This window comes from Prunus avium, chromosome 3 (genome assembly GCF_965620075.1).
Source record: "Prunus avium chromosome 3, drPruAviu1.hap1.1, whole genome shotgun sequence".
Lineage (NCBI taxonomy): Eukaryota > Viridiplantae > Streptophyta > Magnoliopsida > Rosales > Rosaceae > Prunus > Prunus avium.
In genome coordinates, this window is record NC_142286.1 from 2,431,624 (window position 1) to 2,494,475 (window position 62,852).

A 62,852-nucleotide genomic window follows, 5' to 3' on the forward strand; every position below is an offset into this window, starting at 1 on the left:
TTGTTTATTGCAAAGGGGAAATTTATAATAATAATTAGATTAGTCAAATGATGTATGTACTGCGCACTTTTGATTTCTTTCCCCACTTCACATGATGTGTAAGGAAGAAAAATTAGGCTTTTAAGTACTCCATGGACCTGGTGTTCATATATTCAAACATTAATGATGACATGCAAGACGCTCATTACACATCTCAAAAAGGTAATAGGGGTCACGTTTAACACTTCCCATTTGCCCAAAAATTGTAGAAATTATAGTGCTATCTTTTCTGACACCATAAAAATCATGTGTATGCGTTCACGGGTGTAAATTTGATATAACATTGTTATTTTTTTTGAATAACTTTTTGGGTATAGTCGTTGTCTAACATGCATCAGAGTATTTTTGATTGGTTTGGCTGCATGTATTTGTTTGTCTCTCTCCCTCTGTATATGTATGCCTTTCCATTTTTACACGTGAATGAGTTTTTAAGCTTGATTTACATCGAATTTTGGGCCTTCTTGTAATCTAACAATGCGTGAGTCATGTTTGCAATCCTTAGAATCAAAGTTTGATTGTTTCTACTATTGCCTTGAAGAGCAGTTGACTTCTCGAATTTGTAGGGGACATCAGTACAGCTCAACACGTTCACATCCAGCAATCCGCCAAGAAACATTTTTTTTTCTTGATGTCGTGTTTTTATTTGCAAGTTGCTAGCTGAAAACTTTTTTGTTTAGGGGAAGGAGAGGCTACCCCTACACTCCGGCCAGGGCAAACCCCAGACCTTTATCAGGAAGGACTTACGCAAGGGCCCATATGCCCCGCAGCCACCTGTATGGATTTACATAAGAATTGTACAGATTACCCACCAAACATACTACTGCTGACAGCGGGACTCGAATTCCGATGGAGTGTCACAATACAGGGACCTTACCAACTGAACCACCCTGTGTTGGCTGCTAGCTGAGAACTTTGCAGTGCCTCTGCAATAATATTTTCTTTGGCTATTAGAAAAAAGGAAACAATATCTGGTTCAAAGTTCAACGCCAAGTATTAGTTTGAGCGATAATTTTCTTTTAATAAATTTTTTTTTGACAAAATGGGTATTTTCAAATTCTCAAATTACTTTGACTTTTGCAATTCATGTAGTTGGATAAGAAGTCTTTTCTTATTCATCAGCCAGATGTATAATTTCACATATATGATGATCAAATAAAACCCTTTAAAACTCATATTGAGTAGAGTAGACTAGCCCAAACTTTTGCATTTAGGAAAGATTACTCATCCAAATTTCAGAGAGAATAAAAAACGAAGTTTTCTGTATAAATTTTGTGGCTCAGATATATTTGCTTGACATTGATGTAAAATATATGCGGTGATCAACAAGTCTGCAGCCATGGCAAAGCCAAGCTCTGTCTCTCTCTTTTTCCTTCTTCATGTAGCTTTAGCAATCTCGACTTGCGGCGGAAGCAAATCTTGGCACTCAAAGCAGCAAGCTGCCTTCTTCATATTTGGAGACTCTTACTTAGACTCTGGCAACAACAACTACATCAACACCACAACTCTTGACCAGGCCAACTTCTGGCCTTATGGAGAAACCTACTTTAAGTTTCCAACTGGAAGATTCTCCGACGGACGTTTGATATCAGACTTTATTGGTGAGATTTGCAAATCTTTTATAATGTGGTCCTTGGTTGTACAAGTCCACTTTTGGTTAGCTAATCTAACATAAAATTTTGTTTTGTCTGCTTATAGTTAATTAATCATGATCTTAATTATCTAATATTTTGTATATTATTTTATATAATTTGCAGCTGAGTATGCTCACCTGCCATTTGTTCCTCCCTTTCTTCAACCGGGCTTTCACCAATACTATGATGGGGTGAATTTTGCATCTTCTGGGGCTGGTGTTCTGGTTGAGACGTTTCAAGGGTCGGTATGTAAGTTTTACATTTGACAGAGAATGATATTGCCATGCTATTTGGTATGAAGTTGTCATTTCATGATGTTTTCCCTTTCTTTTGTCTTAATTGTTAACTTTTGTATTAACTTGTTAAGAAGTAAGAAAATCGAGAAAGTCGTAGGTACATGCAACGGTTGTATCACCTCATCATACTGATATGATACAAGAAACTAATAATGAAATGATGCTTAATCATTGTTAATGGGCTCCATACTCGTATCATTTACATCGACGTGATCTCAAAAAAATTTTGAATTTAAATAATGTAAAGGCCCCCGTAACAATATTTACGTGAGGTCATATTACAATCGTTGCATCTAAGAAATTCTCAAAGTACAAAATGTTTAAAATGAGCCCTTTTGTGTATGAGAGTAGAGAAAATGAAAAATTTTAAGTATCGTATATCTACTTTAGACTCAGAAAGTGTAGCAAAATAGTTATGGAACTTTCATATTCTCCTATTTCAGGTCATTGATCTTAAAACACAACTAAAGTATTATAAGAAGGTAGAGAAGTGGTTCAGACACAAGTTAGGCGATGTTGAAGCCAAAGTGACACTTTCAAGAGCCGTCTACTTGTTTAGCATTGGAACCAACGATTACATCAGCCCTTTCCTAACCAATTCCCCCATATTGAAGTCCTACTCTCAATCACAATATATTGGAATGGTCATTGGCAACTTGACAAGCGTTATCCGAGTATGAATTAGTTAGTAGTTTATTTATCAAGAAATGTTCTATTTTCAAATAATCTGATATGTTATGTTGTCGGTCGAAACGGCACATTTGCACATGATGCTATTTAATCAGTGATGCTGATTGATAGTCTGATAACATAACATATGTAGAGTGCATATGTTCGACTCTAATATATTATGATTGGGTGTGAAATTCGCAGGAAATTTATGCAGGAGGGGGTAGGAAATTTGGGTTCATCAACTTGCCGACCTTGGGTTGTCTTCCGGGCATGAGAATAATCAAGCCAGAAAACAATGGTAGCTGCTTAAAAGAAGTTTCATCACTTGCCAATTTACACAACCAAGCTCTCTCCAAACTTCTGATTCAACTAGGAAACCAGTTGGAGGGTTTCAAATATTCACTCTACGACCTGAGCAGGAATCTTAGGCAGAGAACCAGACATCCCTCCGAATATGGTACGTACTCAATCCACACCAATCATCAAAAAAATTGTCTTATCAATTCAGTGGTTGGACAAACATATGGGTCCTAAGTCTGCAGTCTAATAATCACCAGAGTTTTCAGTACATTGTTGAAAATAGGGCCTGGACCATGCTTATTCTTTCTAGTGAGGGAAGTGGGCCAGGCCGATAAGACAATCCCTTGTACTAGTGTTAGGTGTCTGGTGAACCAACAGGTCCAATAATTTGATGGTGGACCAAGTTCTTTTTTGACCTTGAGCGTACCAATGACAAAAGAGTGCTTGGTATAGTCCTCTATATTCACCCGGGTTACTCTCAACCGTTTATGTAAGTGAAGTTTACAATGCATTAATGATTGAGAGTCACCAACGTGCATGTGGGAGACTATCCCTAACAATTTTCAAAAAATATTGCTAGTCTCCTTTTGTTTTCACTTTTCTTTTTCAATAAAGTAAAGCTGAGCAAATTTTCTAGATCAGTGTACCGACCAAATTGTTGGGTGCATTTAGAAGCCCATGTTCTTGTTTTTTTAATCAACTTACGGGCTCGTTTGGGAATGATTTGTGTAGGAGGTACTTATGTGTTTTCAACAAAACGCTTCTGTTTATGCAAACTTATGTGGTCATCAATCTGTGCTACAAATTAATGCTGAATGTTGTAATTGTTTGTGGTGGAAGGTTTAAAGGAAGGAAAAGCAGCATGCTGTGGGACAGGGCAGTATAGAGGGGTGTTCAGCTGCGGAGGAAAAAGAATAGTAAAGGAGTTCGAATTGTGTGAGAATCCAAATGAACATGTGTTCTGGGATTCTCTCCATCTCACTGAAAAGGTCTACAAGCAATTGGCCAATCAAATGTGGAGTGGTCGGCCATGGGACTCCAATGCCACGGGTCTATACAGTCTCAAGGATCTCTTCCTCCAAGGCTTCTAATTAAGTCCTTGGATCAAATCACAAATCGTGACATATTAAATATTAAATTATTAGTCTTTTTTGAAGTGGTACATTTGATGTAACGCGCTCATTCCACCAGAATTATAACATGTGACTTTGAACATTTCAATATTTGGGAAATTAAAATTAAAATTAGATGGAGCAGCTTAACTGTAATTGAAGATTAGACATGTATCTTTTGCTACTTTGGTTGACCACCGCAGCCAAAATAAGTCTTTGCTTCTGGAAGAACTATGATTAAAAGTGTAAATGTCTTGTTACGAAATTATAAATTATATTTGGTAATTTCAAAGGCAAAACACCAGATTAAATGTGTATTATCTTTTTCAAGTAAAACTGTCCCGATAAACACCCAAAAATATCAAAAATATCAAATATGTCACTATAGTTTTAAACTTTTTTATACAAAAAGAACAAAACTTTATTAGTTTTCAAAGAGTAGTTGTGTATGTAAAAAAAAAATAGGTGAAGTCGTCGTCATCAGTGATGTTTGAGGATTTCTCGGCTTTAATTGATTACTCAATTTTTAAGACACGAGCAAGGTGCTAAGTCTTTATAATTTGAGTCTATTGCTTTTTTTGTATAAATTTAAATTAGTAATGTCCATCAATTGAAAATGTTAGAAAGAAGAAGAAACAGTGGGAAAGATTTAATTTGCACTTTTTCTTTTCTAACCCATCAAGAGCTTAATGTGTCTATCTAAAGATTACTTAAAATACAATCTTAAAAGTTCAACGACCGAGCCCGTATGTGTAGAAATACTCGCTTAATCCCTTAGGATATAGCTTGATTTTTGTATGTGGCTCACCTCTTTATTCAATAAAATTCTATCGCTCATTTGTCAAAAAAATAAAAAAAATAAAAAAAATCAACTCCTTCCATTAGATATATACATATTTATGTTTGGTATTTGATTGGAATAGGAAACAAAAACTATATTCGATTTAAGATTTGAAGTACTCGATCGACTATACTAATGTAAGAGCATCTTCAACCGATGTCAAATTGTCACATGGACATGAAATGGGAAAAATTGAAGGTTATAGTTGCTCTAATTGAGTAGTCAAATCATACATGAATTTGAAGGTTGAAAGAGATATATAAAAAATAACATATCAAAAAGCTTCATGTCAAATATTATTTTAATATTTTTTAGTCATGGACCCCAGTATCATTTACTATCTTTTTAAAGCTTTATGCATCATATGAGCCCAATTTGTTTTTAAAATATATAATAAAATAATATGATATTTGGCATTTCGGGAGAAGTTAAATTTTTTCCAAAGTGTCAAATTGCCACATAAGCCATCAAATTCAAATTTAACATTTAACATTTGGTATCTTCCTTGAAGATGCTGTAAGTAACGGTCCTCTCCATGCCACATGCCACGATTGGCTCTCATTTCAGGCCATTTCTGCTTGAACTGTTATTCTAGTAGGTCTTGTTGTCGAACTTCAAAGAATGGTACCTTCTAAAAATAATTTCTATAAAAAAAGACCATATCAAACACATAAAAATGAAAACAATAATATTTTAAAGTCCGAGAAGAAGGTGGCGGAGAAACAAATTTAAATGCGATAGAGTAAAATATTTGTTTGCTTACGTATCTTCCTTCTGGATTGTTTTGATATGGACTTTTTAGAGAGACTAGGTACGTACTTAATTTTTATACACACAAAAAACAAAGAAAAAGAAAAAAAAAAAAGAAAAGGTCATTGATTTTTATACGCATGGAGAACTGCCTCCAAATGTCTACTTGATTTTTATACACACAAAAAACAAAGAAAAAGAAAAAGAGAAGAAAAGGTCATTGATTTTTATACGCATGGAGAACTGCCTCCAAATGTCCCTATAAATAGCAATTCAAGATAAGTTGAAGATCGAATCTAGCAATTCAGAACAAAGCAAAAAAATAAAAAGAAGAAGAAAAAAAGTATGGCAAATATAAGCTTCCAAGTCTCTGTCTTCGCTTTTTGTACAAGCATTAGCCTTCTTCTCATGGCAACCCAAAGCCAAGGCCATCTTGGGTTTGACAAACATGTACCCCTTTTCTTCTTTGGTGATTCATACTTTGATGCTGGAAATAACAACTATATCAACACTACTCTGCGGGCAAATTATTGGCCATATGGGGACACTTTCTTCAAGTACCCGACTGGTCGATTTTCGGACGGTCGTCTAATTTCAGATTTTATTGGTAAGAGATATACATACTTTACATGAACTCATAGAAATGGTGTCTTATAGTAAAGAATCTGAAATGTTAATAGTACGTAGGTAATTGAAAGTTAAGTATTTTGCTGTTGCAGCTGAGTATGCAGAGTTGCCGTTAATTCCACCATATCTACAACCTGGTAGTCATCAATTTACATATGGAGCAAATTTTGCATCTGCAGGAGCTGGTGCTCTGGTTGAAACTAGCCAAGGTTTGGTATGTGAAATCATTTTGCATGAATTTTTTGTTTATTTTTATTTTATCACTCAGGAAGGAGGGATTCGAAACTTAGATTAGGAATCGAAATACCACTAAATCAAGAGTTAGTTTGGTGCATGAATTTGCTTCGCGAATTAGTTTTTCTATAATGTAAATTACAGATATACTGTACAAGAAAAGTCATAATGCATATATAGGTCAACCCATTTCTTACACCACATTTTTCACATAATTGGGTTCAATGCACCTTTTATAGAGATGTGGTACACCAACCTATGTAGTAGAAAACATGTGGTACATCTAGAAAGTCAATGCTTCCATAAGACTTGCCTACTCTTGGCATGAGGTTTATATTTAGAATAGTCATGTACTTGTAAACTACCCAACCACACATTGAATAGAAGGCTCAAACATTAATTAGAACTTTTTTTTTCTTCTGAAAACTATGACCCTTATGAAAATGGTTACTTAATTTTCTAAAATCTTAACCCTCTTTCAGGTGATAGACCTTCATTCTCAACTCTCATATTTCAAGAGCGTCAAGAGGTTGCTGAGGCAGAAACTAGGGGATGAAGAAGCCAAGGCTCTGCTCTCAAGAGCCGTTTACTTGTTTAGCGTCGGAGGCAACGATTATATTTTCCCTTTCCAGACAAACTCAAGCGTGCTTCGATCCTACTCTCATGAGGAATTTGTAGGCCTGGTGATAGCCAACATCACTGCAGTAATCAAAGTAAATTCCTAGTACATACTTTTAAAAAAAAATGTCTTGATTACATAATATTGTTGTGCATGCATGATGGATATAGTACTAACAAACGAAATATTGATTTTGACGAATTAGGAAATATATAGGGAAGGAGGAAGGAATTTCGGGTTTCTTGGCCTTGATCCTCTTGGTTGTTTACCATATGCAAGAGCAATTGTACAGGGAGAAAGTGGTGCCTGCCTTGAAAAAATTACACCATACGTAAAACTACACAACAAAGCAATTTCCAAACTCCTGCAGAAGCTAGAGAGTGAGCTCAAGGGATTCAGATACTCACTTTCTCAAATTTACGAGTTTTTAATGGAAAGAATAAATCACCCCGCTAAATATGGTACGTATATATCTTGGAAACGAACTAAACTTATGTTGTCAAACCATGAATCTGATGACATTTAATATAGAAATAAGGAATTAATGTTCAATTTTTGTTTTGTGATCGGCAAAGGTTTTGAGGAAGGGAAAGCGGCATGCTGTGGAAGTGGTCCATATGGAGGCATTTATAGCTGTGGAGGGAAGAGAGAGGTGAAAGAGTATGACCTGTGTCATAATGCTAGTGAATATGTCTTCTTTGACTCTGGTCATCCAACTGAAAGGGTCTTTCAGCAGTTTGCCAAGCAATTCTGGAGTGGAACTTCTAATTCCACTACGTCTTACAATCTGAAAGCACTATTTGAAACGTAAGGGCCCTCTATGTATATTTAGGGTACGTGTGAGAATTTTGTTTATTTATTTAGGGTCTTAGACCAATTTTGCCCCCATATGTAATGATAAATGTTTGCTCATTGTTCTACCAAACCGGTTCGTGTATGGTTACATATGAGTGTTTAGTATTGTAAATTCATAACAATTTTTTTTGTGTGTGACGTGGGCAATAATACAGTGGGTTACATATTTATGGGTGTTAAATGTTTTTGGAAATTATTATTAATTGTGTTTGATAAACTGTTCCCGAAAAATGAAACAATTCTCGTATTGTGGAAAATTTTCCTATCAATTCATCAAACACAGTTACCCAAACCCCATGAATACCAAAATCACCCACATGATGAACAAATCATTTAATTGGTTGATAAATTAACCATTTTAGAGAATTTATTAACCCATAAAACTACCAAAACTAAAATACATGGTGTGGAGTGTTGAAGAAAATGTGAACCTCCTAACATAATTTCACCACCATTAATTAAATAATGGGGTTTTATTATTTTAGATTGGACCCATTCGAGACACAGTGTCTCTTAATTACAATCCCTTGCTTCAAGGGAACACCATTTGATTCCATTATAAAGAAACATAACGTGTGTCTTTGGTTTTGCGGCTGCTCCCAAGTCCAACCTTAGGGTGCCTACATATCCCTGGCGGGAATCAAGCCACTCGTAGTTCAAAATTTAGAAATTAATGGGTAAGTGTGGCCCACTAATTTAGAATTCGTGTCTTTGAGACAATTTTGAGATTTTAAGATTTTCATAGGTAAATGACCCATGAGAAAAATTGGAAATTAATGGGTAAATGTGGCCCACTAATTTAAAATTTGTGTCTTTGAGACAATGTTGAGATTTTCATAGGTAAATGACCCATGAGAAAAATTGGAAATTAATGGGTAAGTGTGACCCACTAATTTAGAATTTGTGTCTTTGAGACAATTTTGAGATTTTTATAGGTAAATGACCCATGAGAAAAATTGGAAATTTATGGGTAAGTGTGACCCACTAATTTAGAATTTGTGTTTGAGAAATTTGAATTTAATCTCATTGAAATTTGCATAGGTAGATGACCCATGGGAAAAATTGAAAATTAATGGGTAAGTGTGGCCCACTAATTGAGAATTTGTGTTTGAGAGATTTGAATTTGGAAAAATTGGATGGTTTTGTATCATTTTTCTTATTGTCAATGTCCAAGAAAAATAATGAGTAATTTTGATGAACCCACTAATTTTCTACAATTGACATTTGCATTTGGGAAAGTGTTTGGGCGAATTTGGTTAGAATAAACCAAGGATTCAAATTTGGTTGCGGTTGCGTCTATTGGGATGCTAGATTGCCTATGTACCCTTGATGGGATCAAACCAACGTAGTTCCAAATTGATTTGTGTGGAGAGAGATTTGATTCTGATCTCATTGAAATTTGCAAGGGTAGATGACCCATGAAAAAATTTGGAATGGATTTGTACCATTTTTTCATTGTCAATATCAAAGAAAACTAATGGGCAATTTTGACGAACCCACTAATTTAATTTGATCATTGACACATGCATTTGTATCCATGCATGTGGATGATTTGAGATTAATGGGATTTTGTGATTGATAAACCTGTTAATCCATATTGATGCTCCTTTGGTATCTTTTGAAATTGAGCTTGATGCTCGGGGCATGACCAATCATTTATTTGGATTGGAGTCACCGTCACAACATGGTTGAGTCGCTTGGCACTCCTTTCTAAATAGCTTCTTTGCCACAGTGATTAATTCCCATATTTCTTGTTGGGATTTTGTGGGCATGTTTGGTAGCCATCTTGCATTTGAGAATTGAGGCAGATAGACCCGAATGCACTAAGAATTTTATTGAGCCTTCTTGACCGTCAATTGATTTAGTTCTCGTGAACCTTTGCTGACACTCTTGTGCACTTGCTTAGCTTGGTGCTGCAAGTAGTGAACTCATGTCTTAGTCCCTTGGAATACAAAGGGGCACAAGTGCCTAGACACTTTGCTTTCATTTGTTGCAGGCACCAAAAGTGATGTGAGGGACTTGAAAAAGCCTTGGTTCAAACCTTCACCTTGTCTTCTATCCGTGTGAAGCCCAATGCTTGTTTTATATTGTAAAGCATATTCGTGAGCTTACTGGACATTTACAAGGAACGAGCCCTCTCAAACAAACACGCCTCTACTATTTTTTTTATCCTCTTTGACGTCTTGGCGTCAGTACAAGCTAGCTACTGTGAGTTTGTTGCTGAAGCTTTATTTGAGCCTTTTGGTTTGGGGACTCTTGAATGCCATATCAGGTGAAGTGGTGTTTAAGCTATTTAATAAATATTTGTTCACCAATCATATTACTTGCCTTTGTCATTTGAGTTGGCTTTCAAAGCTGAGAAATCTCTTCTTCTTGCTGACACTTTGTAGACATAAAAGACGTGGAGGTGTGCTTGCATTCTCTGATAATTGATGCATCTGCTTCTCTCCTTTTTTTGTTATCTAATTTTTTTATTTTTGTTGCTAATGGAGCTTCATCATTGTCACTGAGTTCGCTGACTTCTTTGTTGGTGAAAACCAATTTGTTGACTTCTTTATCATCAACAAGTCGGCATGTCTCATGTCTCAGAGCTTTTGACATACGTGAGCTGCTTTTCCCTTTTTTCAGCTTATACTTTCCCGTCCAAGAAAAGAAAGTGTGATCTCTTCTTGTTTGGGTTATGACAAAGATCATCAGTTGGTTGTTTTTGACGGTGGGCTAAACACCCCAGCCTTGATTTATTATTTTCACTCTGCCAGCAAATAGATATTTTCTGTGGTTGCAATTAGAGAGTGCCAAAATGGTGCTTTGGTCTTGCGACACTTTTTTTTCCTTATTGCACATCATATCATGGCTCCACAATTTGAATAGAAGCTAAAATGGGGTTCCATTTATTTTGTGGGTTTTATACCCAAAATGGATTCATCATCCATCAGAGAATGGGTTTGACCCCAAATGGATTAATCATCCAGGATATTTGATTCAAGGGTTGCCACCCAACATGGATTCATCATCCAAGAATTTTGATTCAAGGATTGCCACCGCACATGGATTTGTCATCTAAGAAATTTGATTAAAGGGTTGCCATCCAAAATGGATTTATCATCCAAGAAAATTCAGTTTATGAGTTTTACACTCAAAATGGATTTAGTTTATGGGTTTTGTACCAAAGCATGGAGGTTCGCATGGAGATTCGCTCGACAGAGCGTTATTGACTTGCGGGTTTTATACCCAAGCATGGATTGCCATCCATTTGTTTGATTGCGGGTTGCCAATCATGATGGATTGATAATCCATATAATTTGGTTTGTGGGTTTCATACCCAAGCACGGAGACTTCAAGAGAGGAACTTTGTTGAAGATGCAAAAATATAAAGGTGTTGAGCCGAAGTGGCTCATCTTCTTAAATTGAAATTGCCAGTTTAATTGATTTGGAGTGTTTAGTTTGCTCTCTTTTAGAAGTTTTTTTATATTCTGCAACCTCACGGCTGCCTTTCCCCTTTTTTTCTCTGCAACCTGAGGCTGCCTTTCCCCCTTTTTTCTTCTTTTCATGCTGTTTATATATTGATCACCCATCAGTGAATGTTTTAATTTGAAAACATTATGATAAGCTGAGCCTCAAAAACAGAACTGCCAATTTCCTATGAGAGGCCCACTATTGGTCAAACTCTCATCTTTTTCTTTTTTGAACTTCCTCCTTTATCTGATTAGCAAGTTTTGTTATGAGCACTTATCAACTTAGATTAAGTAAGGTTTGTTGGGATTTGACCAATACAACCTTGGCAAAAAAAAAAAAATTTGTGAATTTTTTGGGTTCAACATGGAGGAAGGCCATGGGGCGAGAAGAATAGAGAAAAGGGGATCTGATGTGGGCGACGAGGAACATAAGGCCATCTCCAATGATGAGGGCTAAATCTAGCCCTGGGTTATAGCCCTCCAAAATATTATTTTTTAAAGAATAGTGTAGGGCTAAATTTTTTAACCTCCAGCCATATAGGGCTATATTTTAGGGCTCTCCATATTTTATCATTTTGAAAAAAGCTATAGTACATTACTCATACATTCAACTAAGGTTTGTGCCCAGTTCGAAATTTTCGAATTTGGGTCGGATCTTATGGGATTTTTTTATTTTTCGAGTCGGGCCGAGGTTTCAAAGGCCTTGGCCTCGGCCCACCCATTGGGCTAACTTTATTATTCTATTTATTATTTATTTTATTATGGGCAGGCCAAATCGGGCCTAGATAGGCTTTTTTGGGGTGGGCCGAGGTTTCAAACCCTTGACTCAAGCCCTACTCATTCTTAAAATAGATCAGACCTAAACATCGGGCCGAATTGGCTTTAGCCCATCATGCCTCCTACTACCCACATACTCTATTGTTGTATGCCCTCTACTTTCTGAGGGACTGAATCTGCCCCTCAGCTTTGGGGTTTTGAGTTTTTCTCTTTTTGGTTACAAGGTTTTGGGTTTTCTTATTGTTTTCAGGTGCTGCAAACAGGCCCAAGTTACAAATTTTCCCCTCATCTTATTTTGGTTTGGATTATTATTTCTGCTTTCTCTGAAAATTTTATAATATGAATAATATTGTAAAATAGAGAGAATATGAGAGTATTAGTTAGATAATAGTGGAGTTGTAATGACTTTTATGATACATCTCAAATACATTGCGTCCATCTATAGACGAAATGCACCGAGTCATTTTTCCTTAGTAGTAATGGGTCCCATCAGTGGCGGTTCCAGCCTGTGGCAGGCTGGGCTCATGCCCGGCCCAAATTTATGTTAAATAAATATTACCCACACTTTTCTCTCTCCTCTCTTCTCTTTTGCCCAGCCCAAATTTTTGTTAAAAAAATATTACTTCATAGCTTACTCTGCTACAACTACTATGACTTCCACTGCAACTACTAAGCTAATAAGATTGGGGAGAGAAAGTGATTAAAGAAAGTTAATATTTCTTCCTTTTCCTTCTCTCTTTTTGTTAGAAAAATATTACCTACATTACTTATGATTATTAAAAAAAATTTGTCTTGCACAAAGATAACTATTTCAGAAATTACGAAACATGATTGATAGGGCTATAGAGCTCGAGGTGGAAAGCTAAAAACGGATGTCATAATAAACGTTTATAAAAGGAAATAAGGGGAGAAATGAGGTCACAACTGGTTTAAAAAAAAAAAAACCTAGCTCCGCCAATTTTCTTCCTTCCCATTTCTCTCGAAATAAATCTAGTTTTTTTAAAATTAATGTAGTCCCCTATTTTATCTTTCTTTTTAATGTAAAATATTTTTTTTTCTATTTTTTTCTTTTAATTTTTCTTTTGGTTTTTATTTTAGTTTTTGTATTTGTAGATATAAATGCATTTGAGAGTAAGGCTTATTACGTCTCCTCTCATTATGTAATTTTATTATTATTTATGTTTATTAATGAAATTCACTCGTTTCGTCAAGTTTGTTATATAAATTTTGCTCGGTCGGCTTTCAAATCCTAGAACCGCCACTGGGTCCAATCACATCTTTCATTACGTTGTTGTACCTAGTGTATAAGTTAACAAAATCTTCACTTCTCCATAAATTTTTGCTTTTCACTCTCACCTTGTGCCCATCCACATTTACAACAAATTAGCATATTTGTGATATATTATTCTTTTATAACATGCTAAAGTTATTCACAATGAATATCTTTAGAACTATCTTTATAGCCATTTTGTGGAAATTAAATCTGATTGAGCCTTTGAAGAGTAGAGATAGAGGAAGTAGACGGAGAGAGAGTTGTGGGGTTTTTTTTATTTTTTATTTAATGGAATTTAAATTTTAAAATAAATACATTTTCTTCTTTTTCTAATATTTTTAAATTTTAAATCATGTTAAAAATATTTGTTTTCCATTTAAATCCACGTGGTATTGTTTTATTGGATATGTAGGCTCCACATATGTGGCACGTTTAGGAAATTAACTGAAATTTGTGCTTAGGTGACGGGGGTAAATTAAAACCCCAATGGACGACAAATCTAAGACAACAATAATCAAATGTTCCTAGTAGCAATATGACTAGTCATAAACCTAAGAACACGCATCATAATACACATCCATGCATCAATCAATTCTCAAGCCCCCGCAAACCTGAAAGATGACTACATGACAACCTTGGCACTCAGAAGGACCTTTCAATCTAGGCATCCCCTGTGCTAGCAACAACTAGAGTGAAAGGTGTGTGAACATTCATTGCAACAATAAGGAAATACTCAGCTGGATATGACTAGTCGAGTTATCAAGAACATCAAACCTATAAAATTATTCACCAAGAAACCTACCATTGGGAAAAACTGGCGGGTCATCATCCGACCAGGCAAGCTACTAAGCAAAGAAGATTCTTACAGAGTATTCACAAGCAAGCTCAAGAAATCCTAAGTCTATTTAGGAAACAAGATATGCCTCATCTAGTGCAACCAGTGGCAGACCCACAGAGGCGCAAGGAGGTGCAGCTGCACCTCCCCTCGTCGGAAAAAGCTTTGAAGGTGCCGGAGTTGCCCCTCTGCTCTGGTGCCCACCAACTGCTCGAGCAAATGCCTGAACAATATTCTTCTTTCGCTGGCTAATGTTGCTGTGCTGCTGGGTTGCGCGCAGCGCCTTATTTTATTTTATTTTTAAAGTCCTGCCCAAACCGCATCGTTTTGGCCCAGGAAAAAAAACAATTTAAAAAGTAACATGCAAACTGCCGACACGGAACAGAAGCCTCCCAATCCAATTTGAAGAAGCCGTGCAAGGTGATATCACTGACATGCAGCAAATCCCAATTTGTTTTTAATCATGCAAGATACCCATCCCAAATCCTAATATGAATTTCAACGGAGATGGAGTCCTTGCTTTTGCTTTAAAATTTGAATTTCAGCAATTTTAGGTCTGGTTCCTTTTGTCTTTTTTTTTTTTTTTTTCTTTCCAAAAATGACAAGTTTATTATTATTTTTTTATTCAGTCCTTGAGCAATATCAAAACCATTATTGTTGGTTTTTTTTTTTATAGAACTCTAAGTCTTTTATAAAAACTGATTGATCGATTAATTCTTGTGCCAAGAAAGAAAATATTGTATCGATCAAGCTTTCAAAGTACATTCGAATGTAATTCATAGTTAATCTAGAAGAAAAAAAATGATGAAACATGCTGCAGTTTTTTTTCCTTCTTCATCAACCGTCGCGCCAGTTTCGTTGTCGGCATATGAATGAAATTGGTATTGTTTAAATTATAAGGTTATTTGGTTGTCAAATTTTTGTAAAACTTTTAGCCTTTCAAAATTGCACCTTTGCCGAAAAACTCCTGGGTTCGCCAGTGAGTGCAACCTTCCTTTCCAACTTAGCAAAGGTTGCATCAAGTCCTTCATGGCAATGGCAGCTTCCTCTTCAGCTCGATGAGGGCTGATGGTTTTACCAAACGAGTCCAAAATTAATACAGTTGGCAAGAAACCATACAGCTAGACAAAAACACGTGACCAAAAAAATGAGCTGGCAGTGATCCGAAAATTCAGATGACTAGTCATACCTTAAGATGCTCTAATGCATGAACATGCTTCATGAATGATTTTACTTTTGAGAACTCATAACTGTCAACAAGTCACTTTTGTTTTGTACCACAAACCACTGATTCATTCATCTTAGTCTAATTCTAAACTCTTGAGTTTGAGTGAAAATAATAAACTATTACAATTCGTTAAGGAAAGCTAAAATACTTTGCTAAGCAACACCTAACACACTAACATATTTTTTTGACATAATCTAAGGATATGGACTACTTGTGAGCACGGATGTTAACCTTAAGGACTATTAATGACAAAAAAAAAGGATGAAACCTGATAATTTCGTGAACCTTAAAGATGTTTTGTGATAAAAACCCAATCTTAAAAGAATATGAAGGACATAAGCTAAATAAAACACATGGAATGCAATTTAAAAGAAAAACTCTTTGAATCAAATCTGAATTATTATAATCAATCCTAAAATAGCATTAACTAGTCCTCACAATTCCCACATCAAACCCAATCGACATTTGTGACAGCTACCGTGCCTAAACAGTTGTGGATTTTAATTTCATAGTTTATTAGCCATGTGTTTGGCAATTGCAAAAAGTGTAAACTTATTTAGGATTTATTCTCTTGTTTGGCCAAATTTTTATTATTTTTGGTTCTCTCAACCACGTGGCTATGGATCTCATCACAGTATTTAATTAGCCATGCATTCCACCAGGTGGTTATTGTTTCATAGTTTAATGTAAAATATTTGTTTGTTTGTGTATATTATTCCTTACAGAAAACGACGACAATATGAACGTTTAATTTTTTTTTACAGGGAGGTATAATTGTGTACTTGTTTTGTTCGGCGCATTTTGATTTATGCACTGGCTCTTAGTTGCAATGAGGATAATATTGTTTTGTTATTCTCGATTAATAATGTTATATCACGTGAAAGTGTTATTATGCATGTTATAACGTTATTACACGGACCCATTTCATAAAAGTCTTTCTCCTTCAAATGCCCCTATAAATATCAACTGAAGTTCGATGAGGTGAAGGTGCAATTAAGTAATAGACAGATATGGAAAATATAAGCTATATCCAAATCTTCGTCTTTGCATGTACAAGCCTTCTTGTCACAACCCAAACCCATGGCCATCCTGTGTTGCCAAAAACACATGCACCCCTTTTCATATTTGGGGATTCAGTCTTTGAGGTTGGAAATAATAACTACTTTAACACTAGTTGGCGGGCAAATTATTTGCCATATGGTGAAACCTTCTTTAATTACCCAACTGGGAGATTTTCTGATGGTCGTCAAGTTCCAGACTTTATTGGTACATAGTATATATATATTAGAAATATGACATGAATGTTTTAAAAAAAATAAATTTTCTTTTATATTTTTATAAATATATCTGAATTATGACTAGACATAATTCTATTGTTGCAGCTAAGTATGCGAAGTTGCCATTGATTCCACCATATCTACAGCCTGACAATCATGAATTTTCATATGGTGTCAACTTTGCATCTGCTGGAGCTGGTGCTATGGTTCAAACTCGCCAAGGCGTGGTACGTGCATCTTAAGTTAAAAACGTTGAAAAGACAGGTTTTCCAGGTTTACGAGCTTTAGTAAATTTGGCTTTTCCCATTTAAACTAATTTTTTTTCTTAGTTGCAGCCCATCATCTTATTTTTGTATAACTAAAGCCCGATGACTAGAATTCGCATCAGCAAATTACCTAATCTAGCTTAATATCGTATTTATTATACTTTTCAAATCCAAAAATTCCCCTACTTATTACAATTTTACGTGTTATGGGGTGTATTAATTTTTGGTTCCCTCAATTATTGAGCTTGGGGTTATTTAAATGGGAAGGGTCTAAATTTGAATGACCCGAATAATTAAGCGATTCGAGTTTAGTATTTAGGGTCACAGTTATGACTTATGACCATTCCTAATTGATACATCAGTCTACCGAGCACATTCACTAATGTTGTAATAACTTCTTGAAAACTTATATGATCTCCTGTGTCCTTATGAAAATGGTTACTTATTAGGTTTACATAAACTATTAATTTCTCTTTATGATGGAAATAACCTTGTTTCAGACGATAGGCCTTCAAACTCAACTGTCAAATTTCAAGAACGTCACTAAGTCATTGAGGAAGAAACTAGGAAATGAAGAAGCCAAATCTCTGCTATCAAGAGCTGTTTACTTCTTTAGTATCGGAAGCAACGATTATCTTTACCCGTTCGACACAGACCCAAGTGTGCTTGGAAACTACTCTCATCAGGAATATGTAGACCTGGTGATAGGCAACATAACTACAGTGGTCGAAGTAAATTCTTAGCTCTTGAAAAGACAAAAATGATAATCCTCTTTATGCATATTAATTACTAATTAACATTAATTTCGACGTGTCTTGTGTTAGGGAATCTATGAGAAAGGAGGAAGAAATTTTGCGTTGCTTAACCTCTGGCCTATTGCATGTCTTCCATACGCAAGAGCACTTAATCCGGAAGAAGGTGCTTGCTATGATGCATTTACACCATATGTGAAACTACACAACAAATCACTTCTCAAAGTCCTAAAAAAGCTAGAGAAAAAACTCAACGGATTCAGATTCTCAGTCTCCGATTTTAATGAGTTTCTGACACAAAGAATGAATCATCCTTCTAAATATGGTATTAATTCTATCCATATACGCTTTGCTTTCTTAATTTTGATGTCGTTCTTTAATTAAGTACTAATTATTTAACCGACCATGATAAAATGTTGGAAAATTATAAGGTTTCGTGGAAGGGGAGGCGGCATGCTGTGGAAGTGGTGTATATGGAGGAATTTATAACTGTGGAGGAATGAGAATTGCCAAAGAGTATAATTTATGCAAAAATGTTAGTGAATATGTCTACTATGACTCTGCTCATCCAACCGACAGGGTCTACGAACAGTTTGCCAAGGAAATATGGAGTGGAAATTCCATCACTACGCCTTACAATCTGAAAGGTCTATTTGAAAATTAGAGCTAAGTAAGATTATAGTAAAGGCAGATGATCCGATGGACAATAAGCAAATTATTTGTACTTTTTTTTAAAAATCCATGTCACGGATATTTGTCGTTTTTATTTTAAATTGTGTGACAGGTACAATAAGAAATGTTAAAGTGTGCCATTTGTGAGTATTGAGAATATGGAATTCCACTTAATAAATAAAAAACTTTATACCCTTGGATGAAAATATATAAATATATCGAGCATTTTTTTTTTTTTTTTTGGTAAGCTGGGTGGGGACAAGCCCCCAAAGCAGAAGCAATTACAAAATAGAAACTAGACGCATCTTACAGACACCTAACAAGTCATCAAGTACAGCTGGAGTGATCCAAGCAGGGGGCTCGTCCAGTTCGCAGTAGTCTAAGTCCAAGTTATAGCTCCAGTTTGCCAGTCCATCAGCGACAGAGTTTTGTTCCCTATAGATGTGGTTGAGTTCAATATTCCCAATCTGCCTCATGAGGCTAAGACAACCAGAAAGTAAACCAGCAAGGGGGTTATCCTGAGGGAAGTCAGATTTCTTCAATAGATTAACAGCAACAGAGGAGTCCATCTCAATGGTGAGATGAGAGAGTCTTTTCTGTAGAGCCAATTTAATGCCAAAGAAGAGCCCCCACAGTTCCGCTTCTAACACCTGGCCTGTTCCTAAGTTTATTGCAAAACCAGCAGTCCAATCTCCGTTTGAGTTTCTGATGACTCCCCCAGCACCAATAGTTCCTGAGGCAGAGCATTTTCACTATTAGTAGTAAAATTATTTATTATATATTGTAATTTATATAGTCAAGTGAGACTTTATATTCTTTAAAATATTACATTTTTTTTTCTCTTTCACCTTATATTGTCAATTTCACGAGTTCTTACAATGTGAATTAGCAGTTGCAACACCTAGTGGCCAGCGGCAGGTTTAGTTCCGCGAGTGGGGATTAATCAAGGTGCGCGCAAGCTGGCTCGGACACCTCATAGTAATTACCAAAAAAAAAAAAAAACTTTGATAGCACGACTAATTCAAAATTAAGCTTAAGCTATTGGGGAAAGAGAGCCAACAACTGATATGTCAAGCAAGGTCTCAAAAGGTGCAGCCTTAGTATTGAATGTACTAAATGTGTGGTGGAAGGAGAGCCAACAAATAAACGGATTGCACACTTTAAAGAAACAATGAAATAAAAATGATCAATTCCTTCAAGAAACTGAATCAACCAAGAATCTAATGTAGACTAGAATGATGAAGTGTTTGAACAAAATCCTAGATGCAGATTTAAAAAACAATATGAAAATCTCATTTCGAAAATCTTGACCTCACGAAGTATAGAATGCAGAATAAAAGTTTTACTCTCAAAATTTCTTAGTGGGTGAAGTAGATTTCAAAGAGAGAAGAATATTTCAAATGCTATTTGAAGATCTCATTTCCATGCCATGAACATTCTTAGACAAACCAAAGAGAAAATCAAGTTTTCCAATGGTGCAGATGAAAGTGATGAGAGATTAAAACTTCATATCACTAAACAAAAGGTTGATAAGTAATTTTTCAATGAAATCCCAAAAAAAAAAAAAAAAAAAACCAAGAATCCATGAACTCTTCTCCCAAAAATCAAAACCTTATTTCTACTCAATCTCTTAGTAGAACTCTCTCTCTCTCTCTAAAAACTCATGTGGAAAATGTAAAATGAGAGAGTTAGTAAGTCCAAAGTAGTCCCAACTTTTTGGGTAAAATTTGGCAGCACTACTAAAAAAACACACACTATGTACTGATCCAAATTTGTCCCCTAAGTTAAGTTTTGAGACAATAAATTGTCTCCATTAACTAATAGAGACTATGCAGCCACTATTTTTAAATCAGTATCCTAGTTTGGGGTTGCTATTGTTTTTTGGGTACCATTTATTGAGTCAGTCCTTTCCTATTTTCCATTAAATAAATACCTTTTAAGATACAAGCCCTTTGAGTTAAGCCAAGCCATGTTCAATGGCTTCAAGCTTGGGATCTGATATTTGGAATGGTGTCTATTATATTAGGCACTAATCATGACATATCAGTTTGCAATTGTGTACTCTTCAAATAAGACAGATCTGAGTTTTAGTATCTTCTCCCTTAGAAACGCAAAAATATATCAGTTCATGTTGGTTCAATATCAGCCCCCATTGTATGAGTACCCATTTAATAACACCCTATCATTTATGTAATACACTTAAAGCCATCAATTTCGATTTTTATTTGAAATGGTGTCTACCTTATCAGAGACGCATCATGATATATCAGTATGCAATTGTGTACTGATGAACCAATACAGATCAATATGCATCATCTCATATCAGTATGCCATCAGTCCCATTACTTTGAAAACTTGAAATTAATATGCACTTTGAATATTGATTTTTATTTAATAATCTGTAATTGTGAAATACAATTTGTGGGGCTGGTTAACTTATTGTACTATATTTAATTCCTCAAGGTTTGATCAACTGGAAAACTCTGGCACGTTCTATTGTGGAGGCTGGAGGAGCTGGTTCTCGTCTGCTCTGTTCCAACTATTTTATTTTGTAGATTGATGGTCTTCTCATCTAGCCTACTCAAGAGAATAGTCCAATGAACAGTTTCAAAAGTCGACAACAAAAACATATCCAAGTCACTCTATATTTGATGCTTGATCCTCATCTAGTCTTGTCTTTCCCTACAAAAGAAAAAGCATATGTTTTCTTTCATTGTGCAGGACAGGGGATAGATATATAGAGAGAAAGATGGGATAACCCAAAGAAAAAGAAGAGATTTTGGAAGAAAATAGCCAAAAAGATTCAATGTCATGACCCCAATTCCATCCATCATCATCTAACATCACCCCCCTCCTCAGACAAAGAAAAAAACATTGAAGAATTTATAGAAAGAACAATCAAACCATCTGGAATGTAGGTAAAGTATAGTATTTTTGCATGCAAAGAATGTCACCCACTTTTTAAAACACCTTGTGTAGAACTAGAAAGAAATTGAAACATAGATCTTTCATAAAGACCGACCAACAAGAAGAAAAAAATATCTTGTAGAGGAGCTGGTTCATGCATGTTCATATCAAACTAAAGGTTCTTGGGTTTTATAGAGACATTCTCCCGCCTATTTGAAATTTCGTATTTTGAAATCAGCTGGAAATAGTACTTATGCAGCCAATAAGGTTTTTTTAAAGTTCTAATATGTTGTTTCACGGTTAAACATTAGTTTCTGTAGGAAAAGAGTTTATAAATGGAAGAGACTAGAAAAAGAAGTCAGTATCCAATTGAAGGCAAAACGCCAAGGCAGCTGAGTGAAGAGGAAGGAAGCCAGTTTGCAAAACAAAAAAAGGGAAGCCAGCCAAAGCTTGGCTGATTTGTGAGTGGAGCCGAGCTTGTTTGACAAATTGGGACTGATAAAAGGCCCAAATATGAAGGGAAAAAAATGAAAATCACTTTATTTCTATTACACACCAAAATCTATCCCAAATATCATTAATAGGCATAATGGGAGAATTAGTTTCCAAAAATAAATCAAAAACTACTTTTATGTATTTGTATCTAGATAATCAGTGGGTAATGGCTGTTTTTCTAGTAGTGCAGGTCAAAAGGACACTTGGTAGACAATGTTTGGACTTATAAAAAGCAAAATCATGTGCCTTGATTAAAAATCTGGTTCTGAAAATATTTGACTTATATGACTATTCATCTAGACAAAGTATTTTGATGCAGATGCTAATTTTCTTGTTGATGTCCATTGTAAATGAATGCATATAAATTACATTGGTTTTGTAGCCACATAAGCTGTTCAATGTATATACTCAACTTCCCCAGTAGCAAATACCTAAGTCCTAATTTTTGAAGATGAGCTAAGAGAAATTACATGAAATTGTTCATTATATTTAGCAAGGAAAGCTAATTCTAAGAATTCCAAAACTAACATTTGCATTTAGCATTAGTTCATTTATACGCATTAAATAAAATCATGAACTTTGCTCATTTTTTTGAGCAGATGTACTTTCCTCTTTTGTAATAGTTGACTGCTGTAAGGTTTATTCTCTAACCATATGTAAAACTTCCTATAGTTACATCCTGCATATAATGTATTTCATACACAAATCAAATCATTGATGAATTCAGCCAAATCTTCTCTCTTCTTTACCTTTCTTCAAACTCCAATGAGATATTTTGACAGCCTGTGCCACGCCTAAACAGAGGTGGAGTTTTATGTTCCCTATGTTTAATGGGGCCTCAAGCTTAAAAGTAGTATTTAAATTGTGTTTTGCACCTGCAATTGTGTAAACATGATTAGCCCCACGTGGTTGTGGATCTCATCACAATGTTTAACATGTGTTTCAACCGCTGATTAGTATTAATAATCTTGCTTTGCCAAATGTAATGAATGATTAGCATTTCTAAACAACATTGATTTAGGTCGGTGAGGGTGGGAGTGATGGTGACGGAGATGCAGCAAGTAGTTGAAAGAAAATAAGTTAAATGTTATGGTGCGTTTGGATGAGGAAATTTAAAAATAAAAAGGATTTTATAAATGATGGAAATTAATGTTCTAGAATGTGTTAAGTTTCTTGTTTGGGTAACAGATTTAAAATACGGTGTTTGTACCATATCTGACCCTCCACTCGTACAACGACACGTGGATCTCATAAACTCGCCCAAGCACCCAAGGCCTCGGACAATCGGCATAGGCTACTGATGATATTGTCTCAAAGCAGCAAAAGATCATTACAGGGCCCAACACAGCCTACAATCGGTATCCCCTACCGATTCTGCAGAATCAACCTCGAAGCACCCGCCTGAAATATCTAAGGACTCGTGTCAACCTCATAGGGCCCTCCCACGAGTCCCACATCGAAAATGAGCGCTAAGAGCATACTAAATGCCCTCTATAAGTATGCCCCTCCCACTACAATACAGGGGTAAGACTTTTCAGCTTGACTTTTATACTACTATATAGTCAACAGCAAGAGCTCTTAAAAACAATCTTACTCGAGCATCGGAGGGTCTTAGGCTGGTTCCACACCGGTTCCATAGACTTTACGAGCTTCGCTTATCTTCTATTCAGGATCAGCATCCAAGGACAGGAAGAATCGGCATCCAACACCCAATCGATCTCTTGATCGTCCATCCCACTTGTAAGTTGCACTCATCTCTATCTATTCAAGATTTAGCGCCAACAGATTGGCGCCGTCTGTGGGAATCGCTTATCGATCAACCCATATCTCAAAACAAAGAACTCTGAGACCAAAAAATGAATCCATCTTCGGCCCTCCCTACCGATGGCCCCATCCTCGGCCTCGTTGGCGAGCCGAATCCAACTCCCTTGCTTCAGACACCTGCTCGACCGACCACCCTGGAGGCTCGGATGGAGACCCTACAGCAGGATATGGCAAGAATGCAGGAGCACAACAATGTTCTCGCCTCCAAACTGGATGACACCCAGAGGCAACTGCATCAACAACAAACACTCTCCGCCCAGTTGCAGAACGATCGGGAACCAGCCACACAGCTTCGGCAGGAGAAATCGTTTAAAAGCGTACGAAAGCCCACTTTCCAGGATAGAGGGAAGCAGCAGGCCGCGAACGGACCAACTGTCTCCCGAAGACTGTTCGTGCCCACTCCGAAGGAACGCCATCCCGAATATCGCGTTTATTCTGATTGCCGCGAGAGGATCAACGATCGGCGCAGGGAACGGCAGTCATCGCCCATCCAGGTCCGGGCGAAGCTAGACGATCCACGCCTGGAGGTACTTGGACCAAAATCCCCCTTACGCCAGAGGTACGGCGCGATCGGCCTGGAAGAGACGGACGAATCAGATTATGTTCCAACATCCCCAGGAACCACAATCTCATCGGCAGGGCCCTCTGCACGACGCCACAGCCACCGATCAAACCAAGACAACGATCGGCGAAAAGGAAATTACGAGAGAAGCCCCAGCCGAACGGCAGACCAAGGAAGGCGAGGTCACAATACTGACCAACGCACAGGGAACCGAGCGATCGAACCCTTTGGTGACGATCTTCCATCTACCGATCCGACTATTCGTCTCCTCCTACAGAAGATGACTCGCATCGAGAAGGAACAAGACCAGGCTCGGACACCAACATGGGGAACGGTACAGCCAGGGCCGTTCACCAATCGAATCCGGACATTCAGACACGAGAAGGAGGTCCAAGCACTCCGCATATCGTTTTATTCGGGGGTCGAAGATCCCGTTACCCACATTCATACCTTCCAATCAGCTCTGGGTTGCAAAGGACTGACGGACGAAGGCCAATGTTTGCTATTCCCCTCCACCCTGACCGGAGCCGCTCTGAATTGGTTCTATCGGATGGAGCCAGACACGGTCGACAATTTCAATCAGTTGAAGCAAACCTTCCTCAACCATTTTATGATTCAGACCGATCGCCTATATTCCGCCGATGATCTATATACCGTTCGGCAGCAAGACGATGAGCCGTTGAGGGAATATGCGGCTAGGTTCAGCCATGAGTACTCCAGATGTCCGGAAACTGACGACAGGGCGGCCTTCGGTGCCTTCAAAAGCGGCCTTCGGTCGTCTCAGTTTCGTTATTTGGTCCACAGCAGCAACTGGACCACCTACTCCGAATTAATGAAACAGGCGGCTATCCACGCCAAGGCTGAGCATTTCAACTCCAAGGGATCGGCTTCGACCCCAATAAACAAAACGGCGTTGACCGATCAGCCTCCAACGCAGAACTACGACCGATTCCCGGTCGACCGATCGGCAAACCAGGCCCCCTACCGAACGGCACCCCCTGTCCCTGCTTTTTCCACTCAGCGAAACAAGCGGAAGGACAACTTCCGGGAACGGCAGGACAACAACAAGAAGGGCAACCACAAGGGGAATCGGCCAGACGAAATCTTCACTTTGCTCAACACCACTTATGAGCAAGTTCTCCTAACCGAAGGGGATATGATACCGAAGCCGAACAATCGGAAACTCCCTCGCCAGAGCGAAAAAGACACCGGTGTCTTCTGCCGGTACCACCAATACAACGGCCATGATACGGAATCATGCATCGCGCTGCGCAAAATCGTTGAACGCCTCATCAATGACGGAAAGCTGGATCAGTATTTAAACACCAAGCCAGCAACGGATAACTCATTGAATCGGCAGATCAATATGATCAGTGGAGGGGCGCCTATTGCCGAAGCCAGCAACCGATCCGTTAAAAACTACGTTCGTGCCGTACGGCATCCACAAATCCTCAGCGTGGCGGGAGGACGCAATGACAAAATTCAACGCAACGGTTGGGAACCTATCACCTTTTCTGAAGAAGAAGAGCGAGGCATCATCTTCCCCCACTCTGATCCTATGATCATACGGGCTGATATATCGGATTTCGACGTAGGCCGAATCCTCATCGACACCGGCAGTTCGGTCAACGTGCTATTCGCCGACGCTTTCAACGCCCTCGGCGTGGACCCTCGGCATCTGAACAAGGATATCACCCCTCTCCTGAGCTTCTCTGGCGACGTGGTTGAACCAATCGGCAGTGTCCAGCTCCCGTTCGCTGTCGGTACCATCCCCAGACGAACGGTCCTCTACACCCATTTTCTAGTGGTCGACTGCCCAACGGCATACAACGCTATCATCGGCAGGACGGCGCTCACAAAAATGAAGGCCATGCTGTCACCACACATGCTCCTCCTCAAGTTCCCCACACACGCTGGCGTCGGCCAAGTGCGAGGGGACCAATTGAGTGCACGGACGTGTTACGTTTCGGCAACCAAGGAATCGGCAAGGGCTGCGCTTCGCGAAACATACTCGGTCGCCACCAGCTTGGGCGTACCGAACGGCAGGGGGACGGACAAACCAGATGACCCCCGAGATGAGACTGTAACCCCGCAAGCGCAACCCGCCGAAGATTTAGAACCAGTCACCCTCTCCGAAGCACAACCGGACAGACAAGTTCGAATCGGTACAACCTTGAGTCCGGCACTCAGGGCCGATTTTATCACCTTCCTGCAAACCAATGCAGAAGTCTTCGCCTGGTCATACGACGATATGCCCGGCATCGCCCCGAGTGTCATCAGCCACAAGCTCAGCATCTGCTCCACTTTCAAACCCATCAGGCAGAAACGGCGGGCCTACGATGCCGAACGGTATGAGGCAATGAGGCTCGAAGTAGACAAACTGAAGACCATCGGCTTCATCCACGAAGTAACCTACCCAATTTGGCTGGCAAATTCGATTTTAGTCAAAAAATCAAACGGCGCCTGGAGAATGTGTCAAGACTATACCGATTTAAACAAGGCTTGCCCAAAGGACAGCTTTCCTCTGCCACGGATCGATCAGATGGTGGATGCCACGGCAGGCCATGAACTTCTCAGCTTCATGGATGCATACTCAGGCTACAACCAAATATTCATGAGCCCTACCGATCGCGAACACACGGCATTCATCACCGACAAGGGACTTTACTGCTACAACGTCATGCCGTTCGGCCTGAAGAACGCTGGGGCGACATACCAGCGATTGGTCAACAAAATTTTTTCCGACCTCATTGGCACCTCGATGGAAGTCTATGTGGACGATATGCTGGTCAAGAGCAGAACGGCCGATTCTCATCTCCACAACCTTTCGCTCATGTTCGGCGTCTTAAAAAAGTACAACATGCGCCTCAACCCGAGCAAGTGTGCCTTCGGCGTTTCCTCGGGCAAATTTCTCGGCTTCATGATCAGCCAACGAGGAATCGAGGCCAACCCTGAAAAAATCAAGGCATTACTCGACATGCAGGTCCCGAAGACACAAAAGGACATTCAGAGTCTGACTGGGCGTGTCGCCGCTCTAGCCCGGTTCATCTCCAAGGCTACCGATCGGTGCGCTCCATTCTTCAAAGCCCTCAAAGGAAGCAAACGGCAGATTGTCTGGACTGCCGAATGCGATCGCGCCTTCCAAGATCTTAAGGCCTACATGAGCAGAGCACCCCTATTATCCACTCCTCTCCCCGGCGAAGAACTCATCCTCTACCTCTCGGTTTCGGCAACGGCACTTAGCTCTGTGCTCATTCGCAAGCCGAACGGCATCGAACTCCCCATTTTCTACATTAGCCATGCTTTGCAAGACGCTGAGATTCGGTACCCCGAGCTCGAAAAACTCGCCTACGCTCTCGTCCTTTCAGCACGCAAGCTTCGGCCATACTTTCAGGCTCACAGTGTTACCGTCCTCACCAATCTGCCTCTGCGCCAGATACTCCAGAGACCGGAGACATCCGGTCGGCTAGTCAAATGGGCCATCGAGCTCGGCGAATTCGACATCCGCTACCACCCTCGTCCTGCCGAGAAGGGACAGGCTGTAGCCGATTTCATCTCTGAGTTAACCGCGTCCGAGGGGCCAGTTTCGAAGGACGCCGCATCCGATTCATCTTCGACGGTACCAGTCGCCCACCCGACCGAAGGAATCTTTAATCCGTCAATTCCACTTTGGACTCTCTACGTGGACGGTTCGTCCAACCGACAGGGCAGCGGAGCCGGCTTGGTACTCAAGGCCCCTGACCAGACAACCATCGAATATGCCATCCGATTCCAATTCCGGACTTCCAACAACGAAGCCGAATATGAAGCTCTGTTGGCCGGCCTTCGGCTCGCTAAAGAAATGGGCGCTCAGCAACTCAGGATCTGTAGCGACTCACAACTTGTCGTGAACCAGATACTGACTGAATTTGAAGCCAAGGACACTTCGATGGTTGCCTACTTGACACACGCTCGCCGATTGCTGCACCACTTCACTGCGTACCAAGTTCAACAGATCCCCAGATCCGAGAACAGCCACGCCGATGCTCTATCACGCCTTGCATCAGCGATCGACGACAACATAGGGCGCCGTGTGCCGATCGAGGTCCTCACTCGGCGCAGTACCACCGACCTCGAAGTACATGCCGTTCGGCAGGATCCAAGTTGGATGGATCCTATCCACGCCTACCTCGCCAACGGCACGTTGCCTGGCCCCAAACCTGAAGCAACGACTATCCGCCGCCGATCGGCACGATACCTCCTTCTGAATCAGATTCTCTATAGGCGTGGTCACTCCTTACCATTGCTTCGGTGCATGACCCCGCAGCAGGGAAACTACGTCCTACGAGAGATTCACGAGGGGGCCTGTGGGGACCATTCTGGGGCTAGATCATTGGCTTTCAAGACCATTCGGCAAGGGTACTACTGGCCGACTCTCCATGCCGATGCCACCACCCTGGTCCAGAAGTGCGATCAATGCCAGCGTTTCGGCTCCGTTCCAAAGCTGCCTGCCGAACCACTCTCTCCGATTGTTAGCCCATGGCCCTTTGCCCAATGGGATTTAGACCTCATCGGCCCTATGCCCCAGGGCAAGGGACAGGTCAAATTCGCCATCGTCGCCGTCGACTACTTTACCAAGTGGACCGAAGCCGAAGCTTTGGCAACAATCACTGCAGCCAGGGTTGAACATTTCGTATGGAAGAATATCATTTGTCGATTCGGCCTCCCGAACGCAATAATCACCGACAACGGAAAACAATTCGACTCCTCTCAGTTCCGGCACCTATGCCACCGATTTGGCATCAACCTGTTCTTCGCCTCCCCAGCACATCCGCAGTCGAACGGCCAAGTCGAAGCAATCAACAAGATCATCAAGAAGACGCTGAAGAAAAAGCTTGGGACAGCTAAAGGAGCTTGGCCCGATCTCCTTCCGGAAGCGCTATGGGCCATTAATACCTCCTATCGACGGTCGACTGGCGAGACGCCATTTTCCCTTGCCTTCGGTTCCGAAGCCGTTGTTCCAGTCGAGATCAACGCACCATCGTGCCGAACGGCATCTTACGAGCCAGAGCAAAACGAAGCCCAGCTCACTCTCAACCTGGACCTCATTGAGGAACACCGTTCCCAGGCTCAGCTTCGGAATGCCGCCTACAAACAACGGACTTCCCGCTACTACGACTCGCGCGTCAGACGCCGATCGTTTAAAGTAGGGGACTGGGTACTACGCAAAATCTCCCTCGCCACCAAGGACTCCAACGACGGCACCCTTGGTCCATCTTGGGAAGGTCCTTACGAAGTTGTCACCATCTGCCGCCCAGGCACTTACCGTTTGCGTGGTACCGATGGTCAAACCCTCGGCCACCCTTGGAATATAGAACATCTCAAATATTACTACAAGTGAACGCCCCTTCGGTCATCACCTCTGTATCATACCTTCGGTCGTCACCTTCGGTCATCAACTTTTGTAATCGGTTTAATTTGGAACTCCCTATTCTATACATACGGCACTACCATTCAGCAATACTATGTCAAACATACTCTACATACGACATGCGCACATACAGAATTAAGGGACATGGCACATTAACCCGAAACAAACTGAACATTGATAAATAAGGGGCCACAGAAGGGCCATCTGTCTTTACAATACGCCGTTCGGCACGCTAAAAAATGTTACAAACAAAAAGTCTACGAGGTGGGTGGATCGGCTTCGGTCGCTACAACATCAACATCAGCTGACGCAGGCACAGGATCAGTCGACGGCTCGGCAGTAGACGTAACGGCAGCCCTCGGCCCGGGATGACCTTCCTCCCCACTGCTTGAATCGGTGTCGTCGGTTTCCTCGGATTCGGCATCCTCGCCCTTGTAGGCCTCCACCATCTCTTCGGTCACCCCTTCCGGCAGCGGTGGTGGATCCCGGAGGAAGTTCAGGTTCAGCTTCTTGTCAGCATTATACCGTTTGACTCGATAGAGAAAGTCGTCACATTGCTCCATGACCTCTCTATCCACCAAACGTGTAAACTCCTCTGACGATCGGTAGTCCGCAACGGCCTTCGCCTTCTCCTCTACTAGCTCCCTGGCATGCGACCGCTCGGCCGCATCCATCGCCACCTCTACCGCTGCCTTCGCCTCATGGGCAGCCATCACGTCCAGCTCGGTCGCCGCCAGCTTCGACGCCAGCTCAGCAATTTTCGCCGCATTCTCCTCGGCACGCTGGTCCGCCTCTTGCAGCATCTTTCCGGCATCAGCGATCTTCGAACGGCCCTCTTCAAATCTCTTTTGGTACCGTTCGGCAGCATTCACAGCTCGCTTCGCGCAGAGCCACATGTCCATATTAGCCTGCCACACCAACGGACACATTAATACATGCCGAATCAAAGTATCCTTAAGCTACAAATCCTACACTTACCGCTGCTTGGAGACGGAAGGCCCGACCGGTTTGTTCACGCAACGTCTTCGTTGACAGTTGCTCCAGCTCAGCCAGCTCCATCTGAGCACCGTCAATCATACAGTTGATGAACGGCACAGCCTTCCGAGGACACGCGATGTTAACCGGTCCCTCCTCTCCCTCCACCTCATCATCAGGGATCAACACCGATGTCCCCTCGTTCGGGCCCCTTGGCCGTTTCGGCAACGGCGTCACATCGATGGGACCCTCGATCTGCCGTTTGCCCGTCATTTGGAGGTGGGCCTCCCGAACGACCTCTGCCTCCGCCGCCCTCTTCTCCCTCCGGCGGTCAGCCACCGTCTGCTCATCAGCCGACGTCCCTCCCGCTGGCCCTGCCGTCTTTCTCTTCTTCGGCCCGGGGGACTGAACCTTCTTCGTCTTTGGCGCCCCTTGCCCCTCCAGACGCCTCCTCGTCGCCTCGCTCATAGGCCTCCCTCCTGCCACTGCAAAACAGGAAAAGCACGAAGTCAAAAAGGAAACGGCAGCATAGAAAAAACACCGACCCTGCCGAACGGCATCTCTTACTTTGCCTTTTTTCTTCTTCCTCTTCCTCCTTCACCCTCCGATCGTGTTCGGCCCTACCGATCAGGCCTGCCTTGAACAGATTCCGGAAGTAGAGCAGCTCCTTACAAAACCGATCTTCTTCGGCAATCTTCGCTCTCACCCTCTCGATTGCTTCAATCTCTCTGATCGGTGCGGCCGGCCGTTTCAAGGACACTGAAACCAAAATACCAACGGTCAGTACCCCAAAAAAAAAAAAAAAAAAAAAAAAAAAAACAACAACACTATTAACCCTGCCGAACGGCAGGTTCTACCCTACCGACTGTCTGGAAGGACGTAGGAATCCTCCTCTCAACGATAACTCCGGGTGCCGATTCCCAATCACCGGAGACAATCACTCGACGCTTGCGCCACGTCTTTTGAGAGCTCGGCACCCCCACCACAAAGTGCCCACGCTGCCCTGCCGAGAGACAGTTGGACTGAACCCACCCTCCATGATCGGCACTCTTCGCCCTCGTCACACTGTACAGCTGGGCGAACTGTTCGTAGCTTGGCTCCCCCTCACCGGCCAAGCTGAACGCCGTGATCGTCCCGAGCAGCGTAATCCAAAAATTTGGGTTATACTGCCCTGGCGCATAACCGATCGCCGCCAGGATCTTCTGCACCGAATGCTTTAACGGCAGCCGAAGGCCATGCTTAAACACATCTGTGAAGAAGACCACCCCCTTGTCATTGTCACTTAGCGACTCTAAGGGCTCCGGAATTCGCATCCCTACCGATTCCGGAATGTTGTACTCCGACCGAATCTTCGCCAACTCGGATTCGGTCAGTGTGTTCGGCTCTAAGTCATCTACTCCGAACACAGGTTCCGTGGGCTTCGCCATCGGGATCCGTTGCCTACCCCTGACGACCCTCAGCACCCCTTCCCCGGGAACGGCAACAGAGACACCACCCCCATCGGCCTCACGACCCGAGGTCGAAGGCTCATCACCCCCAGGCACCCTCGTTGAAGTACCCCCAGCCTCGGCACGCCCTCCTGCCCCCTCCACTATCTCACAGCTCGAAGAGCTCGCAGATTCAGAACTCCCACTCTCTTCGGCAGAACTCCCCGAGGACGACTCATCCTCGTATGCCCTCGGACTACGCCTACGCTCGGATTCGGTATCTGACATCTACAAACAACACACGAACGTACACTAAGGGCTGTGCTAGAATCCAAATCCTATTCTACCTCCTAAAAACACTACGTTCATACGTGTTCATGCGTGTTCATGCTTGTTCATACATTGTTCAAACATAAATTCTTGCAATTCAACACTTTGATCCATGGGAATACGAAAACACGGCAACATACCTTGTTTGCACGGTGGCTCAAGTTCGTCGGAAATCGCCTCCGCCTTGTTCAAACTTGCCGGAAATCGCCTGCTCAGCCTCAGCACGGTTGCCGGAAATCGCCTCTCACAAGCTCTCTTTGCTCTCAAAATTTCCAAGTATTTGTACTCTCGTCTTCTCCTCACATTTATAAGGCCGATTTAGCATCGGGAAGCGAAGCGACGCATCGGGATACGAAACGACGCGGCTCTTCACAGCCATGCCGACACGTGTCACGCATGCATGGGAGAGACCAAACGTCAGTTGCAACGCTTCCAATCCTCGGAGACGCTTCAACTTCCCGAACGTGGCAGATCTAGCCACCTTCGAGCACAACTCCACTAACCAACGGCAGGCGCACATTGATGAGTTCTCACTCACCTCTCGTGCCGAACGGCAGGCGCACATTGATGAGTTCTCACTCACCTCTCGTGCCGAACGGCAGACGCACATTGATGAGTTCTCACTCACCTCTCGTGCCGAACGGCAGCCGCATATTCATGAGTTTTCACTCGCCCCTTTGCAACAACCGGCACATCATGCCGTCTCCTATCCAAGCTCACTCCGTTGGGCACTTGGGGGACTACATACCACCATCGGCAATTATGGGACCATTGTGTCCGGGTCAGAATGCCGAATACACATTCAAGTTCCCAACCGAGAAGCTTCTCAATCGGCAACTTGGGGGACTACTGTTTGTACCATATCTGACCCTCCACTCGTACAACGACACGTGGATCTCATAAACTCGCCCAAGCACCCAAGGCCTCGGACAATCGGCATAGGCTACTGATGATATTGTCTCAAAGCAGCAAAAGATCATTACAGGGCCCAACACAGCCTACAATCGGTATCCCCTACCGATTCTGCAGAATCAACCTCGAAGCACCCGCCTGAAATATCTAAGGACTCGTGTCAACCTCATAGGGCCCTCCCACGAGTCCCACATCGAAAATGAGCGCTAAGAGCATACTAAATGCCCTCTATAAGTATGCCCCTCCCACTACAATACAGGGGTAAGACTTTTCAGCTTGACTTTTATACTACTATATAGTCAACAGCAAGAGCTCTTAAAAACAATCTTACTCGAGCATCGGAGGGTCTTAGGCTGGTTCCACACCGGTTCCATAGACTTTACGAGCTTCGCTTATCTTCTATTCAGGATCAGCATCCAAGGACAGGAAGAATCGGCATCCAACACCCAATCGATCTCTTGATCGTCCATCCCACTTGTAAGTTGCACTCATCTCTATCTATTCAAGATTTAGCGCCAACATACGGAAATTAACATTTCTTTGTAAAGTTATATTTTTTTAAAACTCAATCTCTCTTGGAATTTTAGAAATGACAAATTTTACCCTCCGTTTGGATGAGGAAAAACAACTTGGAATTTAGATAAAAGTCAGGAATTTAAGAGGAGAAATTGACAATTCCCTTGTTTGGCAATTAAATTCAGAGAGACGGACCATCGGCCCACTATTAACAATGCCGATATTGTCCCCAACTTAACCAACTACAAAACCCAATAGGTGTGGGGTTTGATCACAAAAGGGCTCGGTGATATTAGTGGTGGAACCAGTCATTATATATTGTATTTTATTTAGTCAAGTTTTCGATATGGGACTTATATTCTTCAACATGCTCAATCACGTGGGGCCACCACATAATGGGCCACACATGGAGCCAAATCTACATCGAAGTCAATCATTTAAGTCCAACACATGAGCACCACGTATTAGGTAAGAGTAAACATTCAAGCCCAACATGTGAACACCACATGTTGGGTAAGGGGTAAGGGGTAAGGGGTAAGGGGTAAGGGTAAAGGCCTAGTAATTCAGGCACAATCAATCAACCCACTCTGATACCAAGTTAAATTCAGAGAGACGGGCTAGCGGCCCACTACTAACAACACCGATATTATCCCCAATTTAACCACCTACAAAGCCCAGTAGGTGTGGGGTTTTATCACAAAAGGTCTCGGTAATATTAGTAGTGGAACTATTCATTATATATTGTATTTTATTTAGTCAAGTTTCTGATGTGGGACTTATATTTTTCAACAACTTAAATGCAAAATTTATTAAATGACGGGCGGAAAAAATCATGGAAATTGAGACATCAAATTCTCGAGTTTAATTTTCACCAAAATAGGCGTCATTTCACAATTTCTATAGTGCAGGAATTCATATTTTCCAATGTGCCAAAACTTACATAAAAAAAACAGCACCAAACTTTTCACCAACCTCAATAAATGGTCAAAAGAGAAGAAATCGTGGATCAAATTCTTATGATATTCTTCCTACAAAGAAAAGAGGTGATGTCAAAGATGTTATTGCTGATTCGATTACTAGAATGACTTTATCATTTGAAAAGTTTATCCGTGCTGATACCAAGAACCTTGATCCAGCAGAGGTATATGTTGAAGTACAAGCAGTACCAAGTCTTAGTGAAAATGAACAACTCAAAGCATGTGCTTGGCTGATAGAAAATGACAAACAATTTCAGATGTTGAAGGCACCCAATTGAGAAAAAGAGAGAGTATGTTGCTGATGTTTATTGCACGTGCAGAGTGATTTGGTTAGCTAATATACTCTGTTTGTTTAAGTTGAGTTATTTAGTTCATCAAACGATTTGTTATTTTATACTGTAAGGAATACCTTCTATGTCAGTTATCAGTTTTTTTTTTCTTTTGAAATATTTAATTTATGTCATTTACAATTTGCATGAGCTATCCAAAACATTGAAATTTTCAATTTCTGTCATTTACAAAATTCGACATACATAAATCCAAACACTGAAATATTCAATTGCCAGAAATTGAATGACGGAAATCTAAATTTTGTCATTTTAGAATTTTATGTAATTTGCAATTCCTTCATCCAAACGGATATATAGAATTTAAAGTTGGGATTTATGACCTCCAAATTTCATGTTTTTCTAAATTTCTATGTTTTTTTTTTTTAATCCAAACACGGGAATTGATTCATGTAAATTTAGAAATTCTGACTTTTGTCAAAATCCCAAGCTTATTTCTCTCATCCAAACACAATTTTATCATTTTGGAAATGTGTGCTAAGGAGCAATCAATAATTGTGTAAAAAATATAATGATGATGTGATAATGTAAAATATTTGTTTGCTTGCTTTATATATATTATTATTATTCCTTATGAAAAAACCGATGACGTTCACCTTATTTCTTAATTATTGTTTTTGATTTACAGACAATGATCGTTTTAATTTTTAACTTGTTTTGGATTTATGCACTGACCTTCGGGTGCCCCTATTAATATGAAGTGAAGCTAGATGAGGTGAAGATGCAATTAGTTAATAGACAGATATGGCAAATATAAGGTATATTCAAATCTTGGTCTTTGCCTTGTGTTCAAGCCTTCTCATTATCACAACCCAAAGCCATGGCCATTCTGGGTTGCCAAAAAGACATGCACCTCTTTTCATACTCGGGGATTCAGTCTTTGAGGCTGGAAATAATAACTACTTTAACACTACAGCCCGGGCAAATTATAAGCCATATGGTGAAACCTACTTTAAGTACCCAACTGGGAGATTTTCTGATGGTCGTCAAATTCCAGATTTTATTGGTAAGATATGTTTACAAATATGATATGAATGTTTTTATTTTTTAAATTTATAATTTTATATGAAATATGACTAGACATTATTTTATTGTTGCAGCTCAGTATGCGAAGTTGCCATTGATTCCACCATATCTACAGCTCGATTTGCATGATTTTTCATATGGTGTCAACTTTGCATCTGCAGGATCTGGGGCTTTGGATGGAACTCGCCGAGGCTCGGTATGTGACATATTTGTTTTTGCAGGAAATCTGGGTGCTTCTTAAGTTAAATTCATCGAAACGACAGGTTTTTATAAGTTTAAGAGTGAACTGTTTTGAGTAATTAGTATTTAGGTGATAAGCATTTCGAGTTTAGTACTTTTGGGGTTGCGACCATTGCTAATTGACACACATCAGTCTACCAAGCACATAATGTGATTCACTAATGTAGTACTAACCAACTTCTTGAAAACTATATGATCTCATGTCCGTATGGAAATGGTTACTTACTATTTTTCATATAACATAGATAAACTATTTCTCTTTAATATGGAAATAATGGCTTTGAACCTTGTTTCAGGTGATAAGCCTTAAAACTCAACTGTCAAATTTCAAGATCGTCAGGAAGTCGTTGAGGAAGAAACTAGGCGATCATGAAGCCAAATCTCTGCTATCAAGAGCTGTTTACTTTTTTAATACTGGAAGCAACGATTACCTTTTCGCATTCGACACAGACCCAACTGTGCTTGGATCCTACTCTCAACAGGAATATGTAGACCTGGTGATAGGCAACATGACTTCAGTGGTCAAAGTAATGAAATCTTAGCACTTAAAAAAAAAAAAAATAGAACAGAAAATCCTTTTATGCATATTACTAGCTAATAAACATTATTAATTTCGATGTCTTGTTTTAGGGAATCTATAAGAGAGGAGGAAGAAATTTTGCGTTGCTTGACCTCTGGCCTATGGCTTGTCTTCCATACGGAAGAGGAACACTTGAAAAGAAAGGTGCTTGCTTTGATACAATTACACCATATGTGACACTACACAACAAAGGACTTGCCAATGCCCTGCAAAAGCTGGAGAAGAAACTCGAGGGATTCAGATACTCATTCATCAGTTCTAATGAGTTTCTGACAAAAAGAATGAACAACCCTTCTAAATATGGTATTAATTCCTTCGTTATACATGGTTTTGATATCATTAATTATGTTAATTACTATTTATTTAAGCGACCATATGTTTTTGTTTTGTGATAAAAATGTTGGAAAATTGTAAGGTTTCGTGGAAGGAAAGGTGGCGTGCTGTGGAAGTGGTCCATATGGAGGAATTTTCAACTGTGGAGGAATGAAGATTTCCAAGAAGTATAATTTATGTAAGAATGTTAGTGAATATGTCTTCTTTGATTCTTCTCATCCAACCGAGAGGGTCTATGAACAGTTTGCCAAGAAAATATGGAGTGGAAATTCCATCACTGCGCCTTACAATCTGAAAGCACTATTTGAAAATTAGCCGAGTAAGATTATAGTAAGGGCAGATGATCCGACGGTCAATAAGCAAATAATTTGTACTTCTTGAAAGAGAGGCAACAACTCATATGTCAAGCTTTGTCTCAAAATAAGATGCAGCCTTTGTATTGAATATTATATTATATTTGTGTGGTGGTGGAAGGAGAGCCAACAAATAAACATTATTTTATATGGTAACGTTTTGTTAACTTTGTCTCAAAAGGTGCAGAGCCTTATGGATGGGCTGTGAGTGTCTTTGTGACATATCTAGCAGGGCACCATGCTTTTGGTTTTCACTGTTTTATTAGCTGGGAATAGCAAAACAATGTTATCACCGTTATAAGAAAGTTTTTTTTCCATGCATATTAAGTGCACCTCAACTCTACGCCACAACGCAGAATTTAACACAAATAATTATCTAAACTACACTCTAAATTAATCTGGGAGATCTAAACTGAAGTGCAAAATGGTGGGCTCACTGCACTCTCTGGCCACTGGCATTACCCCACGAGACCACATCTGCTATGTATCTTCAATTTTAAAAGAATGAAGGACATAAGCTAAATACAAACACATAGAATAGAATGCAATGAAAAGGAAAAGTTCATCTGAATTATTATAATCAATCCTAAAATAGCATTAACTAGTCCTTACACTTCCCACATCAAATCCAATCGAGATCTTTTGACAGAGGTGGAGGATTCTGTTTGATGGAGCAACAAGCTTAAAAGTATAGGATTTTAATTTCATAGTTTATTAGCCAAATTTTTATTTATTTTTGGTTCTCTCAACAACGTGGCTGTGGATCTCATCACAGTATTTAATTAGCCATGTGATGATAATGTAAAATATTTTGTTTGCTTTTTGTATATTATTATTCCTTACAGAAAACGACGATTTATGCACATTATGATCGTTTAATTTTTTTTAAAGGGGAGATATAGTTGTTTACTTGTTTTGGGCTGCACATTTCGATTTATGCACTGCCTTGAGATGCCCCCTATAAATATCAACTGAAGCGAGATGAGGTGAAGATGCATCTAATCTAATATACAGAAATGGCAAATGTCCAAGTCTTTGTTTTTTCCTTATGTACAAGCCTTCTCATTATCACAACCCAAAGCCATGGCCATTCTGGGTTGCCAAAAACACATGCACCCCTTTTCGTATTTGGGGATTCAGTCTTTGAGGTTGGAAATAATAACTACTTTAACACTAGTTGGCAGGCAAATTATTCGCCATATGGTGAAACCTTCTTTAAGTACCCAACTGGGAGATTTTCTGATGGTCGTCAAGTTCCAGATTTTATTGGTACGTACAAAATACGAAATATTACTAGACCATTTTATTGTTGCATTGCAGCTGAGTATGCGAAGTTGCCATTGATTCCACCATATCTACAGCCCGACAATCATGAATTTTCATATGGTGTCAACTTTGCATCTGCGGGAGGATCGGAGCCAGAATTTCACATTATAGGGGGCATTCACAAACATTTTAAAAATAATTCGAATATGAGCCCTCAAGCGCTAACCGGATTAATAAGTTAATAATATCATTTCATATTGATTAATAATTTATTCATTTATTACAATCATAATTGTCCTGAATTTCATATTTTAACATGGTTGAATATTAATCTCATCATCTACACTATTAAGAGCATCCACAATGATGCTCTCTATTTCTTAGCTAAAATTTAGCTAAAAATATAAGAAAGCTATTTTAGGAGCTCTCTACAAAATTTCAACTCCAACCATACTCCCTAATTTGGAGAGTCATAAATGCTATAACTCTTTTTTGATTGGTCCATCTTTATTAAAAAATAAAATAAAAAATAGTTAGCATTAAATAAAGGTTTGAAATACTCGTTAAATAAAGCAGCATTAAATTATATGGGGAGCCACTAGGAGTCCTTTCTCTCTCCTCAGATTTAAGAGCTCCTAGAGGACTCTCTATTTTAGGAGGTGGATAGGGAGCATGGTTGGAGTTGCATTTTTACGATTCCTCTCTAAAATTTGTCTAAGGATGTGGTTTAGGGAGCCCATTATGGATGCTCTAAAGACTCAAAATTTAATAAATTTATACTTCAACAGAGAGAAGAAATACAAAAAATATTCATAAATCCCAATATTAAGATGCCCTACTTAGACATGTAAAATGGGGGGAGGGGAATTCACAAAGCTTAAGTTAATCAAAAGAGGAAGAGAAGGAGAAAAAATTAGAGTTTTTACTCCAAGAAGCAAACATATAGCAACACATATGAGTAAAAATATGAGAAAATAAAAAATATGAGAGAGGGCCTGGGCCCACCCTAGTCCTTAGGTGGCTCCGCCACCTGGAGCTGGTGCTATGGTTGAAACTCACCAAGGCGCGGTATGTGACGTGTTTTTGCAAGAATCTGGGTGCATCTTAAGTTAAAGTTGTCGAAACTATGCATAATGCGATTCACTAATGTGTAGTACCGACTTCTTGAAACTATGATCTCATGTCCATATGAAAATGGTTACTTATTAGGTTTACATAAACTATTTCTCTCTATGATATGTAAATAATCACTTTGAACCAACCTTGTTTCAGGTGATAGGCCTGTTGACGTGAGTCTCCTAATTAATCAAGGAGAATTATTTCCTTGATTAATTAAGGGATTTACTTTCCCTTTCCATTTAGTTGACAAATCTGTGTATAATTAGGAGATACTTTCCTGATTCCTGATTGAATCTTATTCCTTGTAAAGCACTCTGTAAACCCATATATATACCTCCTTATGGAGAAGAATAAAATATCTGAACATATTGAAAACCCGTATTCATATTTTAGCATGGTATCAGAGCAATCGATCCTAGGTTGTCTCTAAATCCTCGTATTGAATTTCTCGAAACCCGAATCCCTCGTATCGAATTCCTTGAAACACGAACCCGTATCCTCGTATCCTGAATCCCTGAATCCTGAATCTTGAATCCTGAATCCCGAAACCCTGAATCCTGAAACTCTGAATCCTGAATCCCGAAACCCTAAACACACCCCGAAACCCTAAACACACTCTGAATCCTGAATCCTGTATCCCGAAACCCTAAACACAACCCCGACACCCTACCCATTTTCCTTCCGCTGCCATGGATATCGTTTCCCAAACCACCGAATCCACTTCCTCATCCCCCCAAATTGTTACTATTCAGAGTGACAACGCTCCGTTTCCTACCGGCATCACCTTGACAGAGACCAATTATGCCTTATGGTCTCAGGTCATGGAGTTACGTATTGCTAGTCGCGAAAAATTAGGGTACCTCACCGGCGACACTCCGCAGCCCCCTAAGTCCTCCTCCACTTACAACCAATGGTGTACGGCGAACTTTCGGGTCAAAGGGTGGCTCATCGACTCCATGTCTCCAGACTTGATGGGTCGGTTCATCCGTTTTAGTACCGCCAAAGAAATCTGGGATGCCGTGAAGAAAACCTACTTTGATGGGGGGGATGAAACTTTTCTGTTTGATCTCAACAAACGGGCGTTCACCATTAAACAGAATGGTGCTCCCGTTCACAAATACTACAGCCAACTGCAGACCATCTTTCAGGAGATTGATCATCGCACCCAGAATCGCATGCACTGTGACGCCGACATCACTGAGCGCTAGACTGAACTGGATCGTCTTCGTGTTCACCTTTTCCTTGTCGGGCTCGATCCTCAGTTTGATCAAGTCCGGGGGGAGATCCTGCGCAAAGACCCCAAATTGGACCTTGACCAAACTTTTGCATATGTACGTCACGAAGCTCAACAACGACTGACCATGGCCAGTACTCCAGACACTGCGGTTCTGGCCACTCAACGTCCGAGGGGCCCTCCACCCTCTACCGGTGGCGCTTCTCGGACTCAGACCACAAGCTCTCGCCCGGAAACCAAATGCACTCATTGTGGTGGGAGCAAACATAATCGTGCTCGTTGTTATGAACTAATTGGGTACCCGGATTGGTGGGACCACTCCAAAGCTCCTCGCAGGAATAAGAGCACCTCCCTTCACACATCTTCCGTCACGGATCCTGTAAGTCCTGCTGCTCCACCTGCACCGGCTCCTGCCTCTGCCTCTGTAGCCACATCAGGTACCCAAGGTTATGTTTTGCATAGTTCCTCAAAGAAACACACATAGGTCATTGACACCGGAGCCACTGATCACATGACCTTTGATCTGGGACAAATTATTTCTCATACACCGCCTTCTCAATCGGTGGTGTCTAATGCCAATGGTACCCCCTCCCCGGTGATTGGGGAGGGTTCCCTCTCTCTCTCTGACTCCCTCACTTTGGATTCTGTGTTGATTGTTCCATCCTTACATCATAATCTCTTGTCTGTTGCCCAAATTACTACGGCTTTGAATTGCACTGTAACCTTTTGGCCTACTCATTGTGTTTTTCAGGACATTCTCAGCAACAAGACGATTGGTTGTGGTACTAGGAGGGGCAAACTCTATTATTTGGACCTGGCATCTGACAGTGAAGCCAGCCTCAGTCAAGCTTACAAAATTGGGGGGACTAGTGTTGAGAAGAAAACTTCCGAAGTATGGTTATGGCATCGCCGTCTTGGACATGCTTCGTTTGGATATTTACAGAAGCTATTTCCTTCATTATTTTCAGATTTAGAGAGTTCTAGTTTTAAGTGTGACATTTGTGAACTGGCCAAGAGCCATCGTGTTCCCTTTCCCTTAAGTTCCAATAAAAGTTTAATTTCTTTCTCCCTTGTTCATTCTGATGTTTGGGGCCCTTCTAAAATTACCACTCCCGGGGGAGCTAGATGGTTTGTCACGTTCATTGATGATTGCACATGCATGACTTGGGTTTCCCTTCTCAAAACTAAAGGGGAAGTCAGTTCCAAGTTTCAACAGTTTTATCACATGGTGGAGACACAATTTCATACCCGAATTCAGGTTCTTCGGTCTGACAATGGCGGGGAATTTCTCAACCATGATCTTAATGAGTTCTTCCAAGCTCACGGTATCATCCATCAACGCTCATGCCCGTCCACTCCTCAACAGAATGGTGTGGCTGAACGAAAGAATAGACACTTACTGGAAGTAGTTCGTGCATCCCTCTTTGGTGCAAATATGCCTCGGTCTTTTTGGGGCGAAGCCGTCCTCTCTGCGGCTTATCTTATCAATCGGATTCCCTCTAGTATCCTCCAATTCCGAACCCCCCTTCAAACACTCCAACACCATAGCCAAATACCTCCCACCCAAAACCTGGAACCCCGCATATTTGGTTGTGTGGTCTTTGTCCACTTACATGATCACCAACACAGCAAATTAGATCCCCGTGCCGACAAGTGTGTGTTCATTGGGTATGCACCTCATCAGAAAGGTTACCGGTGTTATCATCCGCCAAGTCAGAAAGTGTATACTTCCATGGATGTTGCGTTCCGGGAACAGGAGAGCTATTTTTCGGATGCACAGGAGGATCCTTCTCACATTTCTGAATTTTTTACTCCAGCTTTTTTTCCAGATTCTTTCCAGACTCAGAACGACCGGTCGTCGATCTATAGCGACCGGTCGCCCGACGAAAATGACCGGTCGCCAGCTGCAAATGACCGGTCGCCAACGACTCTGCCTGAAAGCGACCGGTCGCAGGTATCTCACGACCGGTCGTCCCCCACGATAACGACTTTGCCTGAAAGCGACCGGTCGCATTCTTCTCACGACCGGTCGCCACGCACGTCGCAACGCAAGGTCCCGACTCTGCCTGAAAACGACCGGTCGCCTGACCCTCACGACCGGTCGCTCCCCCCAGTTTTTGCTGAAATTGTTCCGCTTCAGTCCGATCCCAGCCATCACACTCAGGAGGAGAGAATTGAAGAGTTTATGCCTGCTCCGGAAAATTCTTCAGCTCCAGTACCACACCAATCATCTGCTGAGGACGTCATTCAGGTAACTTCTCTACCTGAAACTGATAATATTAATGAAATAACTGATTGCATTTCAGAAGGCGCAGAGCCTACATATCAGATTCCAAAAAGGAAGAATCATGGTAAACCCCCAGTACACTACGAAGCAGATATTAATGCAAAGGGGAAATATCCCATCAACAATTATGTATCTCTCACCAGATTATCTGAGTCACGGGTACACTTTGTGAAGCAGTTAGCCGAAATACCTGTTCCCAACAGTGTAACTGAAGCACTAGAAGATCAAAAATGGAAAGAAGCCATGAATGAAGAAATGCGAGCTCTCCAGAAGAATGGCACATGGGAACTCGTGCCATTACCTCATGGAAAGAAGACAGTGGGATGCAGATGGATCTATACTATGAAACTCAAGGCAGATGGATCTGTTGAAAGATATAAAGCTAGATTGGTGGCAAAGGGATACACACAGAGATATGGGATAGACTACCAAGAAACCTTTGCCCCAGTAGCCAAGATCAAAACTATCAGAATCCTCCTGTCTCTAGCAGCAAATCTCGATTGGCCATTACATCAGTTTGATGTAAAGAATGCATTCTTATATGGATACCTGGAAGAAGAAGTATATATGGACTTACTGTTCGGTTCATTTTTACACATGATTTTTCATGTTATTCCCCTTTTATTTTGAGTTAGTTTTTGACATTTTATAGCTTTTTACTTCCTTTTTGTGTTTTCTTAGATTTTACCTTGGTTAGATTGAAAATGAGCTAAAAGTGCACTACTTGTTATAATTTCTGTTTTTGTTCATTTTCGTAGGTCAACGTCTTGGCCTGGGATCAGCATGCTCCGGTGCTCGGATGAGGTCATGATCTTCTTGAGACTTGTTCCAATGGATGTTAACTACAACATATCCAAATTTGAGCTCCATTGGACAAGTATTGCCCATCCAACCGATCCTGCATGTTACCACAGCTCTGAAATCCGAATTTGGCCAGCTTTTACCTCCTTTGTGTTATCTTGATTTTCTTGTTACCATAACTCTTGGTAACAAGAAGTTACCTTAGCTTTGAGATATTTCTGAAGAAATTGGCATCTTATTGAGGACAAAGCCTCATCATGACAAGGGGACAATGGGCTAAGGCTTTATCAAAAGTGGTAGTTTAATATTAAAAGGTAAAAGCTGGAAAGGAGGAGAGAGGGAAGCAAAAGGAAGTGCAATCTGATTTGGATGAGCTATTGAACGTGGGGGATGAATGGATCCTATCATTCTACACATTGGGAGAGATTTTGGAGCTGGAGATGAAGCTTGGAGCTAGGGAGCTCAAGGAGGAAGACAAGGGCAACAAAGCAAGAAGTGGAAGAGATTTCCACCATTGAAGACCTTGAGCTCCCATGTTCACAAAATCTGTAACTTCTTTCTAGTTTTGTTTTGAGTTTGTATTTGAAATAAGTATGAGCAACTAAACTCCATAGCTAGGGCTTAGGTTGAAGCCCTAAACATGATTACCTTATTGTTTTGATGCTTGAGTGTATGAATTTCTAGATATTGTTGATGAATTCCAATTCACCAAATTAATCTATCCTTGATGTATGTTCTTCTTTGATTGATCACCTTTGAAAGCATGCTTCTTGAGATTGTTGGGATTATGTGTATCTTCATGTTATCCTAAGCAATAAATGGATGAAGTAAGAATCATCCATGTGAATTGGTTTCTTGAATACCTAATGTAAACACCATGCTATTAGGGTTGTTGTGATGTTCATATTCTCTTTGAACTTAATGGGTTTTTCTTGTAATTGAATCAAAGTACTAAGCACACCTAGATTCGATTATAGGGAAGGCACAAGTATTGTAGCACTCTGCACTTTACGTACATTAGAGAGAATCAATGCGTCTTGAGCCACTCGTACTGGTCTTGATTGCGAACATCTTCAACAACACGTTTAGAGTTCATCACTTGAGTATCCATGAACATTGGTAGAATTGTTAGGGTGGATTCCGAAACCCTAGTGTTTGTTACATTTTGATTTCACATCTTGATAATTCATCTCTGCCATTCTCATTTAAATTCGAAGTCCATTTACTTACATGCAATAGAAATAGATCACTTGAACCAAATCAAAACCCCCCCCCCCCCCCAATGTGTGTGTGAGTTGCGTGTTTGACACGTTACGTGTCTTTGTTACTGAATTTTATTTCTTTCTGTAATTGTTTTGGACTTTTGGTCCGCGCTGTGTTCTTCCATTTTTTGTGCTGAATCCAACCGTATAAAGAACGTGAAATTTGGATAAACGGTTGGAAAGTTATAGGCAAAACACTAGACAGAGGTCGAAACTGGAAAAACAGAGAAACGAATCTGCCCAAAAACGACCGGTCGTTACTGTTCAGCGACCGGTCGCACATGAATCTGCCCAAAAACGACCGGTCGTCACTGTTCACGACCGGTCATTACTGTTCATTTTTCACTGTTCACGGCACTGTTCACAGGTGATAAATGGGTGATAAAAGGGTGATAGAAAATGCTGTTTGTGTTTTTGTTTAGTTTTCTTGTGTTGTTTCATTTCTTTTACACTTCTTTACTCATTTTTAGTTTCCATTTTGCATTTGTGCATTTGTGGTGTGTCAATTAAGTGTTCTTTACGTACTCAAATTAGAACTTATAGGAAGCCGACAAGTTCTTCGTGGGATCGACCCCGTACTTACATAATCTATACTTCAATAGATTCGTGCACTTGCGGGTATTTTTAATTGGTTGTTTGCACATTAATTTGTGTCCTCTTAGGAATGCAACACTTACCACCAGGATGTAACTTCACTCGTGACAAGGGGAATCAAGTTTGCAAGCTCAAAAAGTCATTGTATGGGTTAAAGCAGTCTCCCAGGGCATGGTTTGGTAGATTCACTAAATCCATGAAGTTTTTTGGATATACACAGAGTAATGCGGATCACACTTTGTGTAGGAAATTCAAAACATTTTTCCAAAGTTCATTTGAATATTAAACATGCATTTAATCAAATTAATCGCAGCGGAAGTCTAAGGTGGTTGTTTAAATTCAAAAACAAAACTTTTTTCCAAGTATCTTAAGCCATGAACATTGATATGTTTTTCATAAATGAAAATTCAAGAGAAAGGATAAGATCTAATTACCCTTGAAGCAATTATATGAACCAATTTGTGTTTGGTCTTCTCTTGATGATTTCCTCTTTGTTGATCTCCTTTTTGATCTTTAATCTTTGCTCCATGATCTTTCTCCTCCATGTGAGCCACAAAAGTATATGGCCTCTAAGTCTCCACACCAATGGAACCTTGAGATGAGAATAAGTATCTTGAGAATACTTGGATGCTAGTGCAAGATTCTCAAGATTGGTTTCAATCTAAACCACTTTGAAAGATGAAAGTGTTTCACTTTTGAAAACTCTCATTTTTCTCTCTTTGATCTTCCAAACCCATTTTGTTGATGTTGGATTGTGTTTGTGTGTTAATGAGCTTATGGAAACAATTCCCATACACATTCACTTAAGCATTTTCGGCCAAACCCCATTGGGCTTCCAAAATTGGGCCTTATGACACTTAAACCATAATATTTAGGTGTCTTAAGCCCTTGGGCTTGATACCCAACCATTTGGGCTTTCCGTTAACTATTACTTAGCCCAAATACGTTTTTACACGTAGTAAATCATCCACATCAAATCAATCAAATTGATTTCCTCATTCTCATTTGTATTACTCAAAGTTAACCATTTAAGGTGTGCGATCCATTAGGTTCTAATTAGCAAGGCAGTGGGAAAATATTAGAACTCTTTCTAACCAACTGGAATTAAAACCCCTTTTTAATTCTTCCTTTATTTGGATCGATCACAATCAATCCTAGGACTTCCACAAGCCAAGAGTGACATCTAGCAATATATCAAGGCTACCCAAGCTAACCAGAATAGATGAAGAACCTATTCAGTTGGAATTGCAATGCAATACGGTCCTTCTCTTATACAATGTTTCAAATCATATTATTAGGGTACGGATTGATTATGTCAAACCCCTAATATGATTTATAACCTCATGTGATTCAAAAGAACGTGATTAAGAACAACTTTCTAAATCAAGCTCAAAATACTTTGGCCAAAGATTTACTGAATCACATCTTGAAACATTCTCCTTCTTTATCGAAAGTAGAGATTCCTTATTGTACATTCACATGCCCCTATGATGAATTAAGAGATCCCAACAACACTTAAGACAAATCTTTTACGGCTTGCCTTTAAGAGATATCAAAGATCAATAACGCATCACAAGACAACCATGATGCCTCAGGTCTAAGGACTAATTTGCATTATTGCAACTATGAGTTCTCGTTTGACATATAGATAAATACTCCATACGAGAACTACAGTTGATCGCGTTCAGTGTACTCATTCACTAATGAGCACCCACATACTTGTATTAGTGTCAACTACACAAATGGTTTGAGACTAACCATCCTCCCAATTGAGCATACATAATATGTGCTAATCTTGACGGTTTATCAATGTCCATTTGATAACCTATGATTAGGAACATTTTGGGATACTACAGTTAGAGATTAAAGGTCTCATGAATCTAATCTTCTTTAGATTACTTTATCTCTTATTTAGCATACCCTGGACATTTGTTTCTTTACACGATGTAAAAGATAACAAAATAAGTTTGCCCTTTATATATCATATACGAAATGTATTCTAAGGAGATTACATCAAATGTATTGGCTCTTAGGGCACATTTCTAACACTTTGTTCCTGAAGCGTGATGGAAAGAAACTTACCGCACTGATTGTTTATGTGGATGACATAGTTGTGACTGGAAATGACACAGGAGAGCAATTGAAACTACAGAAGTATTTGTCTCAGGAATTTGAGATGAAGGATTTAGGTGATCTGAAGTACTTTCTTGGAATTGAAGTAGCAAGGTCCGCAAATGGTATATTTCTGTCACAGAGGAAATATGTATCGGATCTACTTGCTGAAACAGGATTGCTTGGATGTAAGCCTGCTGACACACCAATCGAGATGAATCACAAGTTGTGTGAAGGTATGGATCAAGAACCAACCAATAAGGAACAGTACCAACGCCTTGTTGGAAGGTTAATATATTTAGCCCACACAAGACCAGATATTGCATATGCTGTGAGTGTGGTTAGTCAGTTTATGCATTCACCCAGTGTGTCTCATAGGAATGCAGTTGATCGAATCTTAAGGTATTTAAAGTTAGCCCCTGGAAAAGGATTAATGTTCTCAAAAAATAGAGATCTTGAAGTTGTGGGATATACAGATGCTGATTGGGCTGGATCCATTACTGATAGACGCTCTACTTCAGGCTATTTCACCTTCGTGGGAGGTAATCTAGTCACTTGGCGGAGTAAAAAACAAAATGTGGTTTCTCGGTCTAGTGCAGAAGCAGAGTATCGAGGAATGGCTCATGGAGTTTGTGAATTGCTATGGATCAGAAGACTCTTGACAGAATTGGGTTTCAAGCCAGGAAAGCCAATGGAGTTGCATTGTGACAACAAGTCAGCGATTGATATTGCCCATAATCCAGTTCAACATGATCGAACCAAACATGTTGAGGTGGATAGACATTTTATCAAAGAAAAAATTGAGAAGAAGATCATCCGCCTACCATTCGTAAAATCAGAAGATCAATTAGCTAATATCTTAACCAAAGCTGTTTGTAGCAGAGTGTTTTATGACTCACTTACCAAGTTGGGCATTGGTGATGTATATGCACCAACTTGAGGAGGAGTGTTGACGTGAGTCTCCTAATTAATCAAGGAGAATTATTTCCTTGATTAATTAAGGGATTTACTTTCCCATTCCATTTAGTTGACAAATCTGTGTATAATTAGGAGATACTTTCCTAATTCCTGATTGAATCTTATTCCTTGTAAAGCACTCTGTAAACCCATATATATACCTCCTTATGGAGAAGAATAAAATATCTGAACATATTGAAAACCCGTATTCATATTTTAGCAAGGCCTTCCTTCTCAACTGTCAAATTTCAAGATCGTTAGGAAGTCCTTGAGGAAGAAACTGGGCAATGAAGAAGCCGAATCTCTGCTATCAAGAGCTGTTTACTTTTAGTATTGGAAGCAACGATTACATTTTCCCGTTCGACACAGACCCAAGTGTGCTTGGATCCTACTCTAATCGGGAATATGTAGACCTGGTGATAGGCAACATAACTTCAGCGGTCAAAGTAAATTCTCAGCCCTTGAAAAGACACAAAAAAAAAAAAAAAAAAAAAAAAAAAAATCTTTTTTATGCATATTAATTACTAATTAACATTAATTTCGATGTCTTGTGTTAGGGAATCTATAAGAAAGGAGGAAGAAATTTTGCGTTGCTTAACCTCTGGCCTATTGCTTGTCTTCCATACGCAAGAGCACTTAAAACGGAAAAGGAAGGTGCTTGCTTTGATGAATTTACACCATATGTGAAACTACACAATAAAGCACTTGCCAAAGCCCTACAGAAGCTAGAGAAGAAACTCAAGGGATTCAGATACTCAATCTCCGATTTTAACGAGTTTTTGACACAGAGAATGAACCACCCATCTAAATATGGTATTAATTCCATCTATATATGCTTTGTTTTCTTAATGATCTTATTAATTATACATGGTTTTGATATCATTATACTAAAGCAACCGTGTTTTTGTTTTGTGATAAATTGTTGGAAAATGGTAAGGTTTCGTGGAAGGGGAGGCGGCATGCTGTGGAAGTGGTGTATATGGAGGAATTTATAACTGCGGAGGAAAGAGAATTGCCAAAGAGTATAATTTATGCAAGAATGTTAGTGAATATGTCTTCTATGACATTGCTCATCCAACCGACAGGGTCTACGAACAGTTTGCCAAGCAAATATGGAGTGGAAATTCCATCACCACGCCTTACAATCTGAAAGCACTACTTGAAAATTAGCTAAGTAAGATTATAGTAAATGCAGATGATCTGATGCCAATAAGCAAATTATAAATTTGTACTTTTTGATCCAAGTCACGGATTTTTTTCTCTCTGATCTTCAATTTTTGTGAGAGTTATAATAAGAATGTTAAAGTGTACCTTTTGTGAGTATTGAAAATATGGAATAATTTCCACACAAAAAATTTATACCCTTGGATGAAGATATAGATATATATATATGGGGCCCATCCATGAGATTATATATAATATATATGATCATTACGCAAAGAAATTTTACTTTTGTACCAAAAAAAAAAAAAAAACATTTTATTTACGTTTGTTCTTGTAGGTACCTGTCTCTTCCTTCATTGGTGGCAAACGATGAATAGGATAACTCCCTAGTCAAATGTTTAGTGGCCTAAAAACAACATGGATTGGATCATGTGTCTAATTCTATTAGGGCCAAATGTACTTAGGATTATGAATCCTAACAAAATGTTGGGATTAAGTTGGATTGGATATATATCTAATCCTACTAAGCCATGTAATAGCACATTTCAATTAATCCAACCCCTTAATTATATTTAGTACCAAACAAATCATTGAATTAGTGTTATCATTTCCAATCCAATGCAATCCAATTTTACCTTATATCCAATCCCAATTACCAAAAATGTTTAATCCAATCCAATCCTAAACACCAATGATTTTATACGATATGTATTGAAAGGGTTGAGAAAAAGGCGAGCGGGAGGGGCATCTTCAACCCCTAGGGGAAGTTTTATTATTTCACAGTTTATGGGCCATGTGTTCGGCACTGCAATAATGTAAAGCGTGATTAGTATGTCTTTTAATTTTTAGCAAGGGTTTCTACTATATTTTAATATTTTTGATTGACGTAGGTTGAGAATCTATTCTATTGCCATTCGTGTAAGGACAAGAAACTTTAACACAATCTATTTTAGCTGTTCTGACTAAGCCCAATATGGAGTGCCATAAAAAGTTTCAGCCATCTATAAAATTGAATTGAAACACAGGAAAACATGATACAATACAAAGCTAAACAGAACCTACTAGCTAGAATGGCAGCTATCAGGTTTCAAATCTATATCTTGGCTTTCTGTGCAGGCCTTGTTATTCAAAGCAGCTGCTGCAATGGCCATTCTGGGCTTCAGAAAAAACGTGCAGCCCTGTTCGTCTTTGGTGATTCACTATATGATGCCGGAAATAATAACTACATGAACACTACCACTGATTTCCAGGCAAATTGGTTTCCATATGGCGAAACATTCTTCAGGTACCCAACTGGTAGATTTTCTGATGGGCGTACAATCCCAGATTTCATTGGTAAGAATAATTCTGGGAGTACTATTGTTATTTTCCACATCACACTTGTTTCAGTGATTTCTTGAAAGTTGAAACACCTTAATTTAGTGCTAACTCAAAGCCACTGATAATACAAACACATTACATTCATGTTGCAGCTGAGTATGCTAAGTTGCCATTTATACCAGTATATTTACAACCAGGGCTCAACGACTATACTTATGGGGTGAACTTTGCTTCTGGTGGAGCTGGTGCTCTAGTTGAAACCTATCAAGGATCTGTATATGTTCTGGCTTATCATATATTTTCCATTATTAAGACGTTTAGTTACAGTTGCAGCATCTGAATATGTATTTACGTCGTGTGAGTAATTCGCGTGCTTGTCCATTAGCAAGACTTTTTTGTGTGATCTCCTTTTGTTTTCAGGTGATGGACCTTAAAACTCAAGTAAGTCAATTCAAGAAGGTGGAGAAGCAGTTGAGACAGAAACTAGGTGATGCAGAAGCCTACACATTGGTATCCGAAGCTGTCTACATAATCAACATTGGAAACAATGATTATGTTTCCCCATTAGCAACCAATACCAGCCATGAAGAATATGTTGGCTGGGTTATTGGCAACCTGACAAGTTGGATCGAAGTAATCAAAACTTTTATTTTGGATAAGCAACTTCATCCAAAATTATGAATTCGGAATGATCTTTTGTATGAGTAACTTGATATACATTTTGTCAGGATATATACCAGAAAGGAGGAAGGAAATTTGCACTTTCAAGCTTGGCACCTTTCGCTTCTATGCCACTCATGAGAACAACTCAACCAGCAGGATCCACCACAGGCCCTTCCAGGAAAGAAGTTGCAGCACTTGTGAAACTACACAATAGAGTACTTGCCAAAGTCCTCCTAAAGTTGAAAAAAGAGCTCCAAGGATTTAAATACTCAAAGCTTAATCTCTACACTTACCTAAAGGAAAGAATTAATCATCCATTAAAATATGGTATGCATAGCCATGGCATGATGGCACCTTCTCTCTCCTCTGAGTTATAATTTCTTTTTAATGTTCCTTTTGTTTTTATTGTGTTGTAAAGGTTTCAAGGAAGGAAAGATGGCGTGCTGTGGCTCTGGTGCATACAGAGGAATTTATTCCTGTGGAGGGAAGAGAAGTGTGACTGAGTATCTGTTATGTGACAATGCTACTGAGTTCGTCTTCTTTGACTGTGCCCATCCAACTGAAAGGGTTAACAAGCAATTGTCCAAGTTATGGTGGAGCAATAACTTGAAGGAGCTATTTGAAGTTTAGACAAAATGTGACTTGATACTTTCATAAGCAATTGCAGACACAATTTCCCCGTTTATTTAAAAAGTTTGATATGTTCCCCGTTTATTTAAGTATTCATAACTTTCTCAGAGATGTTTTTGCTTTTTCCGAAATTAATAAAGCCTGTAAGACATGAAGAATAAATACCAAAAAGCCGGTAAGCAAATTATTTGAGTTATTGTCTTGTTTTGACAAATGGTTATTATTTTAGGTTTGTTAAACTTGCTGTTTGTGTTCAGAAAGGAAGGATAAATTATGAAAATAAGGATGTCATCATATATATATATGGGGCCAATCATCATAAAAATAATAATTACCATTTCTTAAGTAATATAATGTATGAAGTTAATTAAAATATTTAATTATTCACTAAAGAAATAATAATTAAAACATAATTACAAATGAAAGTAATTAAATAAGGATAAGATATTATTTAATTAATAAAAAAGAAATTTTTTAAAAAGATATTTTAAGAGTATATATAGCCATTCGGCTATACTTTTCTGTTTAAAAAGTATACGCACGGCTGTATTTTATAAATAGAATATTTTAGCAGTATAGCCGGTCGGCTATACTATATAAATAGATTTTAATAGCACCACTGGGCGGCTATACCCTTTAAATAGAATATTTTAAAAATATAGCGGCTATACTTTAGCATAATCTTGATTTCTCTTTTTTAATTACTTTATTTAGTAGTTATGTAATTACTATTTACTTAGTGAATAATTAGTATTTAAATATTTGATTAAATAAAAAAATAAAAACTAATAATTACTATTTATTAAGTAATATAAATTATGTAGTTAATTAAAATATTTAATTATTCACTAAAGAAATAATAAATTAAAACATAATTACAAATGAAAGTAATTAAATAAGGCTAAAATATTATTTATTTACTAAAAAGAAAATTTAAAATAAAAATTTATTGGACCTAAAGATACTAAACTTATATTTATTTTTTAAAAATCTTTCGCGACGAAGTTTCGTCGGCACAAGTCTATCCCGGCGAAATTTTCCGGATTAGATCTCTATCGACAATATTTTGTCGGCATAGGAGAATTTCGTTAGAAGATGTCTAATCCGGCAAATTTCACCAAGAGATGTTTTTTTAAAAAAAAACAATAATTATTAGTTTATTTACTTTTATTTTTTGACGAACTTCTTTAGTTTAATATATGCAATTAAGTAAATCCAAGTCTCGAACCAAAAACCCTAGCTTCCGAAATTGTTCTAAAATCTTTCTCAAGCCTCGAACCCTAACCATAAGCCTACTAAGGATTAGATACTTTCTCTTATTTTCCAATGTGGGACTCAAGTTGATGTATTTCAATCAAACTACAACAAGCAGTTAATATTATTGAATCATGTTATAACTTGGATTTAAGTTTCGAGGCTAAAATCCATTTTTGGGTACTAAAACTAAATTTCTAGGATTTTTATTAAAATATTGGGCTAACGTCATGCATCCATCGACGCTCACAGCCACCAACTCCGGTTGAAATTACAAAAAAACTAGGTGAGCTCGATGGCCTCAACAAGATCCGACAACTGACCCATTTGAATGGTGGCGATGAAGGACCCAACCCATGAGAGAATCTGGTCATTGGCGGCAATCTGGTCGAGAGGAGGGGCGAGATACGACAAGCAATTCACTGTTGGGTGGGTGGCTAGATGTACTGGTTTTTCTTCTCACCACACCCATCCCACATGATAGAGAGTCTCATAGAGACAAACATACAAAAAGGGGCGGGTGGATGTGCTTCTGGAATAGGGAATGGGGAGATCTGGTGTGGGGCTGCCATTTTTGTTTTGTTTTTGTTTTTGTTTTTTATAGAGATCTTGTTTTTAAAGATTTTATGTAGAATTTTCTAAAGGTTGAGGTGGAGGTTGATCTTCTCCATTGTCTGAAGGAGATGGTGGAAATTGATCTCCCGATGGTGGAAAGTTCTGCCATTTTTCAATCGGAGGATGGTGGTGGTTGTTTGGTTTTTTTTTAAACTTATTTTTAATAAGGACATGTTCTTCATTTTCTTCGTTTGCTTTCTTTTACTTTTTAATTTTAGTTTTTGTTAAATAAAATTAATATAAAATGATAACATATTGATTTTTAAACTTGTTTTTTCTTAACCATTAGATTAGATCTAATGGTGGGTGACCACAGTTTCCTTGGACTATAGGGGTCCAAGAGAATGGGACTGATATATATATAGAGTTGCGCCGCGCATGTCCTCTATCTTACTCACTCTTCCTCAATGGCCCCCTCCAACTCCAAACCTAAAACCAAATCAATCTCTGCTTCTCCAGTTAGTTTGAAGCTCCTCATCGACAGAAAGCATAAAAAAGTTCTCTTCACCGAAGCTGGCAAGGACTTTTGTTGACTTTCTCTTCACCCTTCTGCCTCTACCCGTCGGCACTGTGATCAGGCTTCTCTCTAGGAAACACATGGTCGATTGTTTAGGCAAACTCTACGGCAGCTTAGAAAACCTAAATGACACATACTCACAACCCAACCTCAACAAGGATGTTCTTCTAAAACCTAAGAAGCTACCAATGCTAATTGGTGGCGCCCATTAACTCCTTCCTGCATTGACCGACGGTGAATCAAACAGTAAACCATTGTACATGTGTCGGTCATGTCAGCCGTCAGGCTACTCCTACTATGGCGGCAAGATATGCTATGTGGCCGAAGACCCTAAGGCCATTTGTCCAAAGTGCAATAACTTCATTTCTAAACCCACGACTTATATTGCTTGGTCGACAATTGCAGCAGGCCGCAAGGGAGGTGAGTTTGTGAGAGAGGCTATGACTTACATGATAACAGATGAAATGGAAGTGAAGCCTATGTTTGCCATTTCAAGTATTGCTCTGCTTAAAAACTTTGATGTTAGGGATGTTCATTCACTTGAAGAGACTGTGGTTCCTCTTGATAAGGATAAGGTTTGTGTTTATTAATTTTTTCTGACGTGATAAATTACCATTCTCTATATTCAAATATTGCACTTGATATTCTATAAGAATTTATGATGAAGAGCATTTTTGTTTAATTTCCTTGTTAGTGTTTGAAATTATTGAAAGGCATCGTTGCAGTCAAATGCAGTTCTAACGAATGTGTTCCCTTTAGCAGCATTTCAAGTTGACATTTTGAAGCTTCTTTTGGAATGTTTGTGTCACGCCCTAGACCCGGGTGTCGGTGGAAATCCCGCGCTCGGTGCGTGAGTAAAATAAAATAAAAAGAAGCCGAAACATAAAATAAACTTTTCTTATAAAAATAGCACCCAAAATCTTACAACTTTGCATGAAAGAAATAAAGCTCTATCACTCCCATCTAATTTAGCCTCAGCTGGTTTAGTCCTTGTCTTGCCTATTAATTCATCTGAAAAATTAAATAGGGTGAGGGGTGAGCAACCACCGCTCAGTAGGGACATGAGAGCTTACCACAGTAGATTGACATAACCAAATTAAGTGACATACAATCACACAGCCAAATGTCACATTATTAATCATAATGCATGAATGCTCTTCATCTAATCTCGTTGTTGTGTAGATACAGCTTCACCAAAATGGATTCAGTTGCATCCTCAACTTGTGATACTCGCAAGTGCACGAACCGTTCGGTAGTATAGCGTATGTAAGTGCGAGGTCGATCCCACGAGGATTGGTGATTGAATGATTCAATTCATTTTCCCTACACAAAACAGAAATGAAAAAGAAGGGAAATAAATAAAACAAGGAAGAAAGAAAATAACTAACTCAAGCAGATAAGTTCCCAAGTTCAATTAGATTAACGGATTGATTCTAGCTAATGTATGATTAAGCCATGGTGTGTGGTCATAACCTTGTGTTCCTAATTCCCTAATTTGATCATTTGTTGTCTAACCTAAAATTAAGCATTAGGAACCCATTAAGCGTAGAAGAACAATTTAAACAACCAAGCATGTATCTAATCCCTGTTGTCGAATGTCCATACATACTCTTCCTATTCATAGTTCAATTCGAATTAAAGTATGGTGTCTACTCTTAATTCAAACCAAGATAGCTAACATGCAAGCCTAAATGGTGATCAATCATTCAAACTAGCATATTAACTTATAAGCATAATGAATAAGAACAAAAATCATAATTGAAACTTGGAAACTAATCAAACTTGAAACTAAAGAAAAGAATTTACATAACAATGAAAATTAAAGTAGAACTTGGAAAGACTTAAAGGAAAATTTCAGCACAAAGATCTCATTATAACAATTGAAAACTAGAAAGAGAAACTAAGAGAATTTGAGGGAGAGAAGGGAAGGGAGCTCTAGAGAAGTGTTTGAGAGCTCCCCCCTTTGGGGTGTGTTTACAAGCTTGGGAAACCTCACTATATATAGGCCTAAGGAAGCTGAAAATCTGAATTAAGTATGGCTAATGCATACAACACTTGTTTTATAAAATCTGAAATGGTTGATGCACTTGTATTAGAAAATCTAAATTGGGTGATGCACTTGTATTAGAAAATCTTGAATTGGTTGATGCACTTCACCAATAGATCCCACCAGCAGCCCTAGCTCATCTTCATGTCACCATGACCAAGCTTCCAACCAGAAATGATAGCTCATACCTAGCTCACCATGACCAAGCATCCAACCAGCACATGCTGAGGTCAGCATGACCAGCAACTTCAAGGGCTTACAACTTGGGCTTCTCTTAATCAAATTAGGACTTTAAGCACTCAAACTTGAAGTTCAGAATGTCTTCTTTCCAGCCATATATCATTTGGGCCAATCCAAGGTCGGAGGAGGAAGTTAAGGCCAAAACAAATTGCTAACTCATTTTGCGCGCTGATAAAATCCATCCTGAGCATGGCTCTGTGTTTGCTAGGTAACAGACTCCATATTTATCCAATGGGGCTGAATTTTGGATATGTTATATTACACACCCATTGGAACAACTTTCATGAAGAATGTGGCCTCATCCGAGCTATGTAGGTTGCTGAAACAAAGCTTGCAATATGACCTACGAAACTGGGCTGGCAGGGGACTGTAGCCAAAATTGAGTTTGTCTTTAAGCTCTTCATCCATTCATCCAAATTAGGCCCTAACATGCATGGATTGCATCATTTACTATCCAAAGCCATCATTATTACCTAAAGCTCAATGAACTGAAAGATAAACACAAAAAGGATTAAAAGCACAAGTTTAACTCAAAAACATAACCAAATCATAAGCTAGAAGGGTACAAAATGATATGTAAATATGCACCGATCACTCGTTAATTCATATAACTGGATAAGCAGACCTGCACGTCCCATACCATGCTTACCACTTGGTCCCGAATGCCCATTTATATGAACTAACACCCATCTCAATCATTCCATAATTCCCCTTTTGTTAGTCATCTTGTCTAACTCCCTTTCGCCAGTCCAGAATCACCTAATAAAAACCATGTGCACTGTGGGGTCCCTGAGACCTGGTACCTGCCAAGAGTTAGACTCAACTACACAAAAGATCCTTCCCATTACCCTCTTGTCCATCATTATTTTCTCCACCCAACAACTCCATGTAATTCCCATGACATGATATAAAAATACATTTCACATATCCATATATCTCACAACAATGTAACATTTAAAACATCACCAACATATATATATATTATTCAATCAGTCAAGAACACATAAACATTCCATGAAAAACATTCAATTGTGACAAGAATATTGATCAAATAATCATATCACGCATAATATAATGCTCACGAAATTTAATTAAATCAATCCCCGTAAAGGGCCCCCAAGAAATCCCTACATTGTTTGTCAAAGCTAGCTCCAAGTTAAGAAAACACAAGCTAAGTCCTATATCTCCTCCAAGAATTTCCTCACTATTCTCTCTCCCTCTACGTTTTTCTCTCTTTGCATGAACTTTCGTACAAGGTTAAGTGCTTTCAAAAACAAAGGAAATGTCCTATTTATAGTAATACTCAAGGAGGAATCCATATGTTCTAATTGGTGGGGAGGTGATGACTATGTGGGAAATTGGGCTCCAAGACTAGGATTGTCACGACCCGACTCCCCTAGCACGATATTGTCCGCTTTGGGCCCTCCTCTCTGCCCTCACGGTTTTGTTTCTGGGAGCTCACGAGTAACTTCCCAGTGGGTCACCCATCCTGGGATTGCTCTGGCCCCCAAGGCCTCGTGCTAGGAAGAGAAGTACCCACACATTTAAAGCACTTCACTTTTCCCTCCCCGAGCGATGTGGGATTGCTCACCGTTCTTGTTTCCCCAAGACACGGGTCTTACAATCCACCCCCCTTAGGGCCCAGCGTCCTCGCTGGCACACTTTCGATCGGAGTCCGGCTCTGATACCATTTTGTCACGACCCGACTCCCCTAGCACGATATTGTCCGCTTTGGGCCCCCCTCTCTGCCCTCACAGTTTTGTTTCTGGGAGCTCACGAGCAACTTCCCAGTGGGTTACCCATCCTGGGATTGCTCTGGCCCCCAACTCGCTTAATTTCGGAGTTTCTATGACTCTGAAGTCAATGAGCTCTCAAAAGGCCTCGTGCTAGGAAGAGAAGTGCCCACACATTTAAAGCACTTCACCTTTCCCTCCCCGAGCGATGTGAGATTGCTCACCGTTCTTGTTTCCCCAAGACACGGGTCTTACAAGGATAGCTATCAATAAATTGCCAACACCTCATGCTAAATAAAGCATAGTTACCTAGGTAGAATGACACTTGGAGTCTTAAAGTGTGTTTGTAAAAAAAATCTAGGCTATTGAACTTGGTCAGCAAGAAACGAAGAGATAAAGCTGGTCAAAAACAATATATATACTTATTTATAATATTTCTACTATTTTTTAATAACTAATAAGAAAATCTAAAAATATAACACGTATAATTTTATATGTACATATATATAGATTTAACTATCTGAACTAAATATTCCCCAATATATATATATATATATATATATATATATATATATATATATATATATATACAGAAATTCTCTTATGCGGACATCCGGACGTTATTATCGTGCGGACGCAGTGTATTTTGTACTACCCCTCTCTGTTTTCCTGCCTGTTTACAATAGGATCCGCACGATAATAACGTGCGGACATCCGGATAAGAGAATAACTGTATATATATATATATATATATATATGTAAATATGTGGTTTCACAGTTTGTTTGTTTTTGAATATGGATGATGTATCCTTTGTTTTAGAATATTAATTGGCTGAATAAATTGGATTGGGTATGTATTGGACTTCAAATTAATACAAAAAGATCAGATTCTTCTGCTTTCTTCTTCTCTCTTAAAAAAGCAATGATGTCATCACTTGGGAACGGAAATTCTCGAGCAACATCAAATTAATTGATCTTCATAATTGCATATCTATACCGACTACCGAGGGTTTAAATTACCACCACCACACACATTGCTTTTTTTTTTTCTTCACAATATCCATGGCATTCGCCCTCTTTTTGCTAACCCATATTAAAAGAGTACAGCTGAGCGATTATACTCCATTTTTTAATTTTTTTCCCTGAAATTAATAGTATAGCCGGGCGGCGATAATCCGTTTTTAAAATTTTTAATTCCAATTTATAGTATTGCCGCCCGGCTATACTGTTTAAATATGATATATAAAAATAGTATGGCCGCGCCTTTAGAGCAACTCCACCCATAAGGGCTAAGTCTAGGGCAAGGGCAAGCAAGGGCTGCCACTATTCATGTGAATAGTGTCAGCCCTTGCATTTGTGGTTCCACCCATGAGGGCTAAGTCTAGGGCAAGTCTAAGGCAAATACTATTCATTGTACTTTATTTCCTATTTTTTTATACTTTAAACCATTAATTTTAATAATCTTTTTTAATTAAATTTTCGGATAAGATTTTTGGTTGTCATATGTCCATTATTTTTCAGAAAAGATTTTCGGATGAGAATCTCGGTTGCCACGTGTCTTATTCCAGATAAAATTTTTGGATATTCATTAAAAAAAAATTATAATCTCAGATTTCATATAAGATTTTCATCCTCTAAAATTGTGTCACGTGTCCCATGTCAGATAAGATTTTCAGATATTTAAAAAAAAATTATAATCTCATATTTCAGATAAGATTTTCACCCTCTAAAATTGTGCCACGTATCCCATGTCAGATAAGATTTTCAGATATGTTTAAAAAATTATAATCTCAGATTTCAGATAAGATTTTCACCCTCTAAATTTGTGCCACGTGTCATCTCTATCTTCTGAATCCCTCTATAAAACTACACCATCAACTCATACCTTTCACACCATCTCTTATCTATTCCTTCATTTCTCAGATTTTACAAAACACTTTCTACTCTCAATGTCAAACTTGAGGAGGGTGTTGGAGAGGCAACAGAAAGAAAGGGAAGAAATCCGGCGTAGACGTGCTGAAGAAGATCGAGACGCCGATGAAGAAGAGGAACAAATGCTTGCAGCAGCGATGTGTATGCATAATCAATCAAGGCAACACCGTCGTCGTGTCCCGAATGTGGACAGACGTAGGGAGTCTCGGGGTAAAAATCTCTTGGAGGATTACTTTATCCCAAATTCGTTATATCCTGAATATAAGTTTCGAGAGAGATATAGAATGCATCCACATTTGTTGCAAAAAATCATGCATGATATTTGTAATTACGACACATACTTCATTCAAAAGCATGATGCTATTGGAGTTTTGGGTCTTATCCCGAAGCAAAAACTTACAGCTGCTTTGCAGATGCTTGCTTATGGGGCATCTGCAGAGCAGGTGGATGAGATTGCAAGGATGGGAAAATCTACTATCTTAGAGTGCTTGGTGAGATTTTGTGATGCAGTGGAAAATTTGTACACGAGGGAGTACCTTCGAAAACCCACGCCGAGGGACCTGCAAAGGCTTCTAAAAAAAGGCGAGGATCGAGGTTTCCCAGGAATGATTGGAAGCATCGATTGCATGCACTGGCAGTGGAAGAATTGTCCTACTGCTTGGCAATGAGAGTACGGGAATCGGAAGGGGCAAAAAAGTATAATTTTGGAGGCCGTAGCTTCATTCGACACTTGGGTTTGGCATGCCTTCTTCGAGGTTGCTGGATCTCAGAATGACCTCAATGTCCTTGGTCAATCCCCGGTGTTTGATGAGGTATTGCGAGGTCATTCCCCCCAGGTCACGTACCAAATCAACAATACCGTATACTCTGGTGCGTATTACCTTGCTGATGGAATTTATCCTAGGTGGACGACATTTGTGAAAACAATTTCGAATCCCCAATCTGAGAAGGAAAGAAGCTTTGCTTCCTTTCAAGAAGGTTACAGGAAAGACATGGAGAGGTGTTTCGGTATCTTGCAAGCTCGTTGGGCAATTATCAGGGGTGCTGCTCGGATGCTAGATGAGGAGGTGTTGCGGAGTATTATGATGACTTGCATCATCCTCCACAATATGATTGTGGAGGATGAGTATGACTACGATGCTCCAGAGGTATTTGAACCCGATCCCATGAACACGACGTTGACAAGAATATATGAAAGGCCGATGGGACCAAATGGACTACCAATGGAGCCCGAACCGTTACTTCGGGATAGTCAATTCAACAACCCCATGATTGATCGTTATCAAGAAATGCAATCTTCGTATGTTCACGAGAGACGTCAAGTTGACTTGATCGAGCACTTGTGGGAGAGGAAAGGCAATCACAATGGATGAAGTCAAG

General features: G+C 39.6%; 7 protein-coding genes and 2 pseudogenes across 8 annotated transcripts; 7 read left to right on the forward strand and 2 right to left on the reverse strand.

Moving 5' to 3' along the window:
• Positions 1 to 142: 142 nt before the first annotated feature.
• Positions 143 to 4,267, forward strand: LOC110761703 (GDSL esterase/lipase 5-like). Of its 2 annotated transcripts, XM_088249752.1 has the most exons (6): positions 143 to 201; positions 717 to 1,637; positions 1,794 to 1,915; positions 2,410 to 2,640; positions 2,840 to 3,095; positions 3,779 to 4,267. In XM_088249752.1, the coding sequence occupies exons 2-6, from the start codon at positions 1,376 to 1,378 to the stop codon at positions 4,027 to 4,029; spliced, it is 1,122 nt and encodes a 373-aa protein (XP_088105878.1). In that variant the 5' UTR covers positions 143 to 201; positions 717 to 1,375; the 3' UTR covers positions 4,030 to 4,267. The 2 variants fall into 2 exon arrangements, with proteins under 2 accessions (XP_088105878.1, XP_021819944.2); XM_021964252.2 differs by lacking the exon at positions 143 to 201 and having other exon boundaries at positions 384 to 1,637.
• Positions 4,268 to 5,939: 1,672 nt separating this feature from the next.
• LOC110761690 (GDSL esterase/lipase 1-like) lies at positions 5,940 to 8,193 on the forward strand. Its single transcript, XM_021964234.2, has 5 exons — positions 5,940 to 6,248; positions 6,361 to 6,482; positions 6,985 to 7,215; positions 7,327 to 7,582; positions 7,697 to 8,193. Exons 1-5 carry the CDS (start codon positions 5,987 to 5,989, stop codon positions 7,930 to 7,932), a joined length of 1,107 nt encoding a protein of 368 aa, XP_021819926.2. The 5' UTR covers positions 5,940 to 5,986; the 3' UTR covers positions 7,933 to 8,193.
• An 8,361-nt stretch (positions 8,194 to 16,554) lies between these two features.
• On the forward strand, positions 16,555 to 18,503 carry LOC110761635 (GDSL esterase/lipase 1-like). Its single transcript, XM_021964166.2, has 5 exons — positions 16,555 to 16,810; positions 16,927 to 17,048; positions 17,588 to 17,818; positions 17,912 to 18,164; positions 18,271 to 18,503. The coding sequence occupies exons 1-5, from the start codon at positions 16,555 to 16,557 to the stop codon at positions 18,501 to 18,503; spliced, it is 1,095 nt and encodes a 364-aa protein (XP_021819858.1).
• Positions 18,504 to 18,792: 289 nt separating this feature from the next.
• LOC148295436 (uncharacterized) lies at positions 18,793 to 31,497 on the reverse strand. The gene is made up of 4 exons (XM_088250167.1): positions 31,252 to 31,497; positions 30,688 to 31,169; positions 30,083 to 30,617; positions 18,793 to 19,244 (listed from the first exon to the last, which is right to left on the reverse strand). Coding segments are annotated over exons 1-4 (1,470 nt in total). The 5' UTR covers positions 31,253 to 31,497.
• A 45-nt stretch (positions 31,498 to 31,542) lies between these two features.
• On the reverse strand, positions 31,543 to 33,133 carry LOC148295437 (uncharacterized). Its single transcript, XM_088250168.1, has 3 exons — positions 33,070 to 33,133; positions 31,613 to 33,024; positions 31,543 to 31,553 (listed from the first exon to the last, which is right to left on the reverse strand). Exons 2-3 carry the CDS (start codon positions 32,397 to 32,399, stop codon positions 31,543 to 31,545), a joined length of 798 nt encoding a protein of 265 aa, XP_088106294.1. The 5' UTR covers positions 32,400 to 33,024; positions 33,070 to 33,133.
• Positions 33,134 to 35,937: 2,804 nt separating this feature from the next.
• LOC110761634 (GDSL esterase/lipase 2-like) lies at positions 35,938 to 37,841 on the forward strand. The gene is made up of 5 exons (XM_021964165.2): positions 35,938 to 36,199; positions 36,294 to 36,415; positions 36,756 to 36,986; positions 37,090 to 37,342; positions 37,455 to 37,841. The coding sequence occupies exons 1-5, from the start codon at positions 35,938 to 35,940 to the stop codon at positions 37,685 to 37,687; spliced, it is 1,101 nt and encodes a 366-aa protein (XP_021819857.1). The 3' UTR covers positions 37,688 to 37,841.
• A 900-nt stretch (positions 37,842 to 38,741) lies between these two features.
• On the forward strand, positions 38,742 to 50,527 carry LOC148295438 (GDSL esterase/lipase 2-like; annotated as a pseudogene).
• A 1,054-nt stretch (positions 50,528 to 51,581) lies between these two features.
• On the forward strand, positions 51,582 to 53,295 carry LOC110761711 (GDSL esterase/lipase 1-like). Its single transcript, XM_021964261.2, has 5 exons — positions 51,582 to 51,856; positions 51,994 to 52,115; positions 52,262 to 52,474; positions 52,570 to 52,831; positions 52,923 to 53,295. Exons 1-5 carry the CDS (start codon positions 51,592 to 51,594, stop codon positions 53,132 to 53,134), a joined length of 1,074 nt encoding a protein of 357 aa, XP_021819953.1. The 5' UTR covers positions 51,582 to 51,591; the 3' UTR covers positions 53,135 to 53,295.
• Positions 53,296 to 55,410: 2,115 nt separating this feature from the next.
• On the forward strand, positions 55,411 to 56,374 carry LOC148295439 (uncharacterized; annotated as a pseudogene).
• Positions 56,375 to 62,852: the final 6,478 nt, after the last annotated feature.

Coding starts and splice junctions, on each gene's coding strand:
- LOC148295437 (XM_088250168.1), bottom strand. CDS start 32,399: ATGTCAGATACCGAATCCGAGCGTAGGCGTAGTCCGAGGGCATACGAG.
- LOC110761634 (XM_021964165.2), top strand. CDS start 35,938: ATGGCAAATATAAGGTATATTCAAATCTTGGTCTTTGCCTTGTGTTCA. Junction 36,200..36,293: donor TCAAATTCCAGATTTTATTG/GTAAGATATGTT, acceptor TTATTGTTGCAG/CTCAGTATGCGAAGTTGCCA. Junction 36,416..36,755: donor ATGGAACTCGCCGAGGCTCG/GTATGTGACATA, acceptor ACCTTGTTTCAG/GTGATAAGCCTTAAAACTCA.
- LOC148295436 (XM_088250167.1), bottom strand. Junction 30,618..30,687: donor CCTTCCGTCTCCAAGCAGCG/GTAAGTGTAGGA, acceptor TTGGTGTGGCAG/GCTAATATGGACATGTGGCT. Junction 19,245..30,082: donor TTCAAGCAGTGGGGAGGAAG/GTCATCCCGGGC, acceptor GCTCTGCCTCAG/GAACTATTGGTGCTGGGGGA.
- LOC110761690 (XM_021964234.2), top strand. CDS start 5,987: ATGGCAAATATAAGCTTCCAAGTCTCTGTCTTCGCTTTTTGTACAAGC. Junction 6,249..6,360: donor TCTAATTTCAGATTTTATTG/GTAAGAGATATA, acceptor TTGCTGTTGCAG/CTGAGTATGCAGAGTTGCCG. Junction 6,483..6,984: donor TTGAAACTAGCCAAGGTTTG/GTATGTGAAATC, acceptor ACCCTCTTTCAG/GTGATAGACCTTCATTCTCA.
- LOC110761703 (XM_088249752.1), top strand. CDS start 1,376: ATGGCAAAGCCAAGCTCTGTCTCTCTCTTTTTCCTTCTTCATGTAGCT. Junction 2,641..2,839: donor ACTTGACAAGCGTTATCCGA/GTATGAATTAGT, acceptor TGAAATTCGCAG/GAAATTTATGCAGGAGGGGG. Junction 3,096..3,778: donor CAGACATCCCTCCGAATATG/GTACGTACTCAA, acceptor TTGTGGTGGAAG/GTTTAAAGGAAGGAAAAGCA.
- LOC110761711 (XM_021964261.2), top strand. CDS start 51,592: ATGGCAGCTATCAGGTTTCAAATCTATATCTTGGCTTTCTGTGCAGGC. Junction 51,857..51,993: donor TACAATCCCAGATTTCATTG/GTAAGAATAATT, acceptor TTCATGTTGCAG/CTGAGTATGCTAAGTTGCCA. Junction 52,832..52,922: donor TAATCATCCATTAAAATATG/GTATGCATAGCC, acceptor TGTGTTGTAAAG/GTTTCAAGGAAGGAAAGATG.
- LOC110761635 (XM_021964166.2), top strand. CDS start 16,555: ATGGAAAATATAAGCTATATCCAAATCTTCGTCTTTGCATGTACAAGC. Junction 16,811..16,926: donor TCAAGTTCCAGACTTTATTG/GTACATAGTATA, acceptor CTATTGTTGCAG/CTAAGTATGCGAAGTTGCCA. Junction 18,165..18,270: donor GAATCATCCTTCTAAATATG/GTATTAATTCTA, acceptor GAAAATTATAAG/GTTTCGTGGAAGGGGAGGCG.